The sequence below is a fragment of the Sorex araneus genome, chromosome 2, assembly GCF_027595985.1.
Source record: "Sorex araneus isolate mSorAra2 chromosome 2, mSorAra2.pri, whole genome shotgun sequence".
In the NCBI taxonomy this organism is placed as follows: domain Eukaryota; kingdom Metazoa; phylum Chordata; class Mammalia; order Eulipotyphla; family Soricidae; genus Sorex; species Sorex araneus.
The window spans coordinates 165,226,205-165,298,293 of NC_073303.1; the positions used below are offsets into that span (position 1 = coordinate 165,226,205).

The 72,089-nt window shown below is 37.1% G+C and overlaps 1 long non-coding RNA gene across 1 annotated transcript; it reads right to left on the bottom strand.

The window, feature by feature from the left end:
• Positions 1-3,816: 3,816 nt before the first annotated feature.
• Positions 3,817-28,309, bottom strand: LOC129401928 (uncharacterized). Its single transcript, XR_008628444.1, has 3 exons — positions 28,173-28,309; positions 26,904-27,055; positions 3,817-3,954 (listed from the first exon to the last, which is right to left on the bottom strand). It is a non-coding gene; the product is annotated as an uncharacterized LOC129401928 (long non-coding RNA).
• Positions 28,310-72,089: the final 43,780 nt, after the last annotated feature.

Sequence of the window (72,089 nt, forward strand, 5' to 3'; positions counted from 1 at the left end):
ATGTCCATAATACCTTGATATTCTCTAACTTATCTATCCAAATGTATCTTCATTATATTAATTTATGACACTAGATAATTTTATAGTGTTCTATGTAGTCTTTGGATCATGGCTATTCTGTAGGATGGTATTGTTTAAAGTTAAAGCCAATAGATGTTGCTTTTACATATACATAAAATACATATCACTCTTTATGTTGTACATATATTAAATATAGAATATATTTATACAAAATAATATAAATGTGGAATAATTTCTTTATGTATTTCATAAGATATGGAATATATGTTTATATGTGTTAAAATTAGGGCTGGAGTGATAGCACAGCAGGTAGGGCTTTTGGCTTGCACACAGCCGACCCAGGTTCAATTTCTCTGCCCCTTTCGAAGAGCCCACCAAGCTACCTTGAGTACCTTACCTACATGGCAGAGCCTGGCAAGCTACCCGTGCCATATTCTATATGTCAAAAAGAGTAACAACAAGTCTCACAATAGAGATGTTACTGGTACCCACTTGAGCAAATCGATGAGCAACGGGATGACAGTGACAATGACATATGTTAAAATTAGTGTATATGCATATAAAATTCTTATAGATGTTAAATATAATTACAGGATTATAGAAATAGGAGGTCAATGTTTTCATTTACAACCCAGTGTGCCATGCAAGTGCATGTGTCTTTAATTGCCAGGGTTACCGAGATTCTATTTCATTAATTCTCAAGTAAACAGAAATCTAAGCATAATTATATGAATTGATAAATGCAGAAAATAGTTCAGTCAATAACAGAAAAAAGTACATAGCATAGGGAAACAATGAGTAATTAAACAACTTTCTAATTATTCTGCGTTTTACTTTAGTGATTACTCACTAAAGTTGTCTCTCACTTCACAGAAATGTTTTGTTTTGTTTTGATTTTCTAAAATAGAGCATTACAAAGAATGGTTGTGGTTCAAGGGAACTTAAAACAAGAGAGATTTCCTTTTACAAAAATAATTCGTACTGATGTGCTGGGATTGACAGTACTGTTAATCGTACTTTCCTTGATTCTTCATCCCATTGTGACAGCCACTACCCGAGAGACTGCTTCCTTCAGGAGTATGCCAAGGACTTCTCCCGAGCTACCCCCACCTCAGGTACCTCAGTTCAATAAACACATCTTCAGTTCTGGTAGGACTTTGACCATTTGTTGTGTTCTTACTATGCTTCTTTTCCCAACCCTTCCTTTTATTCCTCCACTAGATTAGAACATTTCCTTTTGAAAAACAACTTTAAAATCCTGCCTTTCATAAGATGCTTCTTGAGCATACCAAGTAGATTTGAACATCACTTGCTACAAGCAAAATCAAAAGAAAATCTTACAGTCAAATCATAACTATAAAATAATTTCACCTTCTTCCTCTTATAATATATATAGAATTTATAAGACAGAAAAAGACGCTGAAAACTTTTATTTATATTTTAAGAGAGAATTGAATCAGCTTTAGGCATGCTTGTTTTTTTCCCAACTATTCCATAGAACTCCTTCTGAAGTTATTTCAAAAGATTAAGTACTGCACTCATCTCTGGATACTCTTCCATTTCTTAATATTTTAGAAGAGTTTTGTGTTAAGGAAACTGAAGCAATGGAGAAATATAATAAATGCCAACCACCCTATAAAATAAGGAAGACAGTTCCCAGAAGCTGTGAGGCACCATCAACTTCTTAGACTATGACTTTTCTTTCCCAGCTCATGCCAATTTGAGTGATGCAATTGAACAAGAGACTTGACTATCATGGGAAAATTGAGAGCAGATGATTACAAATCACTGTCAGTCATTTCATCTTTGCCTTCCTCATTTTAATCTTTGCCTCTGAGATTTAAGGGTACATTTGGAGAAAAAAAAATAAATGCACTGAGATTTTCTATCCTGCCATATTTGATTTAGGAATTAAATGATCTTGGATCAAAACAGTAAGGAGAAAATTAACTGTTAAATTATGCCAGGAATTATTGTGTTACATATACTTCCTCTTTACATATGTGTACATGGAGGAAAAGCAACTGTTTATATGTAAGAATAAAATACTTTGGGATTGACAATGCAGTTTTTACCCACTCCCTTCCCCATAAATTAGATAGGAACACACAAAACTTATTTAAGGCAGTCCTTTACACATTGATACTAATCAGACATGTTATGAGTAGATTTGGATACACATAAAAATAACTGAAATCTGTTAAAGCACATTGGAGTTCTTTGGAACATTAAATATCCACTTTGAATCTACTGCATTAGCAACTGAGCAAAATAGTTTCCCCAAATACTATACCATTGACAAATTCTATCAGACTCTAATGCAATAAACATTTTTAGTATTTATTAATTATTACTCATTTAAGAGATATAGACTTTACATATTCTCTCTTTGATTATCTTATTTTAGCTTGTTTGTTGCTATAAATTAAAAAACTAAAACACAGGTTTATTTTGTTTTTGGCTTTGTTTTATACTATGCACATACACTCATATCCCTTGAAAACTGGATCTGTTGTACTAAATTATGAAATTTATTTATTTAATTAAATATCCTCCTCTTGATTTTTTCATTATTTTTTATCTCTCTCTTTACATTGTTCTTATGTATTCTGAACACATGACTTTTGCTTTATGGAAGTTGCCACTTTGGCACTAAGAGAGCCTGGTAAAGGTCATTTATCTTGAGAAGACTGAGTCAGGCTCTCATATCTAGGCTGTCAGATGACCCTCAACTGCCCCCCAAAAATGTGGTCATTCAATTCTTTCGTTTATTATAAAGGAGTTTTGTCAATTTTTTCTCCATATAAGAAAAGAAACTACTTACATTTAAAGGAAGCAGCAGCATTTTTAGGCTGAAAAAAAGGCCTTTATGCTCACTATCATCAAAAGGAGATTATTTAAAGAACAGAAAATTTCAAGTATTCTTTTTCAAACTACATGACACATTGTAAAATAAATTTCATACTCTGAGCCCATCAAATTGGAAAAACTAATTTTTCCCTATAAGTATTTGCAGTCCACTAAAGGTGGGTTTCAAAAGCACAGCATGCCTTGCTCTCTTATGATAGCTGCACAACAGGACATATTTCAAAGGTGTTAGATTTAATCATGTGATCAAAGGCTTGCTTTTCCTTGAAGATATAAAAAATGCTAATCACCTCAGTTAAATAGGCAAAGAAAAAATGTATTTAATAAAAAATCAATTTTTGAATAGTGCTAATATGAGGTTAATATATTACTCTTGCCTGTTAAAACATCCCACATGAAGAGAATTAACCTTCATGATAACTTTAAAACTCAATAACTCACAAGGGAGGAAAATAAATATAAACACTATATTTTCTCATTTTATGTGAAATCTAAGTCTCTGGATGCTGGCCGTGGATGGCATTACAGGGCATGGCGCTGGGGGCAGTCCCTGGGTGTGACCACCTAGCTACTGGGAAATAGGAAATCTGGGTGGAGGAGGCCCAGTCCCGATCCGATCAGGCTTGGAGGTCTCAGCCCCCAGTCCCACACACCTGGGTTCCTCTGCCAGTACCTTCATGCATGAGGCTTGTTTGAATGTGTAGAGAGGGGCCTTGAGCATGGCCAGCATCCAGAGACTTAAAAGCAAGCTCCCAGAAGCGCCCAGCTGCAAAGCTGTATCTTATAGCCTACTTCTCCTCTGGGAGAACCTGGCAAACTACTGGGAGTTTCCTGCTCACCTAGGAGAGCCTCACAAGATCTCCATGGTGTATTAATATGCCAAAACCAGTAACAAGCTGTGTTTCATTCTCCAGACCTGAAAGAACCTCCAATGCAGCATCGTTTGGAAGGATGAGAAAAGAGAGACTTCTAAAATCTCAGGGCTAGGACAAATGGAGACGATACTGAGACTGCTCGATACATTTGACAATCAACGGGATGATGATGATGATGATGATGTAAAATCTGAAAATCAATAATAAAACAACATCTATAAATACAATATAATGGTGTTCGTGAAAAGAGTAGGTCTAATGGATAGTATGATGACTCCAGCTTACAATACTGTATTATATATTAGACACTAGATTAATCTCAAATATAACTACAAAAAAGATATTAGCAATGTGAGGCATTTAGCTAACTTACTGTGGTAATCATTTTAATATATACATCAAATTATTATCTTATGAATAAATTAATATAATTTTATGTCAATTATAGTTCAATAAATTTGGGGGGAGATGCTAAATAAAAAGTCACTTAGCAACATAGAAATTACAAAAAATGTTCTTAAATTAATAGTTATATAGAATATATGGAGCACTAAATATTTTTATTAATTTCCTCATCTCTTCCACATATATCTAAAAATTCTTATGAGGAGCCTAATCTCATAAAAATTACAGAATAAAACTTATGACCTAAACACATTATAGAAATCTGGGGAGTGGGGAATTTGGGCTATCCTTACTTATAATTAGGGCTTACTAACTCGTGGCTCGGTGCTCAAGTGTCACTCCTGGAAGTCCTGGAAGGACCATTTAGAGTTTTGCTATTTGAACCAAGTTGGCTATACACAAAGCAATTGCTTTCACTCCTGTCTAATCATTCCTTTCTGACATCAATTTTAAAAATATATCTTAATATATTATTATACTACTATTCTATGGGCTGGAACAATAGCACAGTGGTAGGGTGTTTATCTTTCACACTGCCGACCCAGGTTCGATTCCTTCGCCCTCTTGGAGAGCCCGGCAAGCTACTGAGAGTATCACGCCCGCACTGCAGAGCCTGACAAGCTACCCGTGGTGTATTAAATATGCCAAAAACAGTAACAATAAGTCTCATAATGAGAGATGTTACTGGTGTCCACTTGAACAAATCGATGAGCAACAGGATGACAGAGAGAGTGACAGTGACAGTACTATTCTATGCATTTCAAATATTTGCTTGAAGTTTTTATTTCCTCTCCTATGGTTCAGTGAGACTGTAGGTCAGACAATGTAATTTCTATTGAGAAATGAAGCAATTCAAGTTAAGAGAAGCTATTGTGACTAGATGACCAACACAGATACATTCATGAATAGTAGGTATAAAACCACATTCTAGGTTTAGCACAGATTGTCCTCAATAACTAACTCCTTGATGCCCTAGAATCAATAGATTTTAAACAGAATTGTTAAATTCTTATTATGTATTAGGCCTTATTCTAAATGTGACATAAAAAGCATTGTACTCAAAGACTATAGGGTGAAGTAATGATAGTACAAGGGTAAGGTACTTGCCTTGCATGGACCTGATTCCAGTTCAATCCCCAGTGCAATATGGGCCCCTAATATGAGTGGTTTCTCAGAACAGAGCCATGAGTAAGCTCTGAAAACCACGTTGTTTGCCCCTTAAAAAAACAAATAAATAACAGTATGCTAGATAAATGCTATAATACATATGTCCTTAATGGTTCTCTTAGTTACTGATAGAAGTTGAGAAAGACCTCCATGGATGCTTTGGCTACTCATAAAAGAGGATTATAATTTTACTAGGTGGATAGTTCTCTGAGTATGTGACTGGATAAGAGCAGACCAGGATAAGTATATTTAACTGTTTGTACATGGGAATATGGAGAACAGGGCAAAGGATGACACAATCATGTATTTAATGTGCTTGGATTCAAGCTGTGTGGTATATTTAGTGGCGCAGGAGGTGACACACAGACAGAAGGAATGATAATGCTGTAGATAAAGATGTATTTGTATATATTTTTCTTCTTTCACACCGAACCCATTAAGATATGGGGTCTATATTCCTGCTTTTGTATTTGAGTGAAATATTGAGTGACAAAAAAATATATGGGTCAGGTTGATAATTGCTTCAGTTTTCAGGTGAGGTACTCAAGAAATTGGCAGCTTACACTTAATGCCTGTGTATGAAATTCAGTAACTACATTGTAAGCAAACTCATGATACTAGAGGAGCTCAGACTAAACCTTCAGTACATAGGAAGAATCAAGTGAAAATCTCATTAAAAAAATGTCACTTAAAAGTAGGTCATCAGGGGCTGGAGTGATAGCACAGCGGGTAGGGCGTTTGCCTTGCACGCGGACGACCCGGGTTCGAATCGCAGCATCCCATATGGTCCCCTGAGCACCACCAGGGGTGATTCCTGAGTGCATGAGCCAGGAGCGACCCCTGTGCATCACCGGGTGTGACCCAAAAAGCAAAAAAAAAAAAAAAGTAGGTAGGTCATCATACTGCCAATCCTTTTCAAGATTTTCTAGGAAACTGAAGAGACAGAAATACTCCCAAACATATTCTAAAAGTCAATTATAACTCTGATACAAAAACACACAGAGACCACAATGAGAATTACGGACTGATATCCCTGATTAACATAGACACAAGTATCCTCAACAAAATGCCACTAAATAGAATCTAACAGCTTATCAAGAAGATTATAAAACATGATCAATAAGATTCATGGTTTATCATTCACAGGTTAATCAACATAACATACCATATCAATAAACAAAAGGATAAAAACCACATGATCATATCAATAGATACAGAGAGAGCATTTGACTAGATTCAGTACCCATTTATGACAAAAACTCTCAGCAAAATGGGAGTTAAAGGAATTTACCTCAATATAGTCATAGCTATCCACCACAAACCTACAACAAGCATAAAAATAAAAGCCTTTCCTCTAAGATCAGGCAGAAGACAGGATGCCCAATCTCTCCATTTCTGTTGAAGAGAGTACTGGAAGACCTTTCCTTAGCAGTTAGGCAAGAAAATGATACCAAGTGCATCCAGACAGGAAAGGAAGAAGTCAAGCTTTCACTATTTGCAGATTACATAATACTCTACTTAGAAAATCCTAAAGACTCTACAAAAAGTTCCTAGAAATAATATATTTGTATAGTAAATTGGCAGATTACAAAACCAATATCCAAAAGTCCATGGCTTGGCTACGTATAAATAATTAAAGAAAAAAAAGATATTTTTAAAAAATCCTGTTTACAGTTGTGCCACAGAAAATCAAGTGCTGTGGAATCAGGTTAACTAAAGAAGTTAGAAGCATACAAACACTACTTCAAGAAACAAAAGAGGACAGGATGAAATGGAGATACATCCCCTACTCATTGATTGAGAGGATTAACATTGTCAAAATGGCAATATTCCCCAGAACATAGTACAGATTTAAAGCAGTCCCTATAAGAATACCCATAACATTTTTCAAAGAAATAGATCAAGCACTCCTGTAATTACAATGGAACAATAAACCTCCATGAATAGCAAAAGCACGTTTTGGGAAAATTAAGATGGTAGACATCACCCTCCCAGCTTAAAACTGTACTACAAAGTTGTAGTAATTAAAATAGCAAGGTATTGAAATAGACAGACCTATAGACCAACAGAATAGAGGTGAATATCCTGACACAGACTCTCAAATATATGATTATGTAATTTTTGATAAAGAAGCAAGAAATATAAAGTGGAGCAAGGAAAACCTCTTCAGAAAGTGGTGCTGATAAAACTGCACAGCTGAATGAAAAAAGAAAATATGAACTCAGACCTCTTTATATCATCAGGAAATAAAGTGAGGACAAAATGGATTAATAATCTCATCATTAGACCTGAATCCATAAGGAGCTGGAGAAAAATCTAAGCACAACCCTCCATTACATTGAAGCTACAGGCATTTTCAAAGTTGAAACACCACTGACAAAACAAGTTGAAGTAAAGATAAACAAATTGGACCATATTTATCTAAAAAGCTTTTATACTTCAAAAGAAATGGTGACCAAGATTCAAAGACATCCCACAAATTGTGAAAAATTATTTACCCAATACCCAAATGATTTGGGGTTAATATCAGGGCCATAAAAATAAATAGTACAAAGGAGGGCATTTGCCTTGACCTGAGTTTCATCCATGTCATTCCATATGGTCCTCCAATCTTGGCCAAGAATAATTTCTGAGTGCAAAGTCAGGAATAATTCTTGAGCATTGATGAGAATAACCCAAAAATCAAAAAAAAATAAATAAAAGTGGAAAGAGTTTAATATGAAACATGTATAAGGCACCAGTAGAAATTTACAGGAAAAAAAAAACTCAACCCCAACAAAACAATGTGGAGAACAAATAAACAGACACTTCCTCGAAGAAGAAACACACATGGCCAAAAGGAACATGAAAAAATGGTTTATATCACTAATCATCGGGTAGATACAAACTGAAACAACAATGGGATGGGATGTCATCTCAAACCACAGAGTTTGGCACACTTCAAAATGAACAAGCACAACCTGTTCTGGCATGGATGCGGGGAGAAAAAAATTCTCATTTCTTTTCATTGTAGACCTTTTTATAAAACAATATGAAATTGCTCCAAAAAAATAAAAATTGAATTTCCATATGATCCAGCAAGCCCACTTCTTGGAAAATACCTTGGAAACCTAAAAAACACAGGAGAAACACTATCTGCATTTCTAGGTTCTTTGCAACACAACTCACTATAGTCAGAAACTGGACACAACCCAGGTATCTGAGAACAGATGACTGGAAACAGAAAAAAATGGTTCATCTGCACAATGGAGTTGACATTTATGAGCGAGTTTTACAAGTCATGAGACTCGCTTATAAATGGATGGACATGTAAGAGTATCATGCTGAGTGAAATAAGCCTGAGGAGAGTGACAGGCAAAGAATGAATACACTCATATGTGTGATATGAAAAACAGAGTATGAGACTAATAACCCAAGACAGTAGAAACAAGGGCCAAGAGAACAAGTCCACAGCTCAAAGCTTGCCACAAGTCTTGAGTGGGGGAAAGCGGCTTGAATACAGAAGTGGTCACTACAATTATCAATAATGATAATTGGAAATGATCACTCTGGACAAGAACTGAGTGCTGAAAGGAGGTATAGGGATAAACATGATAATTTTTCAGTACCTATATTGCAAGCCATAAGTCAAAAAGGAAATGGAGAGAGAGAGAGAGAAATAGAGAGAGAGATGAGGGAGAAGAGGCAGGCGGGAGTGGGAAGGGGGTGAGGAGGTGGTGAGAGGTAAACTGGGGACATTAGTAGTGGAAAATGTACATTGGTGAAGGGACAGGTGGGGTATTGGAACATTATATGAGTGAAACACAATCACAATTAACTCTGTAACCTAATATATCGTGGTGATTCAATAAAACTTAGGAGAACAGAAGGTCTTCAGTCTCCATAGAAGTGAGACTTCTAGTCTCAGAATCTCCTTCTAGTGATTCTGTCTAGAGTAGAGGCGAATTATGCCTTTACAGCAATGAATACTTGAAGCTTGTTGAAAAATAAAAAAAAACCGTTGTTGCTAATGTCACAAGTTTAGAGTATGTACCCTATGATTATCGGTATATGGGAGCTTCATAATGAGACTTACCAAAAGAACATGCTGTGTGATTTTGTGTGATGGATAAATGGATATTTAATTTTATTAGATGGATAAATAATAGGATCTGGGTACAATAAATGCTTTGGTGTTCCACTAAATCAGATGACAAATACATCTTTTAGTCCAAAGGATAAAGTATTAACTTTAGTGATTCCTGAAAGCATCAGTATTTTTGAAAAGCTCCATGTTAGTCTAAGTTTAGAATGTGATTTAAGAATATTTTTACTATAAAAATACTTACCCATTGTGTAAAGTTCTTACATTAATTACAGTAAAAAGGTCATGTTCCAAACACAGGATGTGACTCTAAATTATGCCAGCTTATTCGTTCTCAAAAAAAAATACTGCTGAAATTTGTACTCTTTAAATCCCAAGAGATGCTTCTGAGTGCTTCCTGAAACCAGTACTATATGATAGTTTTTATTGTGTTTTTATCATGTCCAGTAATTTTTTTTTGAATTTTAAAACTTTCTAAACAATTTTGTTAGTGAATCACCGTGAGGTACAGCCTAGAGTTACATACTTACAAACTTTTGTGCTTGCATTTCAGTCATACAATGCTCAAGTGCCCATCCCTCCACCAGTGCTCATTTTCCACCACCAGTGGTCCCAGCATCCCTCCTACCACCCCCACTCCGTTGTCCCCCCCACACCACCCCACCTCTGTGGGAGGGCATTCCCCTTTCTCTCTCTCTCCTTTTAGGTGTTGTGGTTTGCAGCAGAGGAATTAAGTGACCATCATATTTGGTCTATAGTCTACTTTCAGCCCACATCTCCAATCACGAATGGGCCCTCTTAGCATCCTTTACTTGGTGGTTCCTTCTCTATCTGAGCTGTCTTTTCCCCCAGCATGTGAGGCCAAGTCCAGTACTTTTATTACAATTTATAATCCTTAACTACTATACCTGAATTATCAATAAAAAATAACAACTTTCTTTTTCCAATGGTAATACTTTTGAGAAACTTTTTACATAACTTAATGTCTTTTGCAGTTTAAGTTTTTTCACTTCACTAAATAATGGCATAGAAAATATTATCCTTAAAATATTTGGTTTTTTTTGCATAGAGTATAAAATCATTTCCAAATATTTCTGAAACACCTGTGAAAAGAGAACCTTTTTATTTCTGGTACTGATGCATTTATAGTGGTCATTTCTCATCATGTCCATGTAATGTTTGGTGGAGAATAATTTTCTAAGCAAAAATTTGCAATCCAATTTATAATAAGCCATATTGTTATCTTTCCTACATCCCTCACACAATGCAGTTAAGAGGAATATTCAAAGGCCAATGGCAAATGAAAGATCATCAGTAAAGCTCTCGGTAAAAGAAACAAGAATTGTTTATCAACTCCCTAGGAAACTATCCTCTAGGCTTTAGGGCAACATAAATCACACCCCATTCTCTGCCTCTAGCAAGTTTGTTCTGGGCTAACAACAAAGGATGCTGAGATTGTTAGGTAACTGTCAAAGTGAGGAATATCCAAACTAGAAAATGAAAGCATAAAAAGATAAATTTGCAGCCACTATTTAAAAATCATGATTTTACATATAAAATTTTACATGCTTTCTGGCTCAAAATTAAAATAAAATAAATGGCAGTATTGAGTTACCTTCCTGTGTGAAAGCCTGAAGCTCAGCAGCAGATGATTTTGCACTTTAGAAATAATATAGAGACTTTAATCACCCATCTCTACAGTGGGTTTTCTTTGTCAGTTCCTATCTACCATCAATTACCCAAAACATTGATATAGTAGAATTACGAACTAGTAAAATATTTTAGCATTAGATTTCTAATAAAGGGACAAAATTAAAATTTTATCCAGAAACATTTCTCATATCCAGGACAAACTGCCTGTTTGTATTTTTCATTGTCACCTTCCACTAGGAATTGGGATTTACTTCTAATTTTAGAAAGTCAAGATGAATTACTCAAGTCCTAAGAAAGTTATTGACACTGCTTACCCAAGCCTAAAGAACTTGGTAATATGTTAACGTCCTTCATACTCACGCTCAAATAATTTTTTTTTTCCTGGAGAATGTCAATTCAGTCATCCTTGTTCTAGGTTGGTTGAGCCCTTTGAGTCATTTTCATAATGGGCATTTGTGGTTTTGCAATTATTTACTTTGTGGAGAAATATGTTGTTTTCATCCCTCTGCTGTTGGTGGGCCCCACAGTGACTTATGTGAAGAGGGGAAGAGAAAGATGGTCAATTTCTCCTGATCGGCCTCTGCCTTCCCGGGACCCAGGGTTACTGGGTTCTTGTCTCCCTTCGCAGAAAATAATTCCAGATGTAAACAAGCAGTCAAGTAAAACAGATTTTATTTGGAGGTTTTGAAGGGAAGGAACAAGAGAAAGTAGGAGAGAGTAGAGAGTAATGTGCTGAAGAGAGAACCCGGGTTTCTCCAAGGGTGGAGAGAACCTTACACACATCCCAGCATTAGACATGAAAGCATGATAGTACACATCTCAAGATGTGGAAAACACATGGTCAGGCATCACATGTACTCGGCCATGTGGGCACAAGCAGCACACGGGCTCAGGCAGCATCTGTGTGCACTTCCTTTGTTCATGGTGGCCTTTATAGGGTTTCTCCAACCTGCCTCTGTGTGGGATAAAAATCCTAGGCTAAAGATATTGCTAAGGAGACTGCCTAGTAGGGTTGGGCGTGGTGATGGTCTTCTTTGGAATTCCTCTCCTGGCCTTCTGTTTTTTCAGGAGCTTCTGTTGGAGGGGTATCCAGCCTCCTTAGGGTCTGTTGCTGGCTCCAGATGAGGGTCTTATTGGGCCTTAGTTCCTGTTTTCTGCCAGATTGACGTTTGCAACTTCAGAGCTATTACTTCCCAGGAAATTTACTGCCATCACCTGGGGAGGGGGCCTTCCCTATCTGCCTGCCTGCCTATATCACCTTTACTTCTATAGCTCTGTAGAACTATCTTCCCATTGTTCATCGATTTGCTCGAGCGGACACCAGTAACATTTCCCTTGTGACACTTGTTACTGTTTTTGGCATATTGAACACAGCACATGCAGCTTGCCAGGCTCTGCCCTGTGAGTGGGATACTCAGTAGATTGCCAGGCTTTCCGAGAGGGATGAAGAAATCGAACCCGGTTTGGCTGCATGCAAGGCAAACACCCTACCTGCTGTGCTATCACTCCATCCCACCTCTACTTCTAATATATGTGAAATCCTTCCCAGCTTCAGATTATTAATGCCATGACCAGTCCTGGGTGAAAAGGCCTGAACCAGGGACACTTCAATGATTAAGCAAAGAGGTAGAAATAAAAAAGAGGAAAAGCATGAGATCAGGGGCTAAAACCCTCTTGAACAAGAGCCTGGACGGTCCTCCGAGTATTGCTTAGAATGAGTTTTCACAAAAAGGATAACAGCGGCATTCTATGGTCAAATGCCTAAATGTCTTAGACTTACATATCTGAGGGCTTTATTGTAGGCACTGTCTTTCTACAGGGCTTTCACAACAGGAAATTCTTTTTGTCCCTTTATTAGAAATCTAATGCTAAATAATTCCAAAATAGATAATAGACATAGGACCCTAGTTGGTGACAGCATTCCACCTCTGTGTACCAGCATTCCGGATTGAGAAGTCCCATAAATTGCTCTTTCACTCCTATCATCCATCTGTCTGACTATCTCTCTCTCTCTCTCTCTATCTATCTATCTATCTATCTATCTATCTATCTATCTATCTATCTATCTATCTAACTAGCTAGCTAGCTAGCTAACTATCTACTTCCAACGGTTACTGTCTCTCTTTCTGGCAGTCTTCTAATTCATGGTCCATTAACCCATTCATCTACTTCTAATAGCCATAATCAAAGAAAGGGGCAAACAGTGGTATGTTACTAGTTTTATAAAATATTGTACCCCTGCAGTCGATTACAGTTCTTGCTCTCCATATCTGTCAGTTTATTGGTCTCTATACCCAAAGATAGAAACCCAACATATCTTCTGGAAATAAAATTTTTCCTTCAGTTAGCTGGAGAGATAGCACAGCAGGTAGGGCGTTTGCCTTTCATGCAGCCCACCTGGATTCGATTTCTCAGTCCCTCTTGGAGAGCCCGGTAAGCTACCAAGAGTATCCAGCCCTCATGGCAGAGCCTGGAAAGTTACCGGTGGCTTATTCTATATGCCAAAAACAGTAACAACAAGTCTCACAATAGAGATGTTACTGGTGCCCCCTCGAGCAAATCGATGAGCAATGGGATGACAGTGACAGTGACAGTTAATGAAATAGATCTTTTAAATATTTATCAGATAAATATCTGAATTTTTTATTTTGTTTTGTTTTCTTGCTTTGTTAACATAATGTTGTGTTTCTTGGATAAAGGTGGGAATAAAGAACCATGCCTTGCATAAGGAAATAGTCATGCCTCACAAATGCAATTTATGTGGTGGCAAGTATCTCCACAGCCAACCATAGCCTTAGAACGCCAAAATGCCCAGAGTAGCATCATCAGTAATGAGATGATATCGTTAATTTAAAAACAAACAGAAATACTGTTCAAATGTATGTCAAACTATTAAAAATAAATGTTGATAGTTATATCTATTAGACAGGGTTAGGAATACAGACCCAGCTACTGACATATATTTTTTTTTAAATTCCAGACAAGCAAATCAGCAGTGAGCAATAATGGGCAGTCAACAAAAGCCCAAGCAGTGATTAAGCTGTTCGCAAGTTGGAACTGTACTGCTTGGTAATTAACATCTGTTTCTGGACGGCACACGTAGAGGCAAGTTAATAGCATTGCATTGCTGCTAAGGTCTTATCTTCTTTCTTTTCTCTGTAGCAGTTACTCTTATTTCTCCAGGCCTAAAAGCTGAAGAGAAACTGGCACCTGTTTCTGACTCCCATTGAAACTTAAAATGGAAATAATAGCCTAATTAAATGAAAGGATTTTCCTTCTGTCCTAGAGCTGCTCAGAAGAATGCGAACCATTCATCAGAGTGTTCAAGGTTTTGTGCAGCAGAACAGATGATGGATAAAAGTTCAGGTGCTCTGCAATTAGTGCTGGGCAAGTGCTTCTGGCAGGTGTTCAATGCCCAAAGATACAGCATTTCTGTGGCTTGCCAATCTGAGTCCTTAGGAAACCTCATTTTCTATCCCTTCAAAAGTCTGAATTGTAATTGCTGTGCTTCAAGACAAATGAAAAAATAATCTGCCTTCTCACGGTGTGTGTTGCCAGAGAGGGTTCTCTCCAGGGTGTCAAGGAGCCAGCTCTAATTCTCCCGAAATCACTGAGGGTAGCAATAATTCTCACAAAGAATGCATGAAATGCAACACCTCGTGATTATTTGTCAAAAAATGTTCTGTTGATCACTCACATCAGAAACATGGCAGGGAGGGGCAGGGGTTAATTGTTGATTCCTGGGCCCACACCAGGCCTTCAAATCAAGATATCCCAGATAGAAATTCATAGCCTAAGCCTTTCAGCAAAGTTCGAAATTCCTATGTCAGATTCCTATTTTCATTAAAGTTAGAAACCCACAGATCTCAGGTTATATTTTCATTCAGTAAGAATGTATTGAGTATTTACCCTAAAGTTTGATAGACACTTATACAGTATGGAAGTCACTGAGAATATATACTCACATTGGAAAAATAGCCTTATGAAATATAAAGTGAATAGGAAAATCAACAAGCAAATGTATCATTATATATTTTGATTATCTGTACAGAAGGGAGAGAAAAAGCACATTGTAAAAAAAATAAGTAGAGGAAGGCAAGAAAACAGCTGTGTAGAAAAATAAGGTGAGAATTCTCAGGAAACCTCATCTGAAAACAATTTTGGAAAATAATTTTCCATAATGTGTCAAAATCCTGGACCTCATTATGGTTTTGGAATAACTTAAAGTCTATGCCTAGGATATTTGGAAGAATAAAGCTTTGTATATGCAAATATATATGAATATTTTATTATATTTTATAGCCATATAAGCCCTCAAAATCATTAAAGCCAATATTATTATCCTTATATGTATGCATGAAGAAAATATGGCAATGCATAATTTGACCATGATCAAAAATTAATTAGTAATAGTGAAACTTCATTCCAATATGGGTCTTTTTGTTCCAAGTTGGCTTCACAGATTTAACACAGACCTGTAAGAGGTGTTTTAAGTTATTTCAGATATATATGTGCTATTCAAGATAAATTTGTCTAAGTTAAGTGAGCTTCCTTCTTCCTATTAAATTGCTGACATCCCAAATTCTTTCTCTTAATCTTGTTCTGTTATTAAAGTTAATGAAATTCCTTTAATTCAATATATCACCTTTTTATTCAGAATTTATTACCTTTTTGAGCCTGGCAAGCTACCAAGAGTATCCCACCCACACAGCGCAGCCTGGCAAGCTACCTGTAGCATATTTGATGTGCCAAAAATAGTAACAACAAGTTTCACAATGGAGACATTACTGGTGCCGACTCAAGCAAATCGATGAACAACGGGATGACAGTGCTACAGTGCAGTGCTATTCAGAGTTTCCATACTGGTTTGTGTAAGGCACTCTAGGCTAAACCGAGGCATGCTGGTGAGCAGTGGGGTTATGAAGTACCATGGATCAGACGCAAGGCTTTGCTCATGCTAAGCATATATTCCATTATTAAGTGATTACCCTGACCATTCAGTTTAGTTCTTAGTATTATAAATAGAGGTGTACATTATGCTAAGTCTTAAAAAGTTATTTGTAAATGGTCCTATCTCTCAGAACTTGTAAATAAGATAACCTAAAATTTGAAGAACATTAAAAAATAAAATTGATATGATTTATTTATTCAGCAAACATAGAATGCATGCTTACTTTATAAGAAGACTATATGAGTAAGTCAAATAAGCCAGTTTCATAATAAAACTTAACTTTTAATCATAAAATGGAAATTGAGAGGTATAAAATTAAAGATATTTTATGCTGAGATTAGAGAGAGAAGGAAAGAAAGACAAAGAGAAGCAGAGAGAGAGAGAAAGTGCTTGCTATAGTGATAGGGATGAGATGGGGTAGGACCGAGGGAGGGAACCTGGGACCACTGGTGATGGGACAAGTATACTGGTGAAGAGACGGGTTTTGGAGCATTATATGACTGAAATCCAATCATGAACAACTTTGTAAATGTGTATGTCATGTGATTTAATTTTAAAAAATAAATAAATGGGAAAAATGTGAACAATGTAAATGTAAGAATATACATTTATGGTTTGTGATAGATGTAGTATGAGACAAGAATTGAAAGTTTAAGATTAGACTGAAGAAAATTCTTATTTATTTATTTGGTAAGAAATTCTTATATGGCAGAGAGTCTCTTACCTGCGCACCTGGCTGTCTTCCCGGGGCCCCTCGAAGGGGATGGGTTTCAGCTTTCCTCCCTAACCTGAGCTGAGCTGCCGGGCTGAAGGTACTGGCAGAGAAACCCAGGTGTGTGGGACCCAAGGCTAAGACCTCCAAGCCTGCTTAGATCGAGACTGGGGGCCTCTTCTGCCCAAATTTCCCATTTTCCAGTAGCTAGGCAGTCACACCCAGGGACTGCCCCAGGCACCGTGTAAACCCACCAACAGCCAACATCAAGAGACTTAAAACCAAGCTTCTGGAAGCATCTTATATCCTAGTTCTCCCTCTGTGAGAACTTGGCAAGCTACCGAGAGTTTCCTGCCCACACACGAGAGCCTTGCAAATTCCCCATGGTGTATTCATATGCCAAAACCAGTAACAATGATGGGTCTCATTCCCCTGACCCTGAAAGAGCCTCCATTGCGGCATCATTGGGAAGGCCAAGTAAAGAGAGGCTTCTAAAATCTCAGGGCTAGGATGAGTGGAGACGTTACTGAGACCACTCGAGAAATTCGATGATCAACAAGATGATGATGATGATGATGATGATGATGATGATGATGATGATGATGATGATGATGGGATATATAATAAGGTAGGCAGTGTATGCATGTGATCCTCATTCTATCCCCTTCACCCTGCTAGTCCCCCAGTAATTGCCAGGAGTAATCCCTGAGTTCACAGCTTTTCTCAACTTCATTTCACTTTATGAAATTTTCTTTGGAAATCAATCTGTTGACTTGCACATCAAGCACTAGCTTGATGTTATCCCCTGAACACTTAGATTACTTGCTTTTCTCAATGTTTCTTTGCTTGCTTACTTCCACTCTGGAGAAGTCAGTGCTCTTTCTTGAACATATACTTCTCCCTTTCCCACATGTATTTTCAAATAAATTCCTAAAACATATCTTGCTTCACCCCCACACCCCCCAAAAAAAATTTACTCTCTGTTAAGAACCAGTCATTTTGCTATTATATAGCTTTAAGGTCTTTTCTAAAATAAATATACAAAGAATTAATCTCATCCTAAGTATTCTCTTAAATTTAGCAATGTAACATAGTATCTGGCAAATAGCATTGTTGTTTGATGACTAAAGAAACAAATAAATAATAGAGTATATTTTTAGCTATGGAATGATAACCAAACTTATGCTTTTTATATTTTTAGATAATTTTATGGACATGAGTTTGCTTTCATTTTCCTGAAAAACTGTTCAAAACTGGGGAGAAGCTTCTTTGTAAATAGCCTTTTAATTGGAACATAAACCTTTGAAATGCTTTTTCCTCTCAATTACATGATCAATAATAGATTATAGATAGACTAAAAATGCATATATATCACTGTCACTGTATCACTGTCATCCCATTGCTCATCAATTTGCTTGAACAGGCACCAGTAACGTCTCCATTGTGAGACTTGTTACTGTTTTTGGCATATTGAACACATCATGAGTAGCTTGCCAGGCTCTACCATATGGGCAAGATACTCTCGGTAGCTTGCCGGGCTCTCCAAGAGAAGCAGAGGAATCGAACTTGGGTTGGTTGCATGCTAGGCAAATGCCCTACCCACTGTGCTATCGCTCCAACCCCAAAATACATATATATAAAGATTCATATGTATGCATATACACACTCTTTAAATTTAGTCTTCTGTTTATTAAACAAAATACTGTTGGATGGGACTGGAAAAATAATACAGTGGTCAAGGCAAGTGACACTTTGTATGTGATCAATCTGGGTTAAATCCCAGTTTTGCATATGATCCCTGAGCCCTGCCACAAGTATCCCTGAGCCAAGAGCCAGAAGTAAACTCTGAGCACTGCTGTGTATGGCCCCCAAACAAAGCAAAATTTAAATTTAAAAATAATTGTTTGATAATAACAGTTTATATAGCCATATATGTGTGTGTTTTATCATCTTTTCAAGATTACAATCAAACAAATAAAAATATAACACATTTTAACTCATTTAAGCAGAATTTTACACAAATTCAAATGACAGTGCAAAGCCTTACTATCACAGGAATTAAGTTTTCTCTTAAACTTTTTTGCACAGCATTATAATTTCTGTAATTATAAAAATATCTGGAAATCAACTCGCAAGTTGTTGTTTGTTTTCTGTAATGACTAAATAGAAATTTTATCCCTTTGTGCTTCTAGGCACTCTCAAAAAAAAAGAAATCTTCACTAATTTAACAATATAAATGACCTGAAATCTTATACTATACAAGAAAAAAATTAGTGTTGATGGGAAATGCTTTGTGTTCAAAGAATGTTTTTTACAGTATTGACAATACTGGAAAGGGAAAACACAAAGATATTAAACTCTCAAATAGTTTTATTAGGTTATAAACTTTTAAATTACCATTGTCAGCATGGAACTGAATTTTCTAGGAAGCTTCTTTTTCTTACAACGTAGTGGGTACACATTTGTTTTAAGGCATAGGCATCTAGCCAACCAACTATAAGTTTTTTTAGTGCAAAATATATTAACAAGGATCAAATATGTATATGGAACTGAAGATAGAAAATTTTCATATATTCTAGAAAATAGAAACTCTAGCATTTTAAAAGCAAAAATTAGTTTTAGTTCCAATATGAAAGATTAAATAAAAATAAATACTTTGAAACAAGGAGGTTTATCACATGCTAGGTGGAAGGCTTAAACAAAATTATTTAGGTGTTGTGAGCAATGAAAATCATTTGAACCGATGAACAATTTTACAGTAGACTAGGTTGATTTTAAAAAGTCCCTCCAATCCCTGCTGCCACTCCTTGTTTGACCTTGTGTTGAGTTTGACCTTGTGTTTTGTTTAGACTAAGATGATATTAGCAAATGTAAATACGTGTTTGAAATGCACCTGTGAATTAGGAATTGTTCTCTTGCTAATTTTGGAAACCTTATTACTGTCACCAGGTGACTAACACTAGAGGCCTGAAGGATAATGAAAGAGGACTCCATTGAATAGAGATGATCTCCCCCAGATAAATTATCTTAGACCTAGTGATGATTATGAAAACTGACTACTAATATAAAAGCAGCACAGGCCAACATCAGTTGAGCCTGGTCACATTAGCAGAGCTACACAAATGAGCCCAGCACAAATTGCTAACCCACAAAATTAAGTAAATTGATTTGCTTTAAACCACTAATGTTAGGATGATTTTTGTTACAGAGCGAAGGTTTACAAATAGACATGATCAAAAGAGTTTCAACAATTATCGATTTTTGTAAATTAAAGTTCCAGAAACTTTTATACTAATTCATCTACTGGCAATTGCTCTATTAACTTCAAAGAGCTTGTAAGTGTCATTATTTTAATGCAATACATGTATATAAACTCTGTTATTATAAAAATATCTTCTACTCTACATGATTAAAGAGATCAAAGTGGTGTGTTCTGTTGGAATTGGGATTTTTACTGTCTATATTTGAAATCCATGCAATTATAGGAAGAAATAATAAATATGCCAGTTTCAACAAAAATTTTAATTATCATAATATTAATGTACACTTTTTGAGGGTTTTCTAAATTAGACAAGCATCACTGTATCACTGTCACTGTCATCCAATTGTTCACCAATTTGCTCAAGTGGGCACCAGTAACGTCTCCATTGTGAGACTTGTTACTGCTTTTGGCATATCAAATACACCATGGGGAACTTGCCAGCTTCTGCCGTGCAGCGGGATACTCTCGGTAGTTTACCAGGCCCTCCAAGAGGGAAGGAGGAATCAAACCCAAACTGACTGTGTGCAAGGCAAACGCCCTACCTGCTGTGTAGCCTAAATTAGACAAAAGCTGCAGAAATTTCTAGAAAAAATCTCATAAATTTGGTTATCTGAATGCAAAAGTTATCAAAAGAACACTAAAGTTGTTTATTTTGCTACATGTTCCTGCTAATAGAGAGAGATGGAAACTAAGTAACGGGAAAGCAGGTACCTCACAATAAGAAATATAATAATTTCACTGAGGTGTATATCTTAGAACCAAGTATTGACTTTGAATTCTATATTACTTAGGAAAATGAACACTGTATAAAACATATATATGAACAAATTTCATTTGTTCATAAATACATATGTTAAAATATGAAAACGAGGGATTGGCTGGAGCAATAGTAATGTTTGTAGGGTTTTTATCTTGCATGTGACCAACCCGAATTCAACCCACAGCATCCCACCTGGTTCCCTGAGTTTAACAGAAGAGATCTCTGAACACAGAGTCAGGAGTAAGCCCTGAACATAGCTAAATGTGGCCTGTCCCCCTACCAAAATATGAAGGAAGATAAGCGCCAAAACTATGATAAAGTAGTTATTTGTAAGATATTTCAAAGAGATGTAAAAAAATCTTTATTACTAACTTAAAGTGAGTTGAAATGAATTGAATTTCATGATGAAGGTAGCTGTATTATTAGTGTTTTAAGTGCAATGTTATCTAAGACTGATTAGAAAATGTCCTGGTAAATAGCTGTTACAGGGCAAAACACTCTCCAACTAATCGATAAAATATGATTTGCAAGAATATAAAAATATTGCAAAATATTGAATATATATTTTTTCAGGAGTCACACATATTGAATAAATGTATACTGAATAAAAATATATTCAATTGTGCTCAAGAATTATAGCTCCATGTTATATAGAATATTGTAATTTAGATATTGTTAGCCTATATGTCAAGTATAGGAAAAAGCAGCAACTTATAGTTTCCTTCAACTGAATGAATGTATCATAGTGAATATTATTTAAAAGATGTCATGCAAAGATGGAAATAGGAAATAGGGACTTGGGAGATAGAAGTCCTAGTTAAAAGTAAAAGTGAAGGATTTTTTTATTATTCTAGAGTTCTGTGACTAGATGGAGTTTGAAACAAAGGTAACACAAACAAGGTCAAATAAATTCATTTGAAGGGAAAAGGTAAGTAAGCTATAGAAAATGAAAGTAGGCCAAGTGCAAAGAGAAAACACATTTCATAAATGTCTCAAACATGAGCCTAGGTTTGAACTTGAGAAGTGAAAATTAATTTACAATAAATTTCTCCAAGACCCACAATGTCTCAATAAGTAATTTAAGACTAGTGTCACATAAAACAAAATAATAAATGAATAAAATTGCAGTGCTTTCACTGATAGAACTTGAAATTTGTAGCTTGCTGAAAGTTCCTATTCTTCGCTGAAAGTTCAAAAAGCAGAAAACACTTCTAGCTGAATGAGAAAGCAGAAAACATAGCTCAATGAGTAATGTTGTACAGGTAGGGTTGAGGCCTGTTTCAGAATTCAAGGGAGAATTAGGAAATAAAAACTTTATAATATAAGCAAGCATTCCAAAATACTCATGGACTAGGAGTAATTTACCCCAAATAAATAGAAGGGGGGACTGAATGAAATTAACAGAACACCTTTCAGAATTGCCTTAGAATACTGATTTCACTATTAAGAAATATTTTTTGTTGACATACATTTTAATTTAAAAAATTTGCTTTCTTCCTTTAACTATGCTGATATTGTTGTTGGAACAATTGGGTTCCACACATGCACGGTTATACAGCTTAAACGTTATCCACAGTGCTCACCACAGATTTTATATCAAGTTGCAGTGCTACTAACTTGGCCAAGTGTTTGCAAGGGACTGGGATTTCAGCTAGACACTCATTCACAGCAGAAGGAAAAACACACAGCTTCCCAGATAAACAACAGCTCTGAAACTTCAAACTTCAAACTCAAAACCATAGTTACAAGAACAACTGAATGGGCTACTTTAAGACAAGACAGGACCCTCAAATACACCAAACTTCAGCAGAAAAATGGGACAAAACCCCATAAAAATAATCTCTCTTAACACCAATGGGTTAAATGCACCAATTAAAAGACACAGAGTAGCAGGATGGATTAAAAAATTGAACCCAACATTCTGCTGCCTGCAAGAAACACATCTCAACAGTCAGAGCAAACACAGGCTCAAAGTCAAAGGCTGGAAAACAATCCTACAGGCGAACAACTCCCATAAAAAAGCTGGGGTAGACATCTTAGTATCAGACCACATTGATTTCAGACTGAAGAAGGTCACAAGAGATAGTGAAGGGCATTTCTTATTGATAAAGGGATCCGTACAACAGGAAGAACTAACAATACTATACATATATATATATATATATACATATATATATGTACCTAATGAAGGACCAGCGAAGTACTTAAGCAACTACTCATAGACTCGAAGAAAGATCGATAACAACACAATAATAGTGGGAGACTTCAACACCTCTTTGTCACCTCTTGATAGATCAACCAGACTCAAGTTTATCAAGGACATGCAGCATCTGAGGGAAGAAATGGGGGAAAGGGATTTAGTAGATATATACAGGACACTTCATCCTCAAAAAGCTGAATATACATTAATCTCAAGTGCGAATGGAACATTCTCCAAGATAGACCACATGCTGAGCCACAAAACATACTTCCATAAAATTAAGAAGATAGAGATTGTATCAACAATCTTCTCAGACCACAATGCACTGAATTTAGAAATAAATCACACACACAAACAGAAAATGAAATCAAACACCTGGAAATTAAACAGCTCACTATTGGACAATGAGTGCCTTAGAAAGGAAATCAAAAGATTCCTGGAAACGAACGACAATAAAGACATGAGTTACCAAAACCTAGCAAAAGCTGTGTTAAGAGGAAAGTTCAGCGCTCTACAAGCATGCCTCAGGAAGGAAGAGCAAGCCCATATAAGTAACCTAACCTCACAGCTTAAGAGCTTGGAGAATGAACAACAAAAGGAGCCAAATTCGAAGGGGAGGAAGGAAATAATAAAACTCAGAGCAGAAATAAATGAGGTAGAAACCAAAAAAAAATTAAAAGATCAATGAAATAAAGAGCTGTTTTTTTGAGAAAATAAACAAGATCGATAAACCTCTAGCAGAACTCACCAAAAAAGGGAGAGAGAAAACCCAAATAAACTGAATTAGAAATGAAAAGGGGGACATTACAAAAGAAATTACAGAAATTCAACGGATCCACAGAGATTACTTTGAGAATCTTTATGCCAGGGAACATGGAAACCTCGAGGAAATGGATAAATTCCTAGACTCCTATAGCCTCCCAAGGCTGAACCACGAAGACTTGCAATACCTGAACAGACCTATCACCATCAAAGAAATTGAAACAGTAATAAAAAGTCTCCCAAGCACAAAAGTCCTGGCCCAGATGGATTTGCTAGTGAATTATTACAAACCTTTAAAGAGGACTTACTCCCAATCCTCTTTAAGCTTTTCCAGGAAATGAAAGCATCAAAAACACTGCCAAACAGTTTCTATGAAGCAAATATCACCCTGATACCAAAAACAGACAAAGATACCACAAATAAAAAGAATTACAGACCAATATCCCTGATAAACGCAGACACATAGATCCTCAACAAAATATTAGCAAATAGGATCCAACGACTCATCAAAAAGATCATACACCATGACCAAGTAGGATTCATCCCAGGGATGCAAGGATGGTTTAACATTCATAGTCAATCAACATAATTCATCATATTAATAAAAGAAATAATAAAAACCATATGATCATATCAATGGTAGATATGATGCAAATGCAGAGAAAGCATTTGACAAGATTCAGCACCCATTTATGATGAAATCTCTCAGCAGAATGGGCATCAAAGGAACTTTCCTCAATATAGTCAAAGTCATCTAACAAAAGCCCACGGCAAACATCATTCTCAATGGGGAAAAACTAAAAGCCGTCCCTCTAAGATCAGGCAAAAGGCAAGGTTGCCCGCTTTTGCCACTCATAGTCAATATAGTACTGGAAGTCCTGGTCATAGCAGTTACACAAGAAAAATATATCAAGGACATACAGATAGGAAAGGAAGAGGTCAAGTTATCACTATTTGCAGATGATATAATACTATACTTGGAAAACCCTAAAGACTCTACAGAAAAGCTCCTAGAAACAATAAGTCTATATAGTAAAGTGGCAGGCTACAAAATCAACACCCAAAAGTCCATGGCTTTCTTATATACAAATAATGAAAGAGAAGAAAGACACATTAAAAAATAATCCCATTCACAATAGTACCTCAGAAAATCAAGTACCTTGGAATCAGCTTAACCAAAAAGGTGAAGGACCTATACAAGGAAAATTACAAAACACTACTTCAAGAAATAAAAGAGGACACTAGAAAATGGAGACACATCCCTGCTAATGGATAGGAAGAATTAACATTATCAAAATGGCAATACGGCCCAAAGCACTATACAAATTTAATGCAGTCCCTATCAGGATACCCATGACATTATTTAAGGAAATAGACAAAACACTCCTAAAATTTATATGGAACAATAAACCCCCACAAATAGCTAATGCAGTCCTTGGAAAAAAGAAGATGGAGGGCGTCACTTTACCCAACTTCAAACTCTACTACAAAGCAGTAGTAATTAAAACAGCATGGTATTAGAATAAAAAAGACCTGCAGACCAATGGAACAGAGTTAAATGTCCTGTCACAGACCCCCAAATATATGGCCACTTAATCTTTGACAAAGGAGCAAGAAATGAAAAGTGGAACAAGGAAAACCTCTTCAACAAGTGGTGCTGGGAAAACTAGATAGCTACCTGCAAAAAAAGTAAAATCTGAGCTCTGTCTAATGCCAGGCACAAAAGTCAGATCAAAGTGGATTAAAGACCTCAATATCAGACATGAATCTATAAGGTTCATAGAAGAAAATGTAGGCAGAAATCTCCATGACATTGAAGCTAATAACATCTTTAAGGACAAAACAGCACTGACCATACAAATGGAGGGAAACATACACAAATGGGGGACTACATCTAAGAAGCTTCTGCACTTCAAAAGAAACAGTGACCAAAATACAGAAATAGCCCACAGAATGGGAAAGAATATTTACCCAATACACATCTAATAAGGGATTAATATACAGGATATATAATACACTTATAGAATTGTATAAGAAAAAACCTCCAACCCCATCATAAAATGGGGAGAAGAAATGAACAGAAGTTTCCTCAAAAAATAAATACAAATGGCCAAAAGGCACGGGAAAAAATGCTCCACATCACTAGTCATGAGAGAGATGTAAATCAAAACAACAATGAGACAACAGCTCACACCACAGAGACTGGCACACATTCAAAAGAACAAAAGCAACCAGTTCTGGCATGGATGTGGGGGAAAAGGGACGCTCCTTCACTGTTGGTGGGAATGCCAATTGCTCCAGCCTTTCTGGAAAACAATATGTACTGTCCTTCAAAAACTAGAAATTGAGCTTCCATATGACCCCACTATACCACTACTGGGAATATATTCCGAGAATGCAAAAGAGCACAGTAAAAATGACATCTTTACCTATATATTTATTTCAGCACTGTTCACAAGAGTCAAAATATGGAAACAACCCGAGTGTCCTAAAACAGATGACTGGTTAAAGAAAATTTGGTACATCTACGCACTGAAATACTATGCAGCTGTTAGGGGAGATGAAGTCATGAAATTTGCTTATATATGAATAGAAATAGAGAGTATCATTCTCAGTGAAATGAGTCAGAAAGAAAGGGACAGACATAGAAGGACTGCACTCATTTGTGGAGTATAAAATAACATCACATGAGGCTGACATCCAAGGACAGTAGATACTAGGGCCAGGGGGATTGCCCCATAACTGGAAGACTGCTTCATGAGCAGAGGGAAGAAGGCAGATGGAATAGGGAAGGGATCACTAAGAAAATGAAAATGATGGCTGGAATAACCAGTTGGGATGGGATATGCGTGCCGAAAGTAGATAATGGACCAAACATGATGACCTCTCTGTGTCTGTGTTTCAAGCTATAATACCCAAAAGTAGAGAGAGAGTATGGGGAATATTGTCTGCCTTAGAGGCAGGGGGAGTGTGGGAAAGGGGGGTATACCCGGAATATTGGTGGTGGGGAATGTGCACTGGTGGAGGGATGGGTGTTTGATCATTGTGAGATTGTAACCCAAACATGAAAGCTAGTAACTGTCTCACGGTGATTCAATAAAATTTAAAAAAATTAAAAAATAATAAAAATAATAAGAGGCTGGGATTTGTATTGCTCACAAATATTCTGATTGTATTGCTCACCCATGCTTTTAGGGGATCACATTCCTGTAACAATGCTCATACAGCACTTAGTTGTGATCCTTGCCAGATATCAAATTTCATTCACCGAGTTCACACACAGGCGCAGTGAAGCAAAAATTTCTTGTGATCCTGGTGATCTCAGGAAAGTAGAGCTGCTAGGCAGAAACAACAGAGCTGTTAGGATTATGTTCAAGCATGTGTAGTCAATGGGGATCAGACAGAGTCCAATTCACAAAGCATTATTCTACTATCTCCTGGCTCTCTAAGGGAATGATTTTATTAACATGTATATGGAGTTATATGAAGTATATGAAGTTACACAAAGATTTTCAGGTGCTTAGTAAGTCACTGTAAAGAGAAGTGCAAGCTTTAATTTTTACATAAAATTAAATAAACCAAAAAATCCCAAATAATTATAGCAAAATAATATACCTATTTCCAAATTGTCATGAAAAGCATGTTGTAAAAACAGATACAGTTAAACAAATTTGAATGCATCATACGTGGCTAATCTTACAATTTCAGTCCACAAAATAAGCATTGGTCCTTCAAGAACTCAACTAGGATTGTAGAAACTGAGCCCAAGCTTTGAATCCAGAACCATTTGTCTCCTAGCAACTGCAATTCTAAACTCAGATCTCCGAGTCCTACCTTTCCCTTTGCACAGATTTGGAGATACAAAATTAAAATTTGTGAACTGTGGTTCAGATATCATAAACATGTCAGTTTATACCTTGATGGAAAAAGTTCGTTTACAACATAAGCCAATCATCTATATCTACATGAAATCTGGTGGATTGGGGAAAATATGTATTACAATATCTGCATGCAATTCACTGGCAATAAAAGGCGGGAGTTATTAACTACTAAATTAGATTTGAGAGACCAATAGGAGTTCTATGTAGCTATAGGTTTTGAATATGCTCTAGTCATCCCTGTCTTAAGTGATATCCTTAGTATTATGGTCATGAAGCATAGCCTCAAAGATTTGTGTCCTTCCATGGTGTCTGATTTTATTACAACATTTCAAACAAGAAACCTTTGAACTAGGCATAGCGTGTTTGTCTGTTCTAGAGACAGTCCAAATTTATAGCTGCTTAGATAAGTTAACAGTTCTTTATCAAAAGGCTACTAAAGTAGTTCACAAAATTATATTTGTGTGTAATTTCCATATTCTGATGAGGTAGTACACACAAAATCAGCATTGCATTCATGTAAAATAGCAACCCATTAGAATATTAAAAGGTTAAAGTTTTATCAAACACTTACTTAACCAGGAGAAAGAGAAGCAGCAAGGATCAGGTATTACAATTCAGTAGAGGAAGTGTCCTTTGAAGTACTGATGATAGAATCAGCTTTGTTAAAACACGGATCAGGCTGTGGTGTTATCTATGAGCAAAAGCACAGCAGAGATGAGGTGGTTGGCAGTCAGAAGCAGGATGGAGGGAGAGAGGGGACATAGGGGAGGAATCTGAGCTCTGCCAGCTGCTTTCAATGAGGCTCATTTTTAGATATTTCCGGAGTAGTAAACTCCCTTATTTTTCTCAGGTTTTTAACATCTTTTTTTGTTGACCATCTGTTCTTTCTGCTACATCAACTCAGTTATTTATGTCTTCTTGTCTTGACCATCTGTTCTTCTTGCTATGTCATCCTTAGTTGCTTAAGTCTTTTATCTGATCATTTGCATTGTTCATTATCAGCTATGTCAATCTTAACTTGGGGGTTCAAAATGTGACTTTTTCTATGTTATCTTCAAAAATTCTTGGAGGAAGTAGACCTGTTTTTTTTTTCTCAATAAATCTGATGACATAATTTCAGTCACTTTCTGAGGTTAGTTTTCATGTCAAATTACCATATTTATTTCTCTTCAATGAAGTTTCTGGAGAGAAGGTAGATAAATAGTGCTTTTCAGGGCAGAAATTCAGGCAGCAGATAGCAAGTGTAAAGGAAATTTTGGAGACCTCATAAACAGGCAGTGCCAAGTAACTTAATTCACACTGCTTCAGCGGTACATGAACAGAATCACTGTTTGTCTTTTGAGTTTGGTGTCTGTGCAGCTAGACTTTTATCTGTTCTTGCCTCAGCTATGTTTACCAATGACTTAGTAGACAGTTGTTTCCAATTTTAGATTTCTACAGACCACTATTCCAATCTCACCCATTTTTTGATCACCCAGGATTAATCACGATATCAATACACATAACAAACTTGAAAAGTTTTTTTTTTTTTCACAAAAATGGTCATTTTATCAAAACACTTGTGTGCTCCTATATCAGTCACAAAACACTAGCATGAACTGAAATTGACTGACATTTTATCACAACTAGTTATTTTCATGGCTTGATTCATTTAGAAGGATATAGTCTGGGCCTGAAAGGCATTTTTAATGACAAAACTTTATTTCCTTCTCTTTGAGTACGATTTATTAACCTGTTCCACAGAAATGTATTTTCAAAAGCCCTAAACTATAATCCAAACACATTATTAACCTAAGTGTGAACTCATTGCTAATTGTTTATGACTGCCTTTAGGGGTTATGCTTTTTAAGAAATGATTTGTGATTTTTTTGATAGGTTGGAGCAGTATGTTTTGTAATTTCTATTTTTGTTAGTGATGTTCTACAATACAGAGATATTTAGTGATATTTTGAGTATGTTTTTAATTGAAGAAGATATTGTTTGGATAAGAAATGCCTTTGCCTTAAATAAATATAGTAGTTGTGTACAGCTCTGTACACAGGGACCCAGCCCAGGCAGCCGACCTCCAATACCAAACCACCATCACCTTCAAGGCTGCTTTCCATACACTAGGGCCGAGCCTCATGCATGAGTGAAAATATTCCTGGACCGCACTGCCACATCATCATAAAGGAATACCACTGTCATCCCGTTGCTCATCAATTTGTTCGAGCAGGCACCAGTAATGTCTCTCATTGAGAGACTTATTGTTACTGTTTTTGGCATATCCAATATGCGCAGGTAGCTTGCCAGGCTCTGCCTCACAGGCTCGATACTCTCGGTAGCTTGCGGGGCTCTCCAAGAGGGACAGAGGAATCGAACTCGGGTCAGCCGCATGAAAGGCGAATGCCCAACCACTGTGCTATCGCTCCAGGGTTGAAAGTAATATATATATATATATATTAGAGAATGAAAGTAATATATATATATATATTAGAGAACCCAGCAAGCTACTGAGAGTATCCCACCCACACGGCAGTGCCTGGCAAGCTCCCCATGGAGTATTTGATATGCCCAATACAGTAACAATTACAGGTCTCATTCCCCTGACCCTGAAAGAGCCTCCAGTCATAGGGAAAGATGAGTAAGGAGAGGCTGCTAAAATCTCAGGGCTGGGACGAATGGAGATGTTACTGGCGCCCACTGGAGTAAATCAATGAACAATGGGATGACCATGATACAGCGATACAGTACAGCTCTGTACTTTTTTAGAGGTCACTGTGCCCTGCATTATTGATGTAAACTGCAGCTTAGGTAAAACACAACAACAAAATATTGCATGACAATACTATTCTTTCACAGTTTTGACTAGAATATCCATGAAAACTTAAATCAATGTTAAGGCTAGCTTAAGTTAGAAGCAGAAGTTTGGGTCCAAGTAGTATATAATTCTTGGATATAAACCTTGTCCTGTGCTAATAAGATGTTGACCAAGTCATGGTCTCATTGTGTACATCACTGCGATCTTTTCAAAATTAGAAAGTAATACTAAGGTCATGGTAACTTCACTAGAAAACTATAGCACTGGAGCCTGAGCAATAATATAGTGTGTACGGTGCTTGCTTTGCACACAGCCAACCCAGGTTAGATAACTGAAACCACATATGATCCCCAGAGTCTGTCAGGAATTGATCTTTGATTACCAAGGAATAAGCCTCAAGCAAAGTCAGATGTGGACCCAAAAAAAAAGCAACAACAAAAACCTTCCTACAACAAATAGTGATGGTACTGTTCTCAATTCTTGTCTCTCAAGAGAGAATAATTTGCTCAGAAGACCCAATAAGATAATGACACAAATTCTGTTGGGGGAAAAAAGGAATGGGAGAACAATAATCTCCAAAAGATGCTTAAATAGGCTAGCCTTAGAGTGGTTAGACCCACCAAACTATACCGAGCGATAGTCATTTTTCCTTTGTAATTTTGGTTTTCCCATCATTTTCTCACTGCTGCATTATTTCCTGAGTGGGAAAGTAATAGTACCACATATTTTCACTCTTCTCAGGATGAAATTGCCTGTGGCAGGTAGTTCTCCCAGCATAGTATGCACTAATGTGTAAGAATCTAGGTTTGGTGAGTAATTCTTGGACTTTTTGAGATCTCACACTCAGAACACCTGGGTTCTAAGGAATTTTCGTGTGTCAATTTTTGGATCTTTGTTATTTTCTTTGATTATGTGCTCCTCAACCTGCTTTTATCTGGTTATCTGCCTATACTAGCATTCCCCCATTCTAGAGTTTGAGACCCAGAATTTATCCAGAACAAACTTCTTAGTATTGCTATTGAATGATCATTTGTAAGTGTGTAGACTGGAAGCAAAAAGTGACAATTTTGACACTGTCATCCCATTGCTCATCGATTTGCTCAAGTGGGCACCAGTAACGTCTCCATTGTGAGACTTGTTACTGTTTTTGACATATAGAATACACCACGGGTAGCTCGCCAGGCTCTGCTATGCAGGCAGGATGCTCTTGGTAGCTTGCCAGGCTCTCTGAGAGGGACAAAAGAATCCATTTGGCCACATGCAAGGCAAATGCCCTACCCACTGTGGCAATTTTGACAAGATAATTTAATAAACAAGTGTTAAATAGAAAAACTATTATGACTGCTGTAAGTGGTCCAAAGAAAGGCAGGAGTAAAACTCATTTAGGAAACCATGAAGTAAAGTTATCCAGGAGGCTATGTCCTTGTTTTCAACTTGTTTACACATAGCTTTGATATTAGTCCAAACATAGTGTGGGGTACTGATGTGTGTGCAACAAATCTTAATGAAGATTTCACACACCCCTTAACCTGATGCTAGCAGATAATCAAGAGCTAGTTTTTTGTCCATAACTATATTTGCCAGGAATTGAGTTGACCTTTCAAGTCCTCTGAAGGTATTATCTATTTTTTGGGCAGTGTTTAGAGAGTCAGTCAGAATACACTAGGGTGGCCTCATTATAGGACGATCCAGCCCAGGGAGTAATTGTGGCAATGACTACCAGTATCCATGGCTCTGTACACAGGTAACACTCCTGACAGGGCTTGCTGGATCATGTGTGGTGCCAGGGACTAAGCAAGCATATGTAACTCAAGTACCTTACCATCGCACTGTTTCTCTGGCTCCTAAAGTATGTTATAAATGTTTCCTATATATTCAACTTTCCTGGAAGCTTGAGTTTATATGAAAAGATTAACTCTTTGGGCTTTGGCCATCATTTATGTGATATGAGAATCAAAGGAAGTCCTGGTGTCACTCTGTTGGGCTTGGGCTATCCTAAATCTGGGGTCATCACCTTGAAAAGGATCTTGCCAATCTTGGTCACTCTTTTTGTCTGATTGAGAAATGCTTCTATTAAGCCTGCTGAAGTACCTGCAAAGACCGACAGATATTTATAGCCCTAACTGAGGTAATTTAGGGAGGTTAATCTCCAATTATCTCCTGGATATTTTCACTTCCTTTAAGTGGGTTGACTTAGCAAGAGGTTCTGGATATTTGAAGGTTATTAAGAACATACGGAGAACAATCTTGCAGACCAGTTTGATAGTAGGGTATAATTCCTTTCCCATAAATAGTTCTTAGAAAAAGCAGGAAAATCTATGTCTCCCAAAATGACCAGTCTTATGAAGATCGTTGCAATTTTATGAAAAGTAGAGTTCATGACCTAAGACATAGTGCCCTTAAGAGTTTATAGCATATCCATGTTTTCATACCCATGGTAAGACAAGGATACTGAGTATTAATGCCCCCATGATGCTCAGCGTGCCACCTGCTTGAGTAGCTTAATCTGTTAATCGGCTTTCCTTAACTCTCTTGTTCTGTCCCCTCTCACATCCTTTGCAGGGCACTACAGGTGATCTTCTGGGGTATTTGAATTGCTTCTAAAAATGAAAGAATTGTGGCCCACATTTATTGGGTGTTTTTAATTATGCAGCACCCCCATTTCTTACAGATGTTTGAATCAACATGAAGAATCAGAAAGGCATAGTCAGAATCAGTATAATTCAGTAAAATCAGCTGATTTTCTCTGTTATTATCTCCGAGTCCCTCTGCAGATCTTAGAGCACCAAACAGATTGACTAACAGTGATTAGGTCCTTGAGAAAGTGCCCCAGTCTCAGGAGCTTCAGGCAGGACACCCTTGCACAGCCCCCTTTAAGAAGTTGTTCCATCCTAATACTGGTGATTTAGGAGCGGGCCAGGGTCTCTGTGATGGTTGATAATTTCAATATATTCAAGAATAAAAATACTGCTGCAGACTTGAGTGTCAAACATAGAAAAAGTTTATTGAGAGCTGAAGAGTCAGATACAACAGATACAGCACTAGCTTCCTTCCTATGCAGCAGGTCCAGACTCGATTCACAGAACCACATATAGGTCTTCCAACACTCTTATCTCTGTTTTTAGAGGCAAGGATAAGTTTGGGCATCAGCAGGTATGCATTTTATCCAAAATTTTTACATGTAAAATAATTCTTATTGAAAGAGAAAGAAATTCCCTACCAGGAAGAATTTAGCAAAGGTGTTAATTGAGATATAGGCTCAACTGTATAAGGTTTATAAAATGAAAGTTTAGTCTTTTTGTTTCTAATTAAGTAATAAGACCACTATTAGAGGATTCTTATTTGTGTCCCATAGATGTTCTATATATTTATGGTCCTTCCCTATTGCTCAAACAAGATTAACATCCTATATTCTCAATTAGGCTGACTGTTAAAGACAATGTATTACTTATTTGATCATTTGCCTTGGTATAACCAAGGCCTAATTTATGGCTGGGGAAACAATAGGCTACTATGGTATTAAATAAAGTCTGGGTAAATTGCAGGAATATTTATAATGGAGTACGGTGATAACTAAAATCAAGCCACACATAGCAGATAATAAGGGGAAACTGAGGCTTTCATCTAGTGGTAATTTATGTTGTTGTTGTTTATTTCTAAATGTATAATCATGCTCTTTGGGCCTGAGCTAAACACTATGAAGGCTCTACTTGTTTGTGGAAACTGTCATTCTAGTAAAAGACTGAGGTTTTCAGGGATGAGAAAAAAATATGCAGTAAAATAGAATGTCATTCTGCACAAGTTTAGAGGAGGTATAAACCTCCTTCACCAAAATATATCCACTCTCATCACTTGACAGAATTGGCAGGAGATGGTTAGCAGAGAAGAAAATTAATACAGAGCAAATGACTTCTGAGTTTACTAAAAAAATTATGGGCCTATGTGCCACATTTAGTGCTATCCTGATCTCTGGCCTGCCAATGTTCAGACGAGTTCCAAGGCCTGGTGGAGTCAGTGACCTGTCACTTGAAGGCCAACAGTGGGACTAAAATTGCCCTCCAGGACAATCTGGTTTCCAATGACTGATTTCATCACAAGGCATTCCAGGTAGCTATGGAGACAAATACTGTCATTTACAAAGGCCTGGCTTTCCACATGGGTGCAGATTTTAGGGAGAGTCTTTGGAGGACAAAATCATGGAGTTGCCCACTGAATCTGTAAAGCTGTCGAAAATTGTGTCTCTCTTCTCTCCTTCAATTTTTCTTTTTTCTTATCTTATTCCTTCTTATCTTGATCTGTTGTAAAAACAAAGAGCTGTCTTAAGATGCCTGGGGAGTATAAAATTCCAAAACCAATGCTTGCAACTTCCTCCTGATGTCTGGGACTGTTTAGGTAAGAATCTATAAGGGAAAAAAGACTTTTCTCTGCAAGTATAGAACTACTAAAGTGATATAACGCAAACAGACTGAAACTTGCATTCAAGGAACAATGGGAAGACAAGGGGGAAAATTGCATCAACTTATAGAGTAAGGACTGCTAGAGCAGATATGAGTGAGGGGGGCATCCAGATGACAGTATTAAATTATTTTTGATACCTCTTGAAGGGAAGGGAAGGAAAGGAAGAACCAACATGGAAAGAGGACTAAGGGAAGCATAGGGAGCCCTCAAGATAGGCAGGGAGAAAGATCAAAGAGGTGCTCATTAGTCAACAAGGACATAAAGATATGAGTAAATGAAAAGTCAGACAGAGTGCTCGATGGATACTTTTTACCTGATTCTAATAATAATATCTAAGCCACAGCACCAATATATACTACTGGGAAAAATGACAATATTGTATGACAGTTCTTGGTTCTTATTTCCTGATAGAAAATCATTTACTCCGAAGATCCAAGATATGTGACAGAAAATTTAGTGAGAAGAAGAAAGGAATGAAAACATACTCTAAAAGATGCTCAGAACTGCAGCCTGAGCATGAGAAGCCCAAACCAAACCATAATGCATGGGTTTTTATCTGATCATTTCTTTGGTGTCAATTTGGGATAATGTCATAATCTGCCTCCTGTTGCATTGCTTCCTGTGCAAGAGCCTCCCACAGGAAGTGGTTTTATTCTCTCAGGTAGGAAGTACTAGTGATACTGTCATATCCACAGGACTCACTACCCTGTAATAATAATGGATTTTTTTTTACCACCATTGGATGTTGAGATGCCACATCCCAGAGTACTTTCATTCTAGAAAGTTTTTCTAACTATCACTTCTATAAATAGCTCTGGGAGATTTCCTCTGTTATATGCACACACACTGCTCCACCCAAACGTCTCATGTCTGACAAACCCATCTTTAATAATGGCATGCCTAAGCTGCCCTATGTTAAACCCATAAGCCACAAAACTAAGAGATTTGAACTTCTAGTGAAGGGTTGGCAAAATTTTTAATAATTCAATCAATCTCATTTATGGTAGTTTAGATTCTGTGACTGGGGAAATGCTGAATCATTAAATAACTATTTAGTAGGCACACTCCTTCTCAGTCAATAGTCAATGGCTTTATTTAGTCCTACATCATCACAGTTCCTCTTTCTTTGTTTCTCTTGCTCAATTCTTTCAAATTCATTCACAAGTTTAGTATAAACACTTAGGCCTCAGACTTTATCTTAGCATCTGCTTCTAAAGAACATTACTGTGACTCACTCCTCTATCAGTCCACCTACCATTGTGAGTTGTATTGTGAGGACAATATGATATGCATTCAAGAGCGTGCATTCATTTTCACATGCCTAAGGCAATAACTCAACAGGAAATACTTTTTTGGATAAAAAACGTATAATTTATAGTCTGTTATCATATTATCTTCAAATGAAGACCCAATTCTAGCTCTCAGGTGATACAGAAATATAAAGAACACTTTAAATGTATGCAGTTTCCCCAAAGCATCAATGAATAGATTAGAACCAATAGATTCTAGGTTTTAGGTAAACTCCTTGGGAGAAGTGGGATGTGTGGGAGATGGTATCTTCAACTGAAAGAACACTACCTCCCAGATGCTCATCTGCCAGAAGCACCTGCATTACAGCACTGACATCAACCTTCATGTGAGCGTTCCTTGTTTATCCTTGTTTATCACTGAACAGGAACTGGTGAGTTCAGGGGAGGCCACAGCTTCCAATAAGAAGGAGGGATATCTCTTTAGAGGAAAAGGAGAGTCATTCCTGCCCTCCACTTGGGTTTTCCAAGTTTGCCTTTTACTCTCACAGAAAATAATTTCAGAAAAAGATGAATAATTAATAATTTTAAAAAATTTATTTAACATGAGAAGGAAGAGAGAGTGGGAAAGAGAGAGAGTGAAAGAATAATGCATGCAATAGAGAATTTGGGTTTCTCCAATTGAGAAGAGAGTTCCATGAAGAAAAATAAAAGACACATTTTCCGTTGAGATGCACATAAACACAGAATGGGGATGTGTACCATTTAATTTTGTGATTCATATTTTGTTGCAATTCAGTATTTGTTGGAGCAAGCAATACAAAATAAATGTTATGTGCCTGAAAAGGGAACAGGCTAGGAGATGGGAGGAAATATGGGGAGAGTAGTGGAGGGAAGGGCACACTGGTGATAGAATTGATGTCAGAACATTGCATGCCTGAAATAACTCGTATTATGAAAAATTTTATAAATTATACATATCACAGCATCACTGTATCACTGTTATCCTGTTAACATCTCCATTGTGAGACGTTTTTTGTTACTGTTTTTGGCATATTGAATACACCATGGTCCCTTGCCAGGCTCTGATACTTGTGGATGAGATACTCTTGGTAGCTTGCTGGGCTCTCAGAGAAGGGCAGAGGAATAGAACCTGGATCGACCGCATACAAGGCAAACATCCTACCCACTGTGCTATTGCTCCAGCACAAATTATACATAATGTCCTAATAAAAAAAATTTTTTTGACTTTTGGGTCATACCCAACGATGCTCAGTGTTTACTCCTGGCTCTGCACCGAGAAATTTAGTCCTGGAAGTGCTCAAGGAACCATATGGGATACAGCTTTATTTGAGCCAGAATTCACCAGTCCCTGACTTTATTCTTCATAAGTTCCACTTAAAAGGGTAAGGGCTGCAACCACTCATTGATTTGTAACAGTCAGAAGGCTTGATAGCTAGTTGTACAGTTTTGATTCTATCTCAACTCACTAAAACATCTTGATAAAGATATTAACCTTCACTAGCTTCAGTGCCTTCAACCATAAAGGAAGAGGTCTGGGCAAACAATCAGCACAAATGTTGCATGGATCTGTGCATCTCCTATGAACAAATGCATAGCACCATTTCTTGCGTGTATAGCTGATATTTTAGCTTGAAAAGTAGACTGAACTCATGAAATAAAAATTGATTACATATATAAAATTCTTAGATAAGTGACACATTTAAACAAGGATTTGAAATGTCAAAAAATCAGCATAGGATGCAAGTGATATTCCAATAGGCAGGATAAGCAGAAGAGATTGCTCATCAGGGCACATAAAATGAAAATTAGAAAACTGTTTAAGTACAGGAAGATACAGGTTTCATGACTTTCTGCATACCATTAAAAATATGCCATAAAAAATGATACAAATACTTAGTGACTTTCAGAGTGCCAGTTCAATCTTTCTTGATTTTATATTTTACACAGCACAGAGTACACTGCAGAAATTAATATCTGACAATTTCTAAATTAACAAATTTTGAGAAGGAATGAATGATGAGTGAATGAAAACCAAATTTTTAGTTACTGTACCATAATTTGGTTCATGAAACTTCATAGTCATGGTATACTTTTAGAAGCAGGAAGGCAGGGAAGTTGCTTGAAAATGAATCTCAAACAATCAGAACTAAACTGTCATCTGAAAAGTAGTCACTGCCACCAATCCCAGTAAAACTGAAGTAATCTACAGAAGCTTATCAAGCACTCATGAGGACCATCAAGTTTAACAAAGCAATCTTTCTTGACCACACCATAGCCATAGACACTAATGCAAGACATCATGATAAAATCACATAATACCATCTTGACAGAAGCACATGGCAGTCGTTCCATTTTAGCAGTATACCTTATTCCTAAGAGTTGACTGTATTTCCACTTCAGGTGTGTGATTCCCTTACATTCTCTCTGGAGTCTGTCTCCTTTACTCCACCTCTCTCCTATATCCTAAGTAAAGAATTTATTTTTCTGTCAGCATCAGGATATTTTTCTTCTAGAACAGACAACAAACTTGGAAACTTGAATTGAGAGCTTTAATATGGCAGAAACTCCTGCAAGCTGCTATGAGTCCTAATCTTTCCCCGGAGCTCCTTGGCATTTTATCAGCAAGATTTGTTTGGGGTAGGCAAGTGATCCAAACAGTGGTTACATGCCATGCTCTCCCTGGTGGCTATCTCCCCATCTCTGGCTTTCCTTGCGTTCAACAGCAATGCTTAAAACTAAAAAAGCTAATTTATTTTTGAAATCCTATTTCATAGTTCTTTGATGGAAGGGGGCACATCAAGCAGAACTCAGAGCATAATATTGGCTCTATGTCAGGAATTATTCCTGGCTGTGCTGAAATGACCATATGTGGTACTGGGGATTGAGCCTGGGTTAGCCACATACAGTGTTAGTACCTTACCCACTGAGCTGTGTCTCTGGCCCTTGTTTGAAGTTATTAGAAGAAATAAGAACTACATGTCACTGGCACTGTCACTGTCATCCCGTTGTTCATCGATTTGCTCGAGCAGGCACCAGTAATGTCTCCATTGTGAGACTTGTTGTTACTGTTTTTGGCATAATGAAATTAAAACTTGTGAGCTACTTTAGGATTTCTGTTCATTTTACTTAAATAGAATTTTGAGTCAAATGCAAAAGGGAAAGTACCAAGTATTATTTCCAAATCATGATGGATTGAAAATTTCTAGTCTGTACATCCAAACTATACAAAAGCACTTTGACTTATATCACTTTTACTTTATCACAGAAGCAAGAACCACTTGCAAACACCACAGCCAATGTCTACCTTTTTTTCCAACAGGTAATGAGTCTGAGCTTAATATCACCTAGGTGGTTGTGAGTGAGTGAGGTGAGTCCTATAGAAGAAACATCAAAATTTTATTAGCCTATTTCCTCATGCTCTTTTTTTCTGGCAGACTTTGAGCTTGCTTGTGTCCAGAAGAGATGATATTTAAGAGACAGGACTTATCAGACTTGCAGCTTGAAAGCACATTGGGTTAAAACATATGAAATTCTTTGACTTCTAACTGAATGGTTTCTGAGGCCAGGTAGAGGTTAAGCATCAACTTCTTGTTGCAGACTAATATATCTGCCCTGGGGCACAAGGCAGGTTATTACCTGTGAAAACTATTGTAATCCTGTTTTAAAAATCCTTCTATTTATAAAGCACTCTTGTCAGAAATGTGCTCTAGCATCTGGACTAAAGCACACTTAAGAGAATTCTTATTGGCAAGCTAACTAGGACAGGCTTCATGTCTAAGTAATTTGTGCAGTTCCTGCTGGAGAACCATTTGTGAGTGAATAACTGTGTCATAGATCTGATCATCTCCTCTCAATTTTTGTGTTCATACTCAAGATCTTCTATTAACCCTCACAGCTCCCTATTTATTAACTCCGCATGTGCTTAATCAAAACCACACAATTGCATTTGAATTTTTGGTGTAACTAACACTGACTTTCTTTAGAAGGTGTGAAATACTTGGTTGTTGATGGTTTCTTTTTTTTAGAGAAACCTATCTGAAAGATGAGGAGAATGTTTGCATGGGTAGGATAACATAGCTTCAGGTAGTTTAGGTTTATTGGGTTACTCCCGTTACAGTGCTCCCACTCCTGTGTTTATTTGTAACTTCTTTCTTAGTGTTCTGTGGACTTGCAAATACTGTTTTTCTCTTCTCCTTGAGTCCTTTGCATAGTTTATTCAGAGCAATGTCCTTTTTGTATGGACACAGGAAGACTTAGCAAATGCTATGCTTTTATACCTGGGAGTCATTTGACTCTATATGTTATTTTCCTCCTGGGCATCTGTTTTCTCGACCTAAGCCTCAGCTGCCCTTACTTCCTAGCACCCCCCAAAAGCAGGGTCCCGAAGAGGAACGAGATGGACCCAGGGCAAGTGATGAGTTGTGTGCTACCCTGGCATCGAGATGGGCCTGGCCAAAGTGCCTAATGCTTAACTATAACTTAAGAGCTAGATCATGGACAAATGTTGTCATGATCCAAAGAGTGATAACTAGATTTGGACCCTGCTAGGGTTAGGAGTGATTAATCTGGCCTGAGTGCTGTGGTCTGAGTCTGTGGCAAGATGTTGCCAGGCTGCCTTGCAAGCCTCAATGTATCTCTTGCTATGTCCATACAAAAATAACTAGTATTAAGATGTTAATGAGTGTTTGAACTAAGGAAAGGAAAAAAACCTTAAGAGTAAGGAAGGGCTTTGGAATGCCCAGCCCTCAGGAAGGGCTTTCTTATGTTGATTTTGCTACCTGGCTGGGTGTAGCCTAGAGGGCAAGTAGGAGGAGAGATGAGAGAAGGGAGAGAGGCTGCATTTGATCCTGAGAGAGGACTGAGTTGGGAGTGCAGGAGATGAGAAAGATGGAAGATTGAATAAACGGTAACTAATCAGCAACCAGCTTGGTCCTACTTCTTCCTTCGCCTGTCCTTGGCCAATGGCTGTCCCGATCCAGCCCACACACTGCAGTTCCAGAGCACCGAATGCGGGTGGTGAGACAGAGCCGCCCGGAGAGCCCTCGAGTGCGCGGGCCCCTCGGCGAACTTTAGTTTTTTGCAGCATGTATGTTCTTTTAGATTCTAGGACATCAAATGAAGGCAACATGTGTCTAGAATCCGTACACCAATATATGAAATACTTAGTTCAAGGTGACAGAGTATAGTGCAGAGTCCATGCCTGATGATAATAAGTACTGAATCCTAAGTCCAATATTTTATGTTCTAGTTAAGACATTCAGAAAAGTTACATTAGCTTCTGTTTAAAGCCTCTTTCAGAGAGGAGCGTTGGGTCACCCCAACTGTGCTGAGATTACTGCTAACTCTCAGGAATCTTTGCTGTCAGTGATTGAGAGAATCATACCAAGTGCCAGGTATTAAACTGGGGTTGTCCCTATGCAAAGATATCACCCTTACCCCTTATACTACCTCTTCATCTCTTTGAACTCTTGTTTCCATTTAATCAGGGAAGTAAATGATAATATCTGTACCCAAACCTATATCTCAGAGACTAATAGTTCAAAGCAAAATTATAAGTGTAAAACACTGTAACTTCTTGAGAGAGATGATAGATTTTTTAATGTTATTACTATGCTTTAGCTTTTTTTTAGGTCTGAGTACATAACTCCTTCAGTACAACTAATATCAAATAGTAAAAATGGATTTGCCGTCAACCCCACCAATTTCTCAGCTTGTTAGCACCTGAATTAACCATTTTATCATTATCAATCCTTGTCTCATAATGTACCTTAGAGTGGCAATTACCTCAACTTGAATAGATGAACATACAAAGTCTCCTACATCATGGGTATAAAATATGGCAGCCTGAAACATTCTTTTTAGAATATTAAATGAGAAACAGGTAAAGGAGGTGGATGTTTTTTCTTTTTTATTTTTGGTCATACCTGATGATGCAAAGGGTTACTCCTGGCTTTGAACTCAGGAATTACTCCTGACGGTGCTCAGGAAACCATATGGGATGCTGGGAATCGAATCCGGGTAGGACCCGTGCAAGGAAAATGCTCTACTTGCTGTGCTATCACTTCAGCCCCATGGAGATAAATCTTCTAGAGGTTCCTGGTGTGCAGTCTTCATGAAGTAGCTCTGTCTGAAGTCTGTGGTCATAATTAGTATAAAGGCATCTGGAATGTCCTGTCTTGGTCAAATCAGAGTTAAAAGAACATAATGTTGCAGATGAGATAGGTAAAGTGGGAAATGAGGGAACAGTAGCTCAGAAAGGGAAATCACTAAGGAATTCCCATTTAACACACCTCAGTTACCTGAGAAAGTGCCTGGGAAGGTTAGGACTGGGAAAATCTGCCATGAGCAACTGCTGAGCAAAAATGGTTGTCTCCCACCAGCCTCACTGGGTGCTATCAAGCTAAATCTTGAGTCCACTTGATCTTTCCTGCACTAAAATACATGCCAGAGACCTGGGCCCTACACAAACAGGATGAGACCGCTATTCGGGAATCCCAAAGAGGAACCAAAAGAGCTTTGCTTGGAACATCACATTTCACTCAAGGGAGAGAAGGAATCCGGAGTCCCGACCTCTGTCGACAACCAAGAATCAGGGACGCTGTCTCCTTTGCCAAGGCATAGAAAATCAGATGGACTGGACACGTAATGTGATTTAGAGATGACCGCTGGACTAGAGCTGTTACCAACTGGATCCCACTGGGCGTCAAAAGGCCATGTGGCTGCCTACCTATGAGATGGTCAGACTTCTTCATCAAAACCCTGAAGAATTCTGCTGGAGCAATTCGGGTAGGGCATTTGCCTTGCATGCAGCTGACCTGAGTTCGATTCCCAGCATCCCATATGGTCCCCTGAGCACCGCCAGGAGTGATTCCGGAGTGCAAAGTCAGGAGCAACCCCTGTGCATTGCCAGATGTGACCCCAAAAGCAAAAAAAAAGAAAAAAACCCTGAAGAATGGTTTGAGGCTCTTCGTATTCCTGGAGCAAGCAGATACCACTGGGCTACACTAGCACGTGACAGGCACAAATGGAGACCTTACTGGTGCCCACTCGAGCAAATTGAAGATCAATGGGATGACAAGTGGTCACAAGTGACAAGTGGTACTTGGTCTTCACTTTATAGAATCTAGTCCCCAGCACCCCAGTTCTCAGGGAACCATCGTCTCTGGCTGAAGCAACAAGCTATTCTTTGCAGGGAAAGGGAAGACTATTCTGACCTCCACTCATATCGTCAAGTTCTCTACTTAGCCACACAGAAAAGAATTTCAGCAAGAATAGAAATAGTAAAGTAAAAAATATACTTTGTGGGGAGAGAATATAAGAGAGAAAGAGTGAAAACACATGCACGCGATAAAACAGGCTCCTCCAGAGGGTAAAGAGCCAAGAGTACACTCCCAGCGTGTGAAGCCGAGAGGCACGCAGGCAACCCCTAAGGGAGGAGTGCACTCTGCCTATCTTGTCCAAATTCATTTTGTTTGTATAAGACTTTCCAAAGCTTCCTCATTTTGTGCTTCCTATGTAAGAATCTATTGTTAAGTGTTGTTAAGAGGAAGATCTGGTGTTTTTTTTTTTTCTTATTATAGCCTTTTGTTTTTACTAAAGTTTCTCCTCTCCTGTGGGTTGTAGCCTCCTTCAGGACCAGCACTGATGCCAGTTTAAATTCTATCTGCCTTTCACTTTTGCATCTCTATAAGGCTTCGGCATCCATATTTTGGGGCTGCTTTTTTAAAAAATAATGTTTTTTATTAATGCACTCTGATCTGTAAATTATTCATAATAGAATTTTAGGCATACGGTGTTCCAACACCACAAATGTCAACTTCCCGCCACCAATGTCCCCAAATTCCATCCCATTCCCCCACCTTCTTCCTTGACTGGCACATTATTATTGATATTATTTCAATTTTATACATTGTGCTTTACAATACTGCCAAAGGACAGCTAAAGCTGGGGTTTCCTGCATAACTTTGGACTGCTTTAATTTGGAGTTACATTGACTTCTTTATCCACATCTTCAGATTTACTACTTAAAAAAAATCAAACTCATTGCCTGCCTTACTGCCATGTATTTCTGTCAGTAACAAGAATGATGTTTTCTGGCTCTCTGGAAAGGATTAAAACATTCCATAAGTAGGGGCTGAAGCAATAGCACAACAGCCAAACCAGATTCAAATCCTGACATCCCATATGGTCCCCTGAGCACTGCCAGGGGTAATTCCTGAGTGCAGAGCCAGGAATGACCCCTGTGCATCGCCAGGTGTGACCCAAAAAAAGCAAAAAAAAAACCTGTCGGTTCTCAGAGATCACTCCTGGTGGGTCTTGGGGAACAATATGTGGGTTTGGGATGGCTTGCAATGCAAGAATTTCTCACACTTTACTTTTCCTCTGATGCCTTAATACAGTTATTTTATTTTATTATATACCAACAATCATTCACCAGACTTCCAATTAAGTAATTGTTAATAAACCATGGTAATGATCTGAAAAACAAATGAAATAAAGGTATTATGCTGGAGACCTTCTAACTGGGCATTATGTAACAGTGTACTTCCACTGAGAGTACATGTAAGGATATTAGTCACATATCCATGCCAGAAAAACTTGTGGAATGGTTAGTCATAATTACATGATCCACGAGTAATGTCATGAAAAAGTGCTGATGTCAGAAAAAAATGACCTGAAGCTAAATGATCAATGCAAATGATGTACAGTTTGAAATTTATGTAGACAACTTCAGGATGATGTGGTTAATGTAAAAGAATCTTGTAAAGTTCATATTTGGAGGCCTGAAAAACTGGTAAGATCATTTCCAGTTTGAGCTGCATATACTGTCCAGCGTATCATGTCTTCCTTGAGAAGACTGGAGTCTCGCCAGCTATGTGCACCAAACTACTGCAACCTGAAGTTCTGTCGCCACTGCTTAAAGGGTGTATTTGATCTAATGACAAAAAAATATTTACGAGCTTTGTGAAGTAGAGCTCATTTACGCTGAGAATTCAAAGCAATTCCTTATAGACTAACAACAAAGATACGAATGACAGAACATTTTTGAATAATAAAGTATGAGAGTGAAAAAATCTTCATATTAATCACAATATTTTTCATTCTTATACTCTTCACTCATTTTTTAAAAATAATTTTGAATGTAGCAACCTGAAAAAGGCAGAGGACAGAATGATGCAGGTTATATGTGGCATTACAAAGCTAATTACATTTTAAAACAATATATAGAATATGCTGAATTTTAATTCCAAAATAACTTACAACTGATAGTCTGGAATATCATAAATGTCAGTTCCAAGAGAAAAAGGAAAGTGGATATTTGATTGAGTTGGTACCACTTAAAAATGCTTATAAATTGGGGCCAGAGAGATGCTATATCAGGCAGTGTGCTTGCCTTGCAAAATTTTCAAAAGAAGTTTGCTGAAGTCATTTTTTCTTATCAAATAAAGTTTTGCTAGATCAATTTTACCTTGTCTAAAAGTTATACATTATGAAAAATAATATCAACAAAATCACTGGTGTATAAAAGTGTTTCAGTTAATGATTGCTCTTATTACTGAATGATACTGAGTATATTCAAAAGTGTAGCATACCTTGACTCAGCTAATTACTCCCCCAACACACATAACACAAAAATGAAAAACTTTATCATTCTACTGGATCTTCTGCTTCAGAAAAGGTGTATGAGTAGGGTCATAAAATTATATGAATGGAATTGTTTAAACAATTTTAAAACTGATTAAGTTTGAATACCTAGACAAAGTTCATTTGCTTGAATGCCAATAAACCATTGGATAGATTTATGTGAAATTTCTATTTTCTGAGATTAAGAATGACATACATGTATTTATTAAGTCCTCCTTTCAGTATTCCAGGCATATACTTACTAATTCTCCATTTCAGCATTCCAATGAGGAGCTGACATATTTGGGAGGAGAATTCTTCTGACCCACTATTGTCTGCTTCATTCTTCAACTACACTTCTCTTTGCTTCAATTTGGTTGAGGTACTTGCACAAATAAGAAGGTATTATTGTGGAAGCACATGTTGTCTACTACCTCTCAAAGAATTGATTGTCTCTTTGACTTTGAATTTTCTTAAACAGTCTGAAGAAGAGATTGTATTTATTTTCAACCACTTCAGAGAAAAAGAGCTAACAATTTAAAATATCATGTAACGTCATTTCTAATTACTGATCAATCAGAATTCACTGTATTTAGCAATATGTAATTTTGAAATGTATTTGAAGTTTGGAAAAGAACCTTATAGTTAATTGTATATCCATTTATTTCACCTGATGTTTAATAATAATCAGCTCATTTACCATTTTGATCATTAAAACAAAACATTAATTTTAAACTATTCAGGTGTTTTATAGTGGTCATGCCTCACTTATTCAACAAAGCTTGAATGTATTTAAGTAGCTGAATGATCCTTTAGCAGAGACAATGATCTCCATGGAAGAGACAAAAGAAGTAAAAGGGGTGATGCCCTCTGCTGAAAATAAGCAACACAGGGACTGGGAGGATTTAAACAAGAAACAGAAAACACTAGAAACACTTAGAAAATTAGAAGACAGACTATGATTTAAAACCATTGCAAAAAAATAATATTAAGTGATATAGGCATTCAGAGTATGGTAAGACAAGATAGGTGGGTTGGAATGACCAGATTTTTTTTAATAATGGGGGAGAGACTTTAACAAGAATCTTGAAATATCTGTAGATTCTCCCATCTCTATGATCATTTTCTAGTCATTACCCACAGTAATGAGCACAGCACATTTATAGAACAGTAAGGAACCCTGCCTGCAGATTGTTCAAAAGCTGTGCTACAGGCACTCCCATCCAGTTATGGGCTCATCAGGCTGACAATTCTCACAATGCAATTCTTTTTGATGTCGGCAGCCAGGAGGATAGGAAGCCCTCCCGCCACCATCCTTCCCGTGGTAGTGGAATTTCTAGGGAGTAGTGAAACCACCTAGCCCTATTTCTGTCAGCATTTGTCTTGCAGAAACAGGAAGTAAGGCCTAATCGGACCTTCACCTGGTATGAACAGACCCAGAGCAGCTGGACCCCCTTCTGAGAGAAGATCCAGCAGGAACAAAGTCCAGGAAAGGAATTTAAGGGAAAACCATTGAACACTCTCAACTCTACACCATGCCCTTAGCAATGGACTTTTAGAAGTCCCACAGGGGAGGCGTGTTGAAGGTACCTTGAACAAAGGAAGAATGCACACATGCTGCCCAAGCTTATATGTTGTTTGTGTCGACATGGCTGAGAACGTGGTGTCTGAGAACATGTGTCACCTGCATGTCCCGTCTTGAGATGTACGAGGGTATTTGGAGAAGCCCACGTTCTCTCTTGAATGCATTTTGCTCTCTCTCACTTTCTTTCTCTCCTTCCCTTCCTAAAACCTTCCAAAGAGAATCTGGTTTTACTTCACTATTTCTCTACTGCAATAAATTTCTTTCTGAGAGAAAAGACAAGGGCCCCGAAACCCTGCGTCAGGCCTACGTCTGACTTTCCTTTCCTGCCAAGAGCAATTCCTCACTCCAGCCTGAGACCGAGGCTCCTGGAAAGAACGGGTGGTAGAGATCAACCCCCATGCTGAGAAGACCAAGAGGACATTAGGTGTGGCCACCTCATGGGGCTGGCAGGGCTCGAGGTATGTACTGTTCAGGAGCTTGTCACAGACATTATCAACTCAATATTCTCAGCTGGTCAGGGGTGTCAAGGGCTGATCAGGAGAAAGTGACCACCTCTCTCATTCCTGCCTCACATAAGTAACTTCTGTGAAGCCACTGACATGATTTTAGCTGAAATATAATAACTAGGGCATATGCATCTGAATGTAGGAAATCTGCATAATGGTCGTGGCTACTGTATAGGGATGTTGTACGTTATTCTAGGACTGGAGCAATAGCACAGCGAGTAAGGCATTTGCTTTGCATGCTGCTGACTTGGGTTCGATTCCTCCATTCCCCTCAGAAAGCCTGACAAGCTACCGAGAGTATCTCACCTGCACAGCAGAGCCTGGCAAGCTACAGGTAGCATATTCGATATGCCAAAAACAATAACAACAAGTCTCACAGTGGAGATGTTACTGGTGCCCACTCAAGCAAATAGATGAACAGTGGGATGACAATGCCACAGTGCTAATTTATTCTAGTCCATTTAATAGAGAGGCCACATGGAAAGTTATTATAATCTTCTTGGCATTTTTGACTATCTAAACTGTCTACTTGAAAGCATCAAAATAAAAATTCTAATGAATAAATTTATTATAAATAAAAGATAAAAAAATTTATAAAATTTAGTATTCCCACAATACTCCTGAGAGTTACACTTAATAGTCTCTACATACCTGCTTAAGAAGCTCCATGAACAGTAATGCAGGCTAACCAAAAAGTTGGTTTTAATTTTTAGTCATTATTAATTCCTTTGCAGAATTTGTTGATGCAAGTATTGAAATATATTACTTTCTTAGTGAGCTACATGAGATATAAAAATACTATCACTTACATACAATAGTGGGGATTGGAGTGATAGTACAGCAAGTAGGGCATTTGCCTTGCACGCAGCTGATCCAGGTTCAATCCCCAGAGTCCCATATGGTTCCCGGAGCACTGCCAGGAGTAATTCTTGAGTGCAAAGCCAGGAGTAACCTCTCTGCATCACTGGGAATGACCAAAAAAAGCAAAGTAAAATAAAATAAATAAAAAATTTTAAAAAGAAATACAATAACGATTTTTATAGCAAGCCACTTACTCATAACTGCTGTTAGGAGACAGAGAGATATTGCAGGGATTAAGGTGCTTGCTCCAAGTGTGTCTAATTTGATTTGATACTCACAGTGTAGACAGTGCCTGAAGCATCACACAGGATTACTCCTGAGCACAACTAAGTGTGGTCAACCCCTCCCCTACAAATAATATTTATCTGCTACCAACTGACATTACCAATTGATATTTCCAATTAACAATACCACTGACATTGTGACAAAAGACCCAGATCAGTCATGATCCCCAAAATATAGCTGGCTGATTACTTGCTTTTCGCCAAAGATCTGATTAATTCTAGAACTGTCTTCAGATAGAATTTTGCAACTGTGATATAAATTCCATTTAGAGCCAATGAAAGAAAAAATGAAGAAGTTGTCTAATGCCAAAGAAGAAGTTGTGACTATTACATACTAAGTTGTTTCCACTTAATCCTAAAAGTGTTAGTAATGCTTCCCTGTATTATGGTGGTGACTTGTTCTCAAAAATTTCTATATCAAAAATTTCTAAATGGAGCTATGGCACAGCAGGTAGGGAATTTGCCTTGCATACGGTCAACCAGGGTTTGATTTCCAGTGTTCCATATGGTCCCCAGAGTACCGCCAGGAGTAATTCCTGAGTGCATGAGCCAGGAGTAACCCCTGTGCATTTCCGGGTGTGACCCAAAAAAGCAAAAAATAATAATTTTCAAAATCTCTAATGAAATCAGATTTTTTCCTTTCATCTTTTCCATCCTGCCTTTCTTCTATTTTCCCTATGGTATTTTATGATTGGTGTCTTTTTGAACTCTGTTCCTCCTCCAAAGATGTCTAAACAAAATGTTGTAACACTGCCCATAAACTTGCCCATAACACATAGCTTTGTGATTTTCTCAGTCTCCTTGATCCATCTCCTGCAACTGAATGACAGCATACTGAAATGGAACCCCGACAATCTGTGAACAGGCAGAACTTTGTCTTTGAATCAAAGTTTATTTTAGCCTGTTTACTTACTTTATACTGTATCTTTATATATATATACTTTATACTTCTAAATTCCTCATTTTCTTTTTCTTGGGGTGTCAAACTTGACTTGGATCTTACTGTTTATTCTGTGCTTGGCAATCACTCCCAAAGATGCTCTGGGGAACCACATTGGGTTGCTGGTAATCAAACCCAGTTCAGCTACATGCAAGGTAAGTGCCCTACTCACCATACTGTCATGTAAGCCCCAATTTTCTTTTTTTCTTGTTTTCAGGTGACCAAAATCTTCTCCCAAGAAATAGTCAATTACCAGTCATTTATACATATGCTTGAGTTTAATTTAGCAATATATCTAGATGTACACATATGTATAATATTATGTATATATAAAGCTTCCCAAGATGACTACAACTGAAACTCATCAATAATGTCATATTGAAAAACTTGACATGCAAATTAGAAATTGAAATGCCAAGCAGTGAAAAAGATATTTTCAAGGAATCCTTTCAAACACCACATTTTCTATTCATCTGATCCTTGTGAAAGATATTGCATGATGCTAATGCAATCTTGTCTTTATTCAGTTTTCTATCCAGAGTTAGAATTGCATTTTCCTTCTTACTGAGTTTTTAGTTACAAATGTCTATTCACAGTTGACACCTGTCTATCAAGCAAGTGTTCAACTCCTGGGAAGCACATTGAGAGTGGAAAAAAATTTATTCCAAGGGGATCATGCTCTTTATTAATGTCAATCAGTCAAGATCTGAATATCATCCCTCAGTGTGACTATAAAGATTCCCAACAGGACATGAACTTACAGTGTCATGCTGTGCTAGCCTTTTAAGTCACTTTTAAAAAAAGAGAGGGGGCAGAAAAGACACAAAGGCACCCATATTCTCTTAAGCATTTCTTTTGGAATCAAATTATTTGAATACTATGAAGCTCCTACTGAAGAAAACAAAGTCAAAATATATAGAAGATACATTTGTGAGAAATTCTAGGCTCTTATGAACTTGAAATATGACTGTAATCACAGTTAAAGTGAGTCGCCTATGTATCCATGAATAAAATGGAAAAATGATATAATTATTGTGAACTTAAGACATAACAACGTAATTAGTCTACTTGTACTACTCTCATCTATTCTATAATTATCTGGAAGTCAAATCCAAAATATAATTTATTTCAACTTTCCTAAACATATGTCTCCTGGTTCAAGAAAAGTACAAGAAAAAATAGCTCTAAATATATATATATATTTTTAATTTAATAATGTCTTAATTAGGTAAGGCATTACATTGAATCTAAATTTTTGTCTTTAGCAGGAGTACAATTACAGGCTATTGTAATTGTAAAATTAATTATAACAACCTCAAAATATTAAAATGGTACAATAAGCATGTGTAGCTTATTCTTTAATAGCCCATTTTGGATGAAATAACCCATTTTGCTATAATACAATTTTTAATTCTATTTATTTAATATACACTCAAAATTCATCTACCATTTGGAGAATATTTAGATAATATATATACCTTTTAAAATCACAGAAATTTCCTCAAAATATTTTCTCATATATATATATATTATGTTGAGTTCTCAACGTAGGTACACATAACTGCTGCATTTGGAGATGTTTGTTTTGTTGAGAGCAAATGGAACGTCAGGAACTAGTCCATTTTTCATAAACATTGTCTTCGTGAGATTCAGCTGCAGTCCAACTGTCCAGTCAGGGTCGAAGTCAGCCAGCATTCATGCCACTTGGCTAATGTTTGGTATTTTTAGAACAATGTCATCAGCAAAATGGAGGTGGTGTAGTTGCCAAGCATCTATCTTCACTCCCGTTCCGTCCCATTCCAGTCATCTCATGACGTTCTCGAGGGTGGCACTGAAGAGTTTTGGTGAAATGGTGTCACCTTGTCGAACCCTTCTATGTCGATAATCATTTCCTTGTAGAATGGTGAGATCCTGGTGGTGAATTTGTAATACAGCTTGCAAAGGATCCTGATGTACTGAGTTTGAACGCCCTGTTTGGCTAGGGTTTTGATGACCACTTCAGTCTCAACAGAATTGAAGGCTTTTTGAAATCAATGAACATTAGACAGAGTGGCATTTTGAACTCACTGTGTGGACATGGTTGATCATGCTGAATCGTTTCTGGAACTCAGCTTGGTTGCATGACTGTCATTAATATAGTGTTCTGCCAATCCTATTCAGGATGACTTGAGTGAATAACTTGTAGATGATCCACAACAGGCAGATTGGGCAATAGTTGCTGATCATGGATGTCTTCCTTCTTGTACAACAGAACAGTCCTGCTGGTTTTCCACTGGGACAGAAACTTGCATTCAGACAGGTAGTATGTGAAGAGCAGAGCCAGTGTATTGATGAGTACTGGCGGCAGATTCTTTAGATGTTTGGGTCTGACCTTGTCTGGACCGGGTGCTTTATGACAAAATGGCTTGTCAGATTTCAGAAGGGAGGACATGGGAAACGACATATCCATCCTGTGGAATTTGGTATGTGGGCAGGTGGACGTGGCTGTCGAAGAGATCCGAGTAGAAGTCGTGAATAGTCATCTCCATTGCCTTTCTGGAAGATGTGATAGATCCATCAGGACGTTGGAGTGCAGTCATCTTGGTCTTGTAGATAGCCAAGGACAGGCGAATGTTGCAAATACTGTTACAGGCTTCTACTGCATCGGCCAACACTGCTGCTCTTCTCTCTTTGAGGTCTTCCTTTATCGCTTCTCTGCACAACTTTGCGAGCTCATGTACGAGTTCATACTGAATACTGTATCAGTATTATGTACAGCTCATACTGTCGAGAACTCTACATGGCCAACAACCTGGTGCCTCAGCTGTGCAGGAGGAAGAGAAGAGTGTGGAATACCTTTAAGAGCATCGAAGAGGGTGTTAGAGGACAAACGACTTCAGGCTCTGGGCACATCTTTTCGACTCCACTGTTCTTCCTGCACTAACATACACCTCAGAGATCTGGGCTCTATGAAAACAGGTAAGAACACTATTCGGGTCTCCCAAAGAAGAATTACCTGCTGTAATGTCACTCTGTAACCTGTTTTATATCTTTTAGCTCATTTTTATGAACAGTGCTGTGTACAAAACTGTATGACTTTCCCTTCCTCCTCCTCTTTATTCTTCATGCTGGCTATCAAACTCAGGGCTTCACACATTCACTCTCTAGTTGAGCCATACTTCTAACCATGTATAAAAATATTGATCAAGTAAATGGAACACCTGTAACTACCTTCAAAAAGAACACAGTGGAATAATTCCCCATAATAGCTGTAAGACAAGGTCTAGAAAATACACATTCATACACTAATGCTTAAATAGATTAAGTTCTGGCAAGACAATGGTGGAGAAAGATAAGAAAAAGTAGACAAATGTAAATAGATACCTTCATCAAGAGATTAAATATTCACATTTTAAATAAAAATGTACATATGAAACCAAGCTTAATAATTGCAGTTAGGGGGCTGGAGTAATAGCACAGCGAGTAGGTCATTTGCCTTGCACTCGGCCAACCCAAGTTTGAATTCCAGCATCCCATATGGTCCCCTGAGCACCGCCAGGAGTAATTCCTGAGTGCAGAGCCAGGAGTAACCCCTGTGCATCGCCAGGTGTGACCCAAAAAGCAAAAAATAAATAAAAATAATTGCAGAGTTACATGCAGATACAATAACCTTAAATGTTGATCTACTTAATACAAATAACCTATTTCTTTCTTTAAAATTATTGTTTAATTACTCAGAAAAGCAGTTTATTTTGTAATAATGAAATATTCTTAATTATGACATATGAAGGTATAAAGAAAGCTACATATAAAACCATCTGCCATTTAGTTTATCTTTTTCTATCAAAAAAATAAGTGAAATCTTTTTCATTAAATAGAAGAAATCAGCTGACTCTACTAATCCTCTAATCATCCTCAAAATTTTCTATAGTATTATGTACTTTTCTTTGTTAGGAAAGAGATTTTCGGAAAGTAATGTCATTAGTATAAACTGGAGAACTTTTCAAGCAACAATCAACAAACATTATCACATTTTTCTCAAATATTTCATTTCCTCTGCAGCCTGTTGACAATTATCATATGTCACTTGCAGCATCTCATCTGTTTCCAAGTTGGACTACAATATGTTGAGAGGCAGAACTCCAAGACCATGAAGCCAACTGTCAGACTTCTCAGTGAAGAAAAGATTGGAACAAACACTGCAATTGATAGTTTCTGGCCTATTACTAGGTAGATATAAATTTGATATTTATAGTAGAATATGGAAGACTAGTATATTATGTGTCATCATCATATTATTTTCTAAGGATTCAGGACAAGTATTAGCTCTAGTGAAAGTGTTATTTTATTGACCTTTCTAGTACACTTTGATTGTGTGTGTGTCAAGGGGCTGGATCAATAGTGCAGTGGCTAGGGCGTTCGCCTTGCATGTAGCTGACCCGGGTTTAATTCCTCCACCCCTCTCTGAGAGCCTGGCAAGCTACCAAGAGTATCTCGCCTGCACGGCAGAGCCTGGCAAGATACCCTTCGCATATTTGATATGTCAAAAACAGTAAGAACAAATCTCACAATGAAGACGTTACTGGTGCCCAATTGAACAAATTGATGCGCAACAGGATGACAGTGACAGTGACAGTACACTTTGATTAAAGATAATAAATTCTGTACTCAGTGTTATGAGCAAAACATCCTAAAACATTTTTCTACAGGGAGAATGTTAGCTGAAAATTTTGAAATCATATTAGAATAAGGATTAAAATAGGAATAAATCAATAGTATCAAATCATCAGTATATCGGTGAATTTAAAAAGGTCATGATGCTCGAAGACTATCCATGACATTCCCTATATTAAACAACTAAACAACAACGTCACAAATTTAGCAATCATTCTATGGCTTCCAATTATAGGAGGCCTCAAAAATCACCTGATATATCCATGGGGAGAAAAATAGTTCAGTTCATTATAATTAAAAGGAAAGTAGTTCTTATCTCATAGCAGCAATGACATCTCTGTTTGTCATACTGTTTTATATATATATATATATGTGTGTGTGTGTGTGTACATTTATATGAATTTCTTTTAACATCATTTAAATTTTAAATATAATATAATTTAAAATTTATCAATAAAATATATTCTGAAATGAGAATTATATTCAACACAGTTTTCTGCTACTAGAGTAATTACCTTAGCCATTCTAGAGAAATAGCTATAATTATTAGTCTACAGAAACATGTATTTTTCTTTTATGCATTCCAAAATTTAATTCAGGGTGAATGAGCCCAGAGCAACAGGACAACAGGTAAGTCATTTGCTTTGTGATGCCTGAGCAAAGAGTCCGGTATAAGTCCTGAGCACAGAATCCCAGAGCACAGAGCCAGGATTATGCACTGGGAATATCTGGGTGGGATTCAAAAGCAAAGAAGAAATAAAGAATAAAGGAAAGAAGAAAATATGAAGGAGGGAAAGAAGGAAGGAAGGAAGGAAGGAAGGAAGGAAGGAAGGAAGGAAGGAAGGAAGGAAGGAAGGAAGGAAGGAAGGAAGGAAGGAAGGAAGGAAGGAAGGAAGGAAGGAGGGACGGGAGAGGGAGGGAGAAAGGGAGCTAGTTAGACTCCTTAGAACCACTGAGAGGGGCCCAAAATAAAACAAAAGAAAAATGTGCAATTCAGGCTGTAACATAATTAAAATTTAAAGGCGATGGAAGAGGTTACAAGTATGGTTAATGGAAGATAATTGTTGGAGTGGAATGGATATCAAAATAAACAGTATGCTGAGGAGAGGAATGTGTCAATGACTATAGAAGCATGAAATATAGTTCTAAATAATAACTATGTATGTGCATTATTCTTAAAATATTAGTGTGTTTTATTTCTATGCATACAAATTCTAATTTATTTTAAATTTAATTCTATTAGAGGAGAGTTGTACTTAAAATACTACAGGACCTATGTAAGAGTAATAAACAGAAATTGCATTTTACAAGGATCTAGAAACTAATCTGTTTCCACTTAATATGAGAGACTAGAAGGCAGAGATTTAAAGATCTGAAGATAAGAAAACTAATATTCTTACAACTAGTATATCTAAGAGAGTAATTTTCCATTATCACATTATAGTTTGATGTAACATTCTGGTTTCCTCAAATTCTTTGGAAGTGGTTAGGATTCACTAATTTATTATATCCATCTCTCTTAATTTTGGAATCTGTGAACTTGAAACACTTTACTATTAGAATTATAAACACATCTGTACATGGAAGGTTAGAAGATATCAGATTTTTTGGTGAAATTTTAGAGTTTGAGGATTAAAAGGAATTGAAAACAATTTTTTACTAATTAAGGGATATGTTCAGCATGAAGAAATCACATTCCTAAATGTATATGCACCTAATGAGGGACCAGTTAAATATTTAGAACAACTGCTAACAGATTTTAATGAGGACATTGCTAGCAACAGAATAGTAGAGACTTCAACATTGCCCTATCACCTCTAGACATGTCAACAAATTAAAACTGCTTAAAACTCAGCAAGGAAACACTGGCTTTGAAGGAAGAGATAGAAGAGACAGAGCTAATACAGGGATTTGCATCCCAAAAGGAAAGAATACACATTTTTTTCCCAGTGCACATGGAACGTTTTTTAAAATAGACCATGTGCTGGGTCACAAAACATACCTCAATAGAATCAGGAAGATAGAAATTGTATCAACTATCTTCTTAGACCACGATGCACTGAAGATAGAAGTTAATCATGCACAGACATGGAGAACCAAATAAAACACCCGGAAATTACATAATTCAATGTTGAACGACGAGTGGGTCAGGAAGGAAATCAAGGAAGAAATCAAAAGATACCAGGAAACAAATGATAATGAAGACACGAGTTACCAGAACCTATGGGACGCAGATAAAGCCATGTCAAGGAGAAAATTTATAGCTCTACAAGCATTCCTCAGGACGGAAGAAAGGGCCTACATAGATAACTTGACTACACAGCTTAAGATATTAGAAAAGGATTAACAAAGGGAGCCCAAACAAGGCAGAAAGAATGAAATAATTAAACTTAGAGCAGAAATTAACAGCATGGACACCTAAAAAACAATCTGAAAGATCAATGAAACCAAGATCTGGTTCTTTGATAAAATAAACAAGATTGATAAACCACCAGCAAGACTCATAAAGAAAGAGAGAGAAGCTTAATAAACCAAATCAGAAATTAAAAGGGGAACATCACAACAGAAACCAAAGAAATTCCTAGATCATCAGAGACTACTTTGAAAGTCTGTATGCCATGAAACAAGAGAACCTAGAAGAAATAGATAAATTCCAGGATTCCTATAATCTCCCAAAGTTGAGCCAAGAAGATCTAGAATACCTGAATAGACCTATGAATATCAAAGAAATTGAAAATGTAATCAAAAGCCTTCCCAAAAACTAAAGCCCAGGTCAAAATGGATTCACTAGTGAATTTTTGCAAACAATTAAAGAGAACCTATTCCTAGTTCTTCTAAAGCATTTATAGAAAACCGAAGAAACAGAAACTCTACCAAATAGTTTCTATGATGCACCTATCTCCCTAATACCAAAAGCAAACAAAGACACCACAAAAAAAGAAAACTACAGGTTGATATCCCTAATGAACACGAATGAAAAGGTCCTCAACAAAATATCAACAAATAGAATCCAACAACTTAGCAGATCATACCTCGTGACCAAGTAGGATTCATCCTGGGGATGCAAGGATAGTTTAACATTCAGAAATCAATCAATATGATCCATCATATCAACAAAAGAAAATATCAAAACCAGCAAAAAAAAGGGGGTGCCGGAGCGATAGCACAGCGGGTAGGGCGTTTGCCTTGCATGCCTCTGACCCGGGTTTGATCCCGGCATCCCATATGGTCCCCCAAGCACCACCGCCAGGAGTAATTCGTGAGTGCAAAGCCAGGAGTAACCCCTGAGCATCACTGGGTGTGACCCAAAAAGCAAAAAAAAAAAAAAAGAAAGAAAAGAAAAAAAAAAGAAAAGATCAAAACCTTATGCAGAGAAAGCATTTGACAAGATTCAGCACCCATTTATGATGAAAACTTTTACAAAGTGTGTTCTGAAGGAACTTTCCTCAATATAGTCAAAGCCATCTACCACAAACCTATGGCAAACATTATCCTCAATAGGGAAAAACAAGAACCTTCTCTCTAAGATGAGGGACAAGAAAAGGATGCCCACTCTCACCACTTCTATTCAAAATAGTACTGGAAGTACTTGCAATAATGAATAGACAGGAAAAAGTTATTAAGTGCGGGTGGCGGGAGAAAAAAAAGTTATTAAGGGCATCCAGATAGGAAAGGAAGAAATTAAGCTCTCACTACTTGCAGATGATATGATACTGTATTTAGAGAACCCTGAAGCCTCTATCAAGAAACTCCTAGAAACAATAGACTTGTATAGTAAAGTCGCAGGCTATAATATCAATACCCAAAAGTCCATGGCCTTCCTATATGCAAATAATGAGAGAGAAGAAAGTGACATAAAAAAAAGCAATTCCGTTCACAATCATGCCTCCGAAAATCAAGTACAAGAACATGATGGCCACTTAATACCTGTACTGCAAACCACAACACCCAAAAGGAGAGAGAGAGAGAGAGAGCAAAAGGGAATGCCCTGCCACAGAGGCAGGGTGAGGTGGGGTGGAGGGGACGGCGTGGGGGTGGTGGGAGTGATGCTGGGACCATTGGTGGTGGAAAATGGGCTCTGGTGGAGGGGTTGGTACTCGAACATTGTATGACTGAAACGGAAACACAAAATGTTGTAAGTCTGTACCTCACAATAATCCACTAATAAAATTTTTTAAATAAAAATTGTTCCCGATCATTTATTACATTTGATATTCCAAGACATATTCCACCAACATTACACCTTCCCACCACCATTATTTCCAATTTTCCCAACCACTATTCAAGCCTCCTCCAATAGCATGCCCTAAATGATTTGTTTTGTATTGCTTGGTATGATTAATTTGCTAAAACTTATCAAAACAAGACTTCTTTAGAAGAAAGAGTGTGGATTGTTGTATCTCTACTTGAGCTATTAATCCCCTGCATAAGAGATTACTAATATGTTGTTACAGGTTAAGCCTTGTGTGTTAGTCTTTTCATAATAGAGATTGATTGCCTTCTACTGTACATTCCATCCAATGTGGTTTGCTACTCCTAGCATATAGTGATGTGGAGTATGAGATGTTGCTCCAGGAATTCTAAAATTTTGAATTGATAATACAGCTGGAGTTAAATTTCTAACTGAATGGTGACTTTGGAATGCAAAAGCATCTCTGCAGCCTGTTGATCTCTTTCAAGATGTATTTATGAGTCTCTGGATCATGGCAGGTTAATGAGTTTATATGGCATCAGAGACAGTTCATGGATGTGACTGTCAGCCTCCGGGGAATAACAGTTGGAGGGTGCAGGTTGCCCATTCCCAATTCCATGAGATCCTGGAGATATCCGTCACAAAACCCTCATACCTGTGATTTTCAAGAGAATTCATTCCTGGTTGAGGTTTCTCTGGGCCTGTGGAGTCCGGTTATGAGCATGGTGGTGATTGGGTTATAGAGGTTTTCAGTTTCTGTGACTCTGCTTGGGCAAGTAGTGGGCACACCTGCCCCACTCTGGGGTGCCCCAGTATGAGAACCACCCTGGTACAAGGCCTGGAGGAATCTCTGCCTAAAATAAATAATTCTTAAAAATTAAAATTAAAAATTATGTTTCCTAGGATTGAAGTCCTATCTGAAGAGAACAAAACTTGCAATAATCGAATAAAGTACCATATTAAGAAATCAGTCAAGTTCTTCATAAATATGTACATGGAAACTGAAAGGTAATAATAGATGCTAAATGCAGATGAGAAAAAGAACAGATAAAATAACGAGAAATTACCTGTGAGTTATACAACTGAAACCAGTTATTTTTATCAATAGACTAAAGTGGGAACGAGCTCTTCAGAGGTGGTTGAAAATAAAGTGTTTATAAGAAATAAATCCCTTAGATGAAGCTCTGGAGGAATTTAAGTTTTTGGGGTTTTTTTCAGGTTTTGTTTGTTTGTTTATTTTGGGACAACACCCATCAATGCGCAGGGGTTACTCCTGGCTCATGCACTCAGGAATTACTCCTGGCAGTGTTCGGGGGACCATATGGGATGCTGGGAATCAAACCCGGGTCAGCCGCGTGCAAGGCAAACGCCCTACCTGCTGTGCAATTGCTTCAGCCCTGGAATTTAAGTTTTTAATATGGTCAAATCCTTTCTTCCAGAAATGAGTTGCTTAGTCACTCTAAATGTGTAGGAATCAACTTCTCAGTCATAATTGTTACATAATTGATACACGGGATTTTCTCATATATTGTTATGCTTGTTGATAATTATAGATGCTGTTTTTCAAGATGATTCAAATAGGGACCAGGAGACAGTACAGCATTTAAGATGCATGTGAGGCATGCAAATTCTATCTCCCATACCAATATCCTCCAGGCATCAATGGGATGTCCACCCTGAGAACCCACCAAGCATGGCCAATGTGGCACAGGTAATCCTCATCACCACAGGCCTTTGTATATCATTAAACCAACTGCCCAGCTGGCTAAGAATCTTAGATGGAAATAGACGTCTTGAGCACCACTTGGAAAGCTCCCCCCATAATTAATTATTCAAATTCATATCCATTAAACAAAGATTAGAAAGTATGTACACATCCTCATTCATATCGACACTCAGGCACTTACAATGCAATATGGGATATACTAAGTGTATTGCAGATGCTTCCACATACTTCCCCTTATTGAATCTTCATAACACTCTCATTAAATGATCCTCAGATGAGAAAGTTGGAGACAAGAAGATTAATTAATTTTCTAAGCTGTCATAGCCAATAGAAAACATTTGATGAATCCAAACTTACTCTGATAGCTGCAGAATTCATCAACCCAGGCAGAAAAAAAAAAAAGCTAAATGCGTCTATTTTGTATGCACATAAAATGAATCCTTGGTTAAATTTTATTAGCATTTCCTTCATTTAGCTTTGCCTACATATAACATCATAAACTTTAAGCCTGCTGGAAAATGTAATAAGGAAGAGAAGTTTTATCACATTTTAAATATTAAAAAGGAAGAAAAATTACTCTGATTTTTGATAAGTGATGAATTTGCTGCAAGCCAAAATCCTGCCACAGAACTATAAATTGATTTAGTCTTTCAGAATATCTGACCTTCAGTTAACTCATAAAGGTAAGCAAAATAAATAAATATAATCACAATATATTATTAAAACTGAACCATATATAGTATGTTGGAAAATTACCTACTAATGTATAAATATAAAATATAAGCTTTTGCTTTTTAGTTTACTTTAATACCACTATACTTTAGATTTTTATTCATGCCTCCATTCCCACAATATTAATAAACATTCTTGTTTCTTTTCTGTTTCTTGAGTATACCAATCTCATTCTCATGTAAGTATTTATATTTATTGCACATGCTATATTATTCTAATTCTTTTCATAACTAATTCTTTTCCATTTGTCTTGTCTCAAATACCATGCCTCATTTATTTCTATGTATACTATTTCCTGGGGCTGAATACACACTACAGAGTTCGTGCCTTGCATGCATGCAATCCAGAACCAATTGCCAGTACTCCTTATGGACTCCTGAGCCCTCTCAGGACTTATTACCAGGTTCAAAGCCAAGAGTAAGCCTTGAGCGCTGCCTAGGAACTACCAAAAGAGAGAGGGAAAAGATACTTTTACTGAATATCTTAATTGTAAAGATATAAATATGTCAAAATCTACCTACACTTTCAAATGTCTGTGGGTTTTTAAATATATTATTATTGAGTTACTATGTGTCTATTTTCTTCTTCCTGATACTAGTATGAAAGTTTTGAGGGATATATGTTTATTTATATATGACTGTAACCTAGAACAATACACGACATATTTTCTATGAGGGCTGGAGAGATAGCACAGCAGGTAGGGCTTTTGCCTTGCACACAGCCGACCCGGGTTTGATTCCTCTGCCCCTCTTGGAGAGCCCAGCAAGCTACCAAGAGTATCTTGCCTGAATGTCAAAGCCTAGCAAGGTACCTGTGGTGTATTCGATATGCCAAAAACAGTAACAACAAGTCTCACATGGAGATGTTACTGGTGCCCGCTCGAGCAAATCGATGAGCAATGGGATGACAGTGGCAGTGACAGTGATTTTTTATGAACTGAGTTGGTGATAGCAAAGTCATCACTTGTAAAATAATTTAACTTTTTCTGCAATAATAACTAAAGTTTATGAAAGCCTAAAAATATAAGTTGCTCTCTATTAGTTTTTGACACCTTAAACAGAACAATAATCAGGTGAGATAAAGGTCTCTCTCATACACACACACACACACCCACACATACACACACGCATACATATGGGAAAATACTCAAGTATGAAAAACATTAATATCTAGAAGTATATTACAAAGTATATTACTTCCCTTAGGTCCTCTGTCATACTATTAAGAATCAAAACATGATAACAAATCAATTAAAAGCTGAAATTTTAAGCAAGAAGAGTAAAATTCTTAGTTGATTTATTTAGTAGCAAACAAAACAAAAAACTGAAGTCAGGAACACAGAAAATGCAACTCCATCTTATCATATCAAGATTATAAATACATATTAGGAAGGGATATCTGGTGAGATCAATCCAGATCCAAACTGAAAGAAAAAAAACAGCAGAAGCAATTATAATGCCACATAGTAATTCACAAAGAAATCACATGGTAGCACCCATCAAACAACTCGGTGGACATTTTACATGCATAGGAACTTCAAATACAAGGATATTTGATTAGCACAACCCACGGTTTCTGGGAAGTAGACAACGGAAGCTTAGATTAGCTGCAGGAAAAATAAATGCAGGCTGAAAATTTATACAAAGCTTTATGAATCACAACTTAAAATTTGCACACAACTTTATGGATTTCCACTCAGGCACAAGACTTGAGTTGAAAGTCGAACCAGAGCCTGTGAAGATCCCAAACCACAGTTGCATGGGGTCATCATTGGTAGCATCAGGCAGGAAGGGGACCTATTAGCAATTCAGGATGAGACAGTGGTGAGACTGCCACTGCATTAGGTTGTCTCCTCCCTCCAGTATGCCAGAATATGCGGGTTACTCCTATTCAGAATGGATTTGAACCAGTAAATAAAGAAGGCTGGTTCTAGTGTGACTGTACAGAAAACTGGGACAATAGGACTATAGAATTCAGTAACTAGGAAATGTGGAAGAAGGTAAGAAATGTTGGTTTTCACAGAAAAGTTTCATTAAAAAGTTGGATAAAGTATAAAAGTCTTTTAACCTGTGTGAGATTGGTAAATAAAAATCTTAGTTATTTAACCAAACCTGCACAAAAACCAGTTCTCATCTTAAGTCCTCAGTCTAGTAGACATAATGAAGACGTGAAGGAGTTCACTAAAATTAGTGGGTGAAGCCGAAGGTCTAGAAAGGCCCCAAATCAATGAACATTTTTAAAACATTGAATAAAATAAGTATCCTAATGAGAATAAAATATTTATCTGCCGCGGCCGGTGCAGCCAACTTGAACCTCGGCCGAGAGAGAGGGAATGAGAGTTGAGTGGGCTAGGGAGGACAGCATGCAATATACGGCATACAGCAAGTTTATTGAAATCCAAGTGGTTTATATAGTCTTATTTTAGCAATGATCAGCAGGTTACATAAGTGGCATAAACATTATTAACCAAGCTGCGCAAGCAACTTTATTTTTGCCAATAGTACTTGTTTTTAGGTTCCTTCTTACTCTTTCGGTTCCTTCTCTCATCCTTGAGAAATATGGGAAAGCAGATGTGGCCTTGAGCATGGCCAAGGCGGACTCGAGTCAATCCTCCCGTCAGCCTCCTGTCAAGTCCAGCTGCCAGAGTATGGTGGCCCTTCAACTTTTCTCTCAAGGCAGGTCGCCAGAGCATGGTGGCCCTTCGACCCCCTTTCCAGGCTGGCCACCAGAGTATGGTGGCCCTTCGGCCACCTGTCAAGGTTGGCTTTCAGGAGATGACTCGCCCTCACGCCAAGTTTCTCCATACTTGTTCCTGTTTACAGGAACTAAGGTAGGGAGTGCCTAGACCCCCTCTGCACCCAGTCCCTGTTTACAGGGACAGAGGCAGGGGGTGCCTAGGCCCGTCCCCAACATTTATCCAACTAGGTTATCATTCAAACTCAAAGTATTAATTGAGTTTGAGTTCCAATAACAGCTAATGGAAAGTTCATACCATTAATCCAGCTTTATAAGAAATATTAAATGGTCTTTTAAATATTATTTTGGTTTGGTCACACCTAGTCATGTTCAGGTGCTACTCCTCTATCGTTAGGGGCTACACCTGGCTCAGGAAAACCATGGAAGTGCTTGGGGAACCATATGTGGTGCGACGACTGGAATTCTTGTAGAATTCCACGCAAGGAAATTTGCCTGACCCTCTCTACTGTATATCTAACACAATATGGTCTCCTTAGAAAAGCAAATAAATCCAGCTTGGGAACAGTCATATACTAAAACCATAAAATGGGGGTAAAAAGGAGAAATGAATGATGGAATCTTGTACAATGCCCAAAAGCTCACTTGCTTTGAACTTAAGAGAGGCTGCAGGCTTATAACTTCAGAGTTATGAAGTTCTATCATAAGTTATAGTTATATTATAACTAGATTCAATGGTTATATCATATGTATTTATATGTAGTTATATTTATAAGTAGTTATGTCATAGCTACATGATAATTTTGAGGCGAATATAGTTAGAATTCTAACTTGACTCAGACGAGGCCATTGAAACCTGGCTCCTGGGAATGAGACATAGTAAGAGAGGGCAGGGCAATTGCTTTGCATGCAGCTGAGTCATCCCAAATATACTTCTGTGGCCTCCAGGAATTGCGTATCCTGAGCATCAAGCTAGGAGTAAGCCCTAATTGCCTTCACATGTGGCCCCAAAACAAAACTACAAGTAATAAAACAAACAAAAAACCCTCAATATAAATTCTATGTGGAATATAAAAAAAGGTATAGGAATAAACAATGGCCTATAACATCAAATGGCCTATGATATCTATGATATTAGATCAGATCCTGAGAATCAGCCTACAGAACTGAGTTGCTAAGCAGAAGAGTAACCTATAGAAAGCAGCGAGTGTATATAGAAATGTTGTTTTCCTGAAACATTAAGATTAACAGTGTTGTAATTCAAGTGCCAAAATAAAATAAATAATATAAAACATATCTGTTGAGACATTATTGACTCAACAAAGGTGGGAAACAAATTTATAACCAAATTCAGAAGGGAAGATATAAACTTAGGTGAAATGGGCAGAAGTATATAAACACAATTTTTATTAGCTGAGTTTTCTGTCATAAATTGAGGGCTTCCTTTTTCTTTACCTGTGTATCTATTTGAAGGAATGATAGTCTTCCTTTACCTCCTTGCCACTTATGTCTTAAGCACTCTTCTTCTTATTCTAGTTTTCCACTTGGTTCTCAGCTTAGACTCAATCATTGATATTAAGTATTTCAAATAGATTTTCATCCTTTACTGGGTACCTACTTCTGTTTGTATAGTCAGTGCCATCATGGTTTATATTTCATTGGTCTCTAGTTAAGAAATTCTGAACTTTTCCTAATAAAACTTCTTGGTGAGGAGGGGGGCTGAGGGGAGATTGCAGTGCCTAAGATATTTGCTTTGCACATGGGCTAAGTATAATTCAGTCCCTAGAACCACATATGCTCCGCAGAGCACAGAGCCCAAAGTAAATCCAGTACAGCTGCATGTGACCCCTCCCCACAAAAGCTTTTTAGGATATTGACTGTTTATTTTGTACATCATCCTATAGAGACACAAGAAAGAAATGATTGAGAAATTCCATCAACATTTTCTTAAAGACAATTATCCTTATTCTCTGTAATTTTGAGCAAACCCATGAAACTCTGTTACTGATTTTGTAAATTCTAAGGACAGATGGTTTAAGGTAAGAAGCATCTGAACTCAAGCAAATTAAAATCTATCAAATAAAACTAACTATGCAAGAATTTCAGATATTTAGAAATAAAGGAAGTGCCATAGCAAAGAAAAAGATTCAAAAGCTCACATAAATATGAAATAAATTTTAAAAATCAGAATATTCGCAGCTGGAGAGATATAACAGAATGTAGAGTACTTGCTTTGCATGTGTTCAACTGGGGTTTTATTCCCATCCCCCCTTATGGTTCCCTGGGCTCTGTCAATGCCAGAAGTAAGCCCTGAGAACAACAGTTGTTGTTTAGTACAGAATGAGAGAGAAAGAGAGTATATACAGAGTTAGTAAGTATAAAAGGGCACCGTAACACTGTAGCACTGTCATCCTGTTGCTCATAGATTTGCTTGAACGGGCACCAGTAATATCTCTATCTTGAGACTTGTTGTTACTGTTTTTGGCATATCAAATATGACACAGGCAGCTTGCCAGGCTCTGCCGTGTGGGCAGGATACTCTCGGTAGCTTGCTGGGCTTTCTGAGAGGGACAGAGGAATCAAACCTGGTTCAGTGTCATGCAAGCCAAACGCCCTACCCACTGTGCTTCAATAAAAATTTAAAATATAGATCAAATAGTTGCTATGGTTGAAAATGAAAAAATAGCGCAAAGAAGAAAATTTCCTGTTATTGAGGTCATTGCATTCAAGTAGGAGAGACAGCAAGGAAGAAACTACATTTTAGAAATAAAATGTTTAATTTCATCAAGTAGGCAGTTTTTGTCTCCATACCTACTTGCACTTAATGTTTGACTATTAAAGTAAGAAAGAAAACTTTATAATGCATGGAGTCAAAGTGCAGTAAGTTAGCAAGAAAATGCAAGGACAAATTTCTTTCATTGCAAACCATGTGCTGCTTTCAATAAAGATGATGTATGACTAAACTCCAATCAATATGAATGCAGATAAAACTATTATTTCTGGGCCACTCCATATCTGATATATACTTTGTTGAATATTTATCATTTGACTGCAGAATACTGTTTTGTCAATGCTCAGTGTACAAACAATAAATACAAGCATTGCCTCCCTCACTATTTTTCTTTTATTCATGCTTTGGTCTTTCCAGGACTAGGATAAATTAATAGTAAAGACCCACCTCACAGTTCACAAGACATGGTAAAGGAAGCATAAATCCCCAAGATAGCATTACTAACAATCTCTAAAAGAAGTAAATGGCCCATGGATCCTTTAAATGTTCCAAGTACAGCAGCTGAATGAATATGAGTCATACATTAAATGGAATCATTTGGAAGGATGAATAGATCTTAAAGGTGAAAGGGGTTTTTTTTGGTCCAAAGCTGGCATACAGAGGTGTATGCAAATTTCTTTGCCTCTTACATTTTCCAATATTAAAATAGTTGTGAATATGTCACAGCTCATTTCAGTGTGAGTCCCTAGCCATTTACAAAATCAAATCCTCCAAACCACCCTCTCCTAAAGGGTCATGAAGCAAATTGACTTTGCCTTGGTGATCTCTGTAGAGCTGAGATTGTTTTAATGATAATTTAAGTAGCAGAATTGGAGGCAAGAGTGATATAAAACTAAAGTAGTTAATTCTGTAGGTCAATATCAGAAACTCCTGGTATATTTGTCTTCTTCCATCCCATATAATTCTCACTCATTATATGCAATAGATAAGGTATCTTACAGTTCTATGCTTAATATGAATCAAAATTATCTTTGAAAACCATTTGTATATCGTCTTTTATGATTGGCACTACCCTGCTTCTTAAAACTAGTCTCTGTGCCCCAAAAGACTATAAGGAAATTTAAACTGAATTTCTCCTGCTCAAGATTTTGTCCTTCTTGAATAGTTTTTCCAAACAAAATAGAATAATTTCAGAGGTTTGGATAAGACTTTATTCCTGGCTCTGTACTCAGTGATCACTCCTGGTTTGACTCAGGAAAGTGATGCTAAGGATTGAATTCAGGTTGCAGCCTGCAAGGCAAGTACTTACCTGCTCTAAGACAAGTACTTAAACTCTGAATGTTTTGTAGTAACCTTGTATATTTTAGGGCCTTCCAATTTCTAGTACAACATCTAGATTCTGCAAATTACATTCAAAAAGTCTTTAAAATCTTCATCCGAATTATTCAACTCCACATCCACAATAATACCCATCTTGTACCCTAATCATTTCACATCTATTGCAATTGCTTACATTTGCCTTTTTTGTTCTTTCCCCTTCAACCATTCTCTGCTTCATTCTACTCTATGCCAACCCTTTAAAGAGTGTTAAATTACAATTTATTTACTTTGAAAATGTTTCTCATTTCATGCAAGCTTGAATAAAGAACCTGGTTTAATTGGCTTTGGATTAAGCAAGTTATAGGAAAACTTTGATTATAAAATTTTAGTGTAGATGTTTGCAAAAGAATAAAACATATTTAAGAAGATACATCTACAATGCTACTACCTGAGGTGTTCTAGACTTACCATATTCAAAACAGTTCTAATCACATACTTGTGATGTCTTCTCTGACATTGAAATTTTTCCTTCCTTTTATCCACAATAAAAAATGTTTTATATGGTGTTCAAATTCTCTAGTGATTCTCTAATAACTCATGAAATATTTATTTGTTCAACCCAAAATAAAGAAGCTTATCCTGGGTTTATTTTTAATGTAAGTCAAACCTAGTCTTAATACAAATCTGGCAAACCCAGTTTCTGATTAATTTTTCACTCTTGGAGAGCACTTTAGTATAATTTTTGAGTAATATTAACTTATTGTCAGAATCAAGTGGTATTTTTTAATTCTTTCTATAAACATTATGTAGGGAGTGCAAATGAAACCCCTTTCTGAACTAACTGTATTTAAATCTTAGTGCCCAGGAATTCTGTGAAGATTGAAAAACATTAGATTAGAAGAGAGTTAAGTAAACATATTCTGATATTGGTCAAATAGGAATATTTTAACTTTTTGGACATGTGTATCAGTCATGGACTGGAGTGAGAGCACAGCAGGTAGGGCGTTTGCCTTGCATGTGGCTGACCTGGGTTCGATTCCTCCATCCCTCTTGGAGAGAGCCGGCAAGCTACCGGGAGCATTCCGCCCACACCCATATTCAATAATGCCAAAAATAGCAACAAGTCTCACAATGAGACGTTACTGGTGCCTGCTGGAGCAAATCGATGAACAACAGGATGACAGTGCTACAGTGCTACAGTATCTGCCATAGCTTTCCCACCCACTGTTACAGATTATATATAATCAGCTGGCATACAAATCAATGACAGTAGCAACATTCAATGACTTTAATTATGAAAACATAAAATTTCTGCATGTTTTTACAAGTAAATATTATTAGAACATTGGATTCAAAACACAGGAGGGTATAGTTTAAAGAATTACATATTGTCTCCCTAGGTAAATTACTGTATGGTTTCATTTCTCATTTCTGTTACATACCTTTAAAAATATTAATTTGCCAAGAATAAGACAAATTATGATATAGAGCCATCAGGTAAATTTTGGCAGTATATTTTGACAAAGAACTCTTACAATATGATGGAAAATGTCTACTTATAAATATTTTTACTGTTTCTTAAACATGCTAAATTGTAATGTTTAATATATTTCATTAGAATTGTAGATAATCTCTGTGTTTACTCTTATTATTTATTAGTAAAGATTACTAAAAGGTACAACAATATATTTGCTTTTATTTATGTATTCCAAATGACAACAGTAAAATGCAGCTGTTGCCAGGGTGGAGATGGCCATGAAAGCTCAGGCGGAACTGAAACAGTCCATTACCTGCACAATCATGTCCATATAGGCGTCTCAGAAGACTGATTTCAGAAACACCAATGGACTGTGAACTACATTGTTGTATTACAAACCAGGTTCATGAAGTTTTATAACACAATGAAGAAAAACAAGAAATAATACTGCAGATGGGAGATATAGAAATTCCATTTGCCTACAAGTTGTTACTGTCTATAAGGAATAAGTCTGATATTGCTTTCTAGGATTGAAATATAAATGATAGTTTCTTAACATTCACAAAAGTTTCAAAAGAGGTGAATTATTGGTAACTTATGCACAGTAATCATTTTGCTTAACTTTTTGATAGAATGTTTTTAACTTTTGAAAGACCTTTAATATAAATGAGGTCAGATTAATTTCTGTATGAGCTAAAACTAAAATTAATATCAATAGTAGTTTGCTAATTCACCACATTTTTAATGCTTATAAATTTGTGTTTTTTTAAACAATTCTCACTATTATTTGTCAGTATCTTTTAAACAGGCTCAGAGTTCATTATCATTTCTTAAATTACATTCACCGTTCCTGAATTTGTTACTTATGTCATCTGTGTTTTTTATTACCAAACATGTCAGATGTGTTCTTTCAATAAATAGGAATATAGATCTGCCTAGAAACTTACAGTCCTAGTGAGATGAAACAATGGGAGAAAGGGAACCTTAAAATGCTACTGATTTTGTTAAAAGTGCTAAATAAGGCAAAGAATAGATCATAAATATCCAACTAAACAGAGAGCTTGTTTTATTTCTACTCCTACAAGTCAAAGTAGTAGAGATAGACCAAAAGTTGGAGAAGATTTAGCTGTGGCTTGACTCAATGGTTTGTAGGAAAGCTCAAAATGCTTTAATAGGGGAAATAAATAAAAATGACACACTGAAATGAAGAAAAATGAAAATGGCATTGGATTATTTAAGAGCTAAAAGCAGTGAGGTCAAGCATTCAAAGTTATGAGGAAAAGAGATTTCAATCCAGAACATTCCATTCAGCCAAGTCATCAATCAAACTTACAGAGAAATAAAAACATTTTCATAGAAACAAAGAGGTTTTAGCCATGGTCAAATACCCCAGTAATAAATAAAAAATAGAAAGAAGCATTAGGCAGAATCTTGAATGCTAACATAGTTCTTCCTTCAATGCTAATGGAATAAAAAAACTTAAGGTATCCAGGGCACATAATCTTGAGGTTTGTCCAATATGTATAGGTTGCACTGACCACAGAACTTTTAGTACAAATTGGCTTATCAGTGTGTTCTTACTTATACCTCATCTCACTTATTCGTACAATATTTTTTACTTATGCAGTCTAAACAAAAAAAGGTTTTTGCCCTTTCAAGCCCATGTCCTCCCTCAAACAAGTGCCTTGCTTGCTTTCTCTTTGCTTGGTCTTCAAGCTCAGGTTCTTTCTTAAACACATATTCCTTTTCTTTTTCTTCCGTCACATATTTCTAAGTAAGTTGAATTCAATAAAAAAATTATCTTACTTCACAAAGATAAAAATAAAAGTAAGTGAAGCTTGATTCAAATAATATTTTTCTCCAGTCTTAAATCAAGATTTAACCCTTTTGTTAGAAAATGTCTTCCAACCAAATGAAGAAAAAAGCTAGGAAATTGAAAGAAATTGGAAGAAATGAGATTCATAAAATAAAATACCAAATCATTTGTCACTTGTATCACTTGTCATCCCGTTGATCTTCGATTTGCTCAAAGGGGCGCCAGTAACATCTTCATTTGTCCCTGTCATGTGCTACTGAAGCCCAATGGTATCTGCTCAATAGAGGAATAGGAAGAGCCTCAAACTGTTCATTCAGGGTCTTGACAAAGAAGTCTGATCACCTCTTTGGTGCCGGCCACGCGGTTTTTTGACGTCTCGTGGTATCCAGTCAGTGACAGCTCTAGTCCAGTGGTTATCTCTGAATCGCATTACGTGTCCAGCCCATCTGATTTTTCATGCCTTGGCAAACGAGACAGAGTCCCTGATTCTTGACCATCAACGGAGGTCGGAACTCCAGATTTTTTCTCTCACTTGAGTGAGACGTGATACTCCTAAAATAGCTCTTTTGATTCCTCTTTGGGATGCCCGAATAGCATTCTCATCCTGTTTGCGTAGGGCTCAGGTCTCTGAGGCGTATGTTAGTGCAGCAAGAATTGTGGAGTCGAAAAGATGTGCCCAGAGCTGGACATTCTTTGTTCTTTTAACCACTTCTTCGACACTCTTGAAGGCATTCCGTGCTGCTCTCTTCCTCCTGCGCAGTTCTGGTGCCAACTCATTCCTCATGATGAGTTCTCAACCCAATAGAGAAGAAAAACTA